The sequence below is a fragment of the Hordeum vulgare genome, chromosome 4H, assembly GCF_904849725.1.
Source record: "Hordeum vulgare subsp. vulgare chromosome 4H, MorexV3_pseudomolecules_assembly, whole genome shotgun sequence".
NCBI classification, from domain to species: Eukaryota; Viridiplantae; Streptophyta; class Magnoliopsida; order Poales; family Poaceae; genus Hordeum; species Hordeum vulgare.
The window spans coordinates 8925721-8997809 of record NC_058521.1 but is presented as its reverse complement, the minus strand read 5'-3'; the positions used below and the strand labels follow the sequence as shown (position 1 = coordinate 8997809).

At 46.7% G+C, this 72089-nt stretch overlaps 3 protein-coding genes across 4 annotated transcripts; all 3 read left to right on the top strand.

Moving 5' to 3' along the window:
• Positions 1-32301: 32301 nt before the first annotated feature.
• LOC123451009 (protein argonaute 12-like) lies at positions 32302-38569 on the top strand. The gene is made up of 22 exons (XM_045128025.1): positions 32302-32694; positions 33097-33296; positions 33385-33531; positions 33650-33783; positions 33900-34009; positions 34108-34214; positions 34353-34485; positions 34576-34692; positions 34849-34956; positions 35043-35114; positions 35393-35515; positions 35586-35760; positions 35850-35971; positions 36044-36181; positions 36586-36728; positions 36808-36870; positions 37187-37250; positions 37361-37496; positions 37589-37662; positions 37785-37879; positions 37976-38007; positions 38133-38569. The coding sequence occupies exons 1-22, from the start codon at positions 32332-32334 to the stop codon at positions 38294-38296; spliced, it is 2820 nt and encodes a 939-aa protein (XP_044983960.1). The 5' UTR covers positions 32302-32331; the 3' UTR covers positions 38297-38569.
• Positions 38570-61154: 22585 nt separating this feature from the next.
• LOC123447136 (protein NUCLEAR FUSION DEFECTIVE 4-like) lies at positions 61155-63178 on the top strand. Its single transcript, XM_045123714.1, has one exon. It carries the CDS (start codon positions 61206-61208, stop codon positions 63018-63020), a length of 1815 nt encoding a protein of 604 aa, XP_044979649.1. The 5' UTR covers positions 61155-61205; the 3' UTR covers positions 63021-63178.
• Positions 63179-66370: 3192 nt separating this feature from the next.
• Positions 66371-71302, top strand: LOC123447135 (glycine-rich RNA-binding protein RZ1C-like). Of its 2 annotated transcripts, none has more exons than XM_045123711.1 (2): positions 66371-66597; positions 69659-71302. In XM_045123711.1, exons 1-2 carry the CDS (start codon positions 66487-66489, stop codon positions 70502-70504), a joined length of 957 nt encoding a protein of 318 aa, XP_044979646.1. In that variant the 5' UTR covers positions 66371-66486; the 3' UTR covers positions 70505-71302. The 2 variants fall into 2 exon arrangements, with proteins under 2 accessions (XP_044979646.1, XP_044979648.1); XM_045123713.1 differs by lacking the exon at positions 66371-66597 and adding an exon at positions 67870-68853.
• Positions 71303-72089: the final 787 nt, after the last annotated feature.

Sequence of the window (72089 nt, the reverse complement as noted above, 5' to 3'; positions counted from 1 at the left end):
TGATGCATCATCGAATAATCCACTTAATATTATCGAATATATAATCTGGAATACATAAATAATACATCTCTAGAATACAGTAATACATCGAACAATATATAACTGGTCAACCATCAAAGAGACGTCGCTGTACTCAGGTGTGGGCGGTGGACACCCAAAGAGCAGGGACCATCACCGGATCATAGCTCGGGTGAGATCCCTGAAGAACCTGCCAGGTAATGGAGAACCTGGCATCCAACGCCTCCATGTAGTGATGGACGTGCTCGTCCTCCTCGCTGACACGACGACGTACCTCCTTCTCGGGGGTCGGCACCCTAGGCACCGAAAGTGCCCCCCACGACCGCCACCAAAGAAGCTCCGGGTCGACGACGGGAGCCCGGTTCCTCACCAAACTGCGCACTCCGGAAGGTAACTCCTCCCAGTGCCAGCCCGGCGGAGCCCAGTCCCGCACATGTTGGTGCCTATCAAGCAGGTGGTGCCACCGAGTCGACGACGAGGATGCGGGCCGGGCATCGTATGTCCTACTATTTAATAAAATTTTCTAAACTTTACATACAGAGCAAAATGAGTGAATCTATACTCTAAAATATGTCTAAGGGATTCTCTTAATCTTTAAGGGATTTAACAAAATGGCGACATTCTGGATGTGCAAAAAATGATCTATATTTTTCCTCATCTCCTCTACCCTTCTATATGTCACATTGTTTACTGTCAAAGGATTCAAGAAACCATGAATTCGTCATTATCTAGTAGTAATAGGCGCATGATGCTATGAAGCTTTACAAAGTTGTTTTGTAACGGAATCCCGAATAGGATAATTAGCTTTTTGGCACGCAGTTCGAAAAGAGCCATCCGAATATCGCTATTTGGAAGGACTTTGCTGAACTTCGTACCAAAAAACGAATTATTCTATCAGGAACTCCATTCCAAAACAACTTTCGGGAGCTTCATAGCGCCATGCGTCTGTTACTACCAGTTAATGATGAAGTCATGGATTTCTTCAATACTTTGAAAGACCACCTGACATATAGAAGCTAGCTAGCTAGCTAGGTTACATAGATGAGATCAAAAAAAATTGAATCAACTTGTGCACATACATAATGTGACATTCTTGATAAATACAATTCTTATTAAAGAACTAATAGAATCTATTGTCTACATATATATACTAATTAATTGCAAATACATAACAAACTTTTGCACTAATAACCTACTTAACCTAAACTAACAATAACCTAACCAAAAACAAAACCTAACCAAAATCTTCTTTCTCCACTAATAATCTACTTAACCTAAACTAACAATAACCTAGTTTGCACTAAACTAACTAATTAAATTAACCTAATGACCTAAACTAACTAAATTAACCAAATGACCTAAACTAATCAACAGAGCCCTAAACTAACCTATTTAACACTAACTAACACATATATTTAGCACTAAACTAACTAAATTAACCTAATTAATATATATATATATATGCAATAAAATGAAAAAAGGCAAAAAAATCTTACGGTGGGGGAGGGGGTGGTGCCGCGGTGGGTTGGGGTGGCGCGGTGGTGGCGCCGGCTATGGGGAAGGGCCGGCCAGAGTTATGGGGGAGGAGGCCGGGCGCAGGGATGCGCGCGTCGGAGGGCGCGTCGGCATTGGCGTCGGAGGGCAGCCTACAGGTGGCGATGGCGACGACGACGACGAGCAGCCTGCAGGTGGAGACGGCGACAACGACGACGACGAGCAGCCTGCAGGTGGCGACAGCGACGACGACGACGACGAGAGCAGCCTGGAGCCGTTGGGGGCAGAGAAAGAAGGCGATGGATTCGTGAAAATCCTAACTCCCGCTTATATAGTAGGACCTTTAGTCCCGGGTTGGGGATAGAACCGGGACTAAAGGGTGGGCCCGGGACTAAAGGGGGGTCTTTAGTCCCGGTTCTAGCCCCAACCCGGGACTAAAGACCTGGGCTGGCTCCGGCGCGGGACAGGGCAAACTTTAGTCCCACCCCGCCAAGCGAGGGGCGCTCGCTGTTGTTTATAAGCACCGTCACGGCAGCTCATTTGAGCTCCTCTCCAAAGTAGGCCTATGGGCCTAACTCTCCTCTCTCTGTCTGTTGGGCCTACTAGGCCCGCGGGCCTGCATCCTGACCCACCTTTCGTGTAGGGTTTCTAGTCGTATGCAGGACGCGATGGTCCAATAGGTGGCATTTTTTACTTTAATATTTTTTAGTCCCAGTTTATATTTTAATTATTTGCTATTAAAGATTTTTTTTCTCTCTTTTATTTTAGTTTTCTATTAAATATTTTAACAAAAAACTTTATGAAGATTCTTTTGAGTTGATATTTTTTGTTTCTTTTTAGTTAATGTTTTATTTTATTCTTTTTAACAAATAAAACACTTTGATAATTTTAGTTCATTATTTTTAGTTAATGTTTTAGTTTATTCTTTTTAGTTGACATCATAAATTTTCAATAATTTCTCACTTCATTTGGTATTTTCGTGCATTTACTTATTTTTTTGAGCTAATTGACCCTGAAATTAAAAAGCCCTACAAATGAACTCTGGAAATGTTGAAAGTTGGCATGGTATCATCATTTCACCCACATAGCATGTGCTAAAAAGTTGAGAGGCTTCCGACAAAAACTGGATGCACTTCGTGTACAAAACGGACAATCTCTTTCAAAATACCCCGGTTTCGAACGAGAACTCATATGTTACAAAGGGATTTCATTTTTTTGAACTTATTTGAACTCCATACTTTTTGTGTGTTCAAAATGCATCATTCAAAGGCACATCATAAATTTTCAACAATTTCTGACTTCATTTGGTATTTTTCGGGCATTTACTTATTTTTTTGACCTAATTGACCCTGAACTTGAAAAGCACTACAAATGAGATCTCGAAATGTTGAAAGTTGGCATGGTATCATCATTTCACCCACATAGCATGTGCTAAAAAATTGAGAGGGTTACGACAAAAACTGGATGCACTTCGTTTACACAACGGACAATCTCTTTCGAAGTATGAGGGTTTCGAACGAGAACTCATCTGTTACAAAGGGATTTCATTTTTTTGAACTGATGGGGTTATAGTCCTAGGGTAGGGTCATAGGCCTGCCCAATGGGTCCTACCCAAGGACTACCCTTCATAAGGGATAAGACCCTTAGTCAGTTCCGACTGAATTAAGGACTTCTCATCATCGAGTCGGTGACGGTTCCTACATCATTTAGTCGGAGATGAGCATTCGGAGCGTATCAATCTTACCGACTGGATTCCACTCTGTACATCGTAACCCCCCTGGAGGGCAACGGTCATACGTTTCCATGTACCTTTATTAGCATTTAAGACATACGTTACCTGTAACGTATGCAGTTATTCGCCACTACTCCACCCCTGTGCACCGAACCGTTATGAAGGATAGCGCACTCTATATAAGCCGCCCTTCCCCACTGGTGCGGGGGTTAGCAATTCACTGTAATCCATATTCCACTCGACAACAAGCTCCAAGAGCACTGAGACTTATTGCTTTTACCTCCACCGTAGAGGGGCCTGAACTCATACAACCTCGCCGTAGCTAAGGCTCTGCCCATCCTTTCGTACCCTACACATCTACTGTCAGACTTATACCCACGACAGTTGGCGCCCACCGTGGGGCTGGCGTCTAAGCGACTTTTCGGCGAGTTTGCGACTACATCTTTTCGTCATGTCGTCCGATGGAGATTTGAGCATGGGTCGCAAGATCCTCTTCGGCGCTCTCTCATTCATCGGCGATGATTCGGCATGGCTTCGGGATGCTCCTCTCGACGTCGAGGCACTCCCCAGTCGCGGGGCTACGCACTTTCGTGCCGGCGCCCGCGGCGTCCTTCTTTGCCAGCAGTCGGCCCCGGTGTCGACCTTCACCCCTGTTGCGCGCCGCAACAAGCGGTCTCGCTGTCCGCGGCTCCAGCGTTGGGTGCAACACGCCCAGGCGCGCCAGAGCGCGTCTTCACAAGTGGCGGTCCTCGAGTCGGTTGTAGTAACGCCGCCGTCCCAGCGCTCGGACTCAGTTCCGACCGAGTTTCCTTCTGAGTACGTGGGTCGCGGGCTTGCAGCCGAAGTGCACATGGCCAGCTCCCATGAAAGTCCCCACCAAACCGGCCGGAATGAGCACGAGGTCGGCGAAACCTCCGGCGCTCGCTGTCAGCCCCGCCGTTCTGCCAGTCGGCGCACTCGTCAGAGCAACGTGGAGGTGTTCCGCACACCCGTCCTCAACCTGGCTGCCGCCGCCAAGATAGCCGATTCCCTCCAGCCGACTGATTCAGAGGCTGGCAGAGGGATCGAGCAGAATTCGGCGGTCTGCCAGTCGCACAACAGGATCCACAATAGTTCTGTTCGCGCGAACACACATCGGTCAGTTCACAGCCCCGGTTCTCATCAGCGACACAGGGGAGGCACCCGTTCCATGAATCCCGAAGATCGTCGCCGTTCACGCACCCCTCCGCGGGGTGGGCCCTACGGGCCCTGACATCATGATGATCGGCGTTCGGTCGGTGACACTTATGATCCAAGACCTCACGCAAGAGGATATATCGCCCAGAGGAGGGTCGACAGGGGCCGGGCCCACCGCGATGGTCACAATGAAGACCGTCCGAGTGGAAGCGGGACCATCGTCTCGGGCCCCGAGTGTTTCAGTCGAGCCATCCGTTCGACTGACATCCCTCCCAACTTCCGATTGGCGACGGGGATCAGCAAGTTTACAGGAGAATCCAAGCCAGAAACGTGGCTGGACGACTACCGAGTGGCAGTCCAGATCGGTGGGGGAGACGACCAGGTCGCCATGAAACACCTCCCTCTGATGCTCGACGGCTCGGCACGAGTGTGGCTGAACCAGTTGGCTCCCTCAAGCATCTACAGCTGGGCAGATCTTGCTCGAGTCTTCATCAGGACCTTCGAAGGGACGTGCAAACGCCCTGCTGGTCTCGTGGAGCTCCAACACTATGTCCAGAAGTAGAATGAGCCCCTGCGCGATTTCATTCAGCGTTGGACGACCCTCTACCACACGGTGGAGAACGTCACTGAGCACCAAGCAGTCTGCGCCTTCAAGGCAGGCGTGCGGTACAGAGATATGTACCTGAAGTTCGGTCGAACAGGTGACATCTCCATGAGCAAGATGATGGAGATAGCAGCATGCTATGCGAATGGCAAAGAAGAGGACCGCATTCATAGCGGCAAGCACAAAGCAGTCGCCGATGGAGATGGGAACAACACTCGGAAGCAGAAGCAAAAAAGCTCCGTCCACTCCTCAGGCAGAGGCCGCAGCCGTTACCAATGCCAAGTTCAAGGGCAAGGGGAAGGCTCAGTTCACCCCCAAGAAGAAGCAGTTCGGAAACCACATCCTGGACTAGCCATGTCCAATCCACACGAAGATAGATGAAGAGGGCAACGCCATACTCCTGAAGCATACCACTCGGCAATGTCGCCTCCTGATCCAGGGGTTCGGCGAAGGGCAGCCGAGTGAAAAGGACAATGAACAGGATGAGGAGGACAAGGAGGATCCGTTCCCCCAAGTCCATGCAACACTGATGATTTTTGCTGACGTTGAGAGCAAGAGTCGACTGAAGCTGGTGAACAGGGAGGTGAACATGGCCACGCCGACCAACCCCACATTCCTCAAATGGTCTCAGACTGCGATCACCTTTGACCAGTCGGATCATCCAGAACGCATACCCACCCCAGGGAGGCAGGCTCTCGTCGTCAACCCGGTGGTGGAAGGAGTCCGACTGCGCAAAGTCCTCATGGACGGCGGCAGTGGCTTGAACATCATGTACGCTGACACTCTCAAGGGGATGGGCATTCCGATGTCCAAACTTAGCGAGAGCAGCATGCAGTTCCATGGAGTCGTCCCTGGACGAAAGGCCAAGTCACTCGGCCAGATCGCGTTGGACGTCGTTGTCGGCTCCGACAAGAACTTCCGCAAGGAAAAGCTGACGTTCGAGGTGGTGGACTTCCAGAGTGCGTACCACGCAATTCTGGGCCGCCCGGCGTATGCGCGTTTCATGGCCCGTCCATGTTACGTGTACCTGAAACTGAAGATGTCAGGCCCAAAAGGTGTGATCACTATCACCGGCAATCGGCAGCGGGCCGAGGAGTGTCTGCAGCAGGGATCGAGGATCACCGATCAGCAGATGGTTGTCCTTGAGCTTGATGAGTATAAGAAAACAGTCGACCCCGCCGACTTGATGCGTTCGAAGAAGCCAGCTTCGGAGTCCGCATTCCAGTCGGCGGGAGAGACGAAGAAGGTCAGCATCCACCCGACGGACGACACCGCTACCCCAACGAACATCTCCACCACCCTCGATCCTAAATAGGAAGCCGAGCTCATCCAATTCCTCCGTGGGAACTGGGACATCTTCGCATGGAAGCCCGCTGACATGCCAGGTGTACCCAGGGAGTTGGCTGAGCACCGACTACATGTGGATCCCGCCGCTCGGCCTGTTTGAGAACGCCTGCGTCGGTCCGCCGCGCACAAGAGGAAGGCAATCGGAGAAGAGGTGGCTAAACTTTTGGCAGCCAACTTCATTCGCGAGGTACACCACTCCGAGTGGCTCGCCAATGTTGTCATGGTGCCCAAGAAAGACAAGTCGCTCCGAATGTGCATCGACTTCAAGCATCTCAATAAGGTCTGCCCGAAAGACCATTTTCCGCTCCCCCGCATCGATCAAATTGTCGATTTGACTGCGGGTTGCTAGCGTTTGTCATTCCTTGATGCCTACTCGGGCTATCATCAGATCCGTCTGTATGGCCCCGATGAATTAAACAGCCTTCATCACCCCATTCGGGTGCTTCTGCTACATCACTATGCCATTTGCTTTGAAGAATGCAGGAGCAACCTTTATGCGCATGATCCAAAAATGCCTCCTCGACCAGATCGGTCAGAATGTGGAGGCGTATATGGATGATATCGTAGTCAAGTCACGCAAAGGTTCCGACCTGCTGACTGACTTGGCAGAAACATTCGCCAACCTTCGTAGGTACGATATCAAGCTCAACCCAGCCAAGTGTTCATTCGGCGTCCCCAGCGGAAAGTTACTCGGTTTCTTCGTTTCCGAACGAGGGATCGACGTCAACCCCGAAAAGATCGGGACCATCGTTCGAATGGAGCGGCCGGTCAGAATACACGATGTTCAAAGACTCACGGGTTGCCTAGCGGCTTTGAGCAGGTTTATCAGTCGACTCGGCGAGAAGGCACTTCCTCTGTACCGACTCATGAAGAAATCAGATACTTTCGAGTGGACAGACGAAGCCCAAATCGCATTCGACGACCTCAAAGTCCTACTTTCCACCCAGCCTGTTCTTACTGCTCCGCTCAGTAAAGAACCCCTTCTTCTTTACATCGCGGCTACAAATCAAGTCGTCAGTACTGTTCTCACAGTCGAACGGGAAGAAGAAGGCAAAGCATACAAGGTTCAGCGGCCAGTGTATTATGTCTCCGAAGTCCTGACTCCTTCCAAGCAGAGGTATCCCCATTATCAAAAACTTATCTATGGGATTTACATGACTGCGAAGAAGGTGGCTCATTATTTTCAAGACCACTCGGTGTCCGTCGTTTCTGATGCTCCGTTGTCGGAAATCCTACACAATCGGGACGCATCGGGCCGAGTGGCGAAGTGGGCAATGGAGATGTTATACTACGACATCAAGTTCGAGGCCAAGAAAGCTATAAAGTCTCAAGCTCTGGCTGACTTCATAGCAGAATGGGTAGAACAACAGCAACCGACCCACATCTACTCGGCTCATTAGACAATGTTCTTCGATGGGTCCAAGATGTTGAATGGCTCCGGCGCTGGCGTTGTGATCATATCACCAAAGGGTGACGAACTCAAGTATGTGTTGCAGATACACTTTGATTCCTCCAACAACGAGGCAGAGTATGAAGCTCTCCTTTATGGACTGCGCATGGCCATCGCACTCGACGTCCGTCGCCTGATGGTCTATGGCGATTCGGATTTGGTGGTTAATCAAGTGATGAAGGAGTGGGACGTCAGGAACCCCACCATGACCACATACTGCAATGCAGTGAGGAAGCTCGAGAAAAAGTTTGAAGGTCTGGAACTCCACCATGTTCCGCGACTGAAAAACCAAGCAGTTGATGAGTTGGAAAAACTCGGATCCACTCGGAGACCAGTCCCGAGTGACGTCTGCCTCGAGCACCTCCACCTTCCTTCAGTTAAAGAAGATCCTTTCACAGAGGAACCAGTACAACCAAAGAGCTCGACAGATCCGACTAAAGTCGAAGTCCCTGCTGTGGTTGATTTGATCATGGAAATTCTTGCTATCATCCCCGATTGGATTGTGCCGTTTATTGCATACATCCTGAGGCAAGAATTACCAGAAGACGAAGTCCAAGCCAGACAGATCGTCCGTAGGTCAAAGTCGTTCACTATCATTAATGGCCAGTTGTACAAAGAAAGCGTTTCAGGCGTCCTTCAACGATGCATCTCCCCTGAGGAGGGACAGTTAATCCTGGAAGAAATTCACTCGGGAACCTGCGGTCATCACGCCTCCTCAAGGGCAATCGTCGCCAAAGCATTCAGAGCTGGCTTCTTCTGGCTGCAGGTGAATGAGATGGCAAAAGATATGGTCGACCGATGTGAAGGCTGTCAATTCTACTCTAACAAGTCCCACAAACCAACATCTGCGTTGAAGACAATCCCTCTTGTTTGGCCGTTTGCAGTATAGGGATTAGATACAGTCGGTCCATTCAGGACAGGCCAAGGGGGATTCACACATCTGTTGGTGGCAGTCGACAAGTTCACAAAGGGGATTGAAGCCAAGCCCATCAAAAAGCTCGACGCCCTTACGGCCATCAAGTTTGTCAGGGACATCATCTCCAAATTCGGGGTACCTCACAGCATAATCACTGACAATGGAACAAACTTTGACTCGGACAGATTCAAAGGTTTCTGTACAGGCCAAGGTATCTGAGTGGATTTTGCATCTGTGGCGCATCCCCAAACCAACGGGCAAGCAGAGCGGGCGAATGGACTTATTCTGCAAGGTTTGAAGCCTCGACTCCTGCGAGAAGTGGGACATGCCGCCGGCGCATGGGTCACCGAGCTGCCTTCAGTGCTTTGGGGTCTCCGCATAACCCCAAATAGATCTACAGGGCGATCCCCGTTCTTCCTCGTTTACGGAGCAGAGGCAGTCCTTCCGAGTGACTTGCTTCACAACGCTCCACGAGTTGAACTCTTCTCTGAAGCTGAAGCTGAGCAAGCAAGGCAAGACGGAGTGGATCTTCTAGAGGAGGAGCGCGAGATGGCACTGACTCGCTCAACCATTTATCAACAAGACCTGCGGCGCTTTCACGCGCGACACGTCAGGAGTCGTACATTCCAAGCAGGCGACCTGGTGCTCCGAGTGGATCAGCAGAGACCTCACAAGTTGGCTCCCGCCTGGGAAGGACCCTTCATCATCTCCAAGGTGCTGAACAACGGAGCATATCGACTCTACAACCTCGACAGGGAAACGGACGAGCCGCGAGCATGGAACGGAGATCTCCTGAAGCGCTTCTACACGTGACCGTCGACTGAAGCAATGTAAAGAACAAGTATCGTTGAAGTAATACAAAGCAGATTGAGCTTTTTGCAAATTCAAAATTCTTCCGCGGTCGCAGACTCCGGTCTCAAAAAAAAAACTTAGCTGCGAACCAGAATCGCGTAAGTATAAACTTTCTCCGCGTGTGCACTAAACTTCGCACTCGGGGACTTAGGTGCGATCCAGAATCGCCTAAGTACTAACTTTCTCCGAGTGTGCACTAAACGTCGCACTTGGGGACTTAGCTGCGATCCAGAATCGCCTAAGTAATAACTTTCTCCGAGTGTGCACTAAACGTCGCACTTGGGGACTTAGCTGCGATCCAGAATCGCCTAAGTAATAACTTTCTCCGAGTGTGCACTAAACGTCGCACTCGGGGACTTAGCTGCGATCCAGAATCGCCTAAGTAATAACTTTCTCCAAGTGTGCACTAAACGCCGCACTCGGGGACTTAGTTGCGATCCAGAATCGCCTAAGTAATAACTTTCTCCGAGTGTGCACTAAACGTCGCACTCGGGGACTTAGCTGCGATCCGGAATCGCCTAAGTAATAACTTTCTCCGAGTGTGCACTAAACGTCGCACTCGGGGACTTAGCTGCGATCCAGAATCGCCTAAGTAATAACTTTCTCCGAGTGTGCACTAAACGTCACACTCGGGGACTTAGCTGCGATCCGGAATCGCCTAAGTAATAACTTTCTCCGAGTGTGCACTAAACGTCACACTCGGAGAATTAACCATGATCTAGAATCGCCTAAGTATTAGATTTCTCCGAGTGTGCACTAAACGTCGCACTCGGGGACTTGTCTGCGACCAAGAATCGCCTAAGTAGAAAGCTTCCTTCGAGTGTATCTTACAGATCCACTCGGAGGCTTAGCAGACCCTCACTGAGGCTCATGTAGATGTCAAGACAACTGACAATTACATGAGTAGCACGAACCTCATTGAGGTTCATGTAGATGTCAAGACAACTGACAATTACATGAGTACCAGAACCTCATTGAGGCTCATGTAGATGTCAAGAAAACTGACAATTACATGAGTAACAACTGGCTCCGAGTACGACCTTGCAGTCGCACTCGAAGACTTAGCCGCGATCATGAATCGCCTAAGTACACAATTGCCTTCGAGTGTATCCTACAGATCCACTCGGAGACTCAGCAGACCCTCAGTGAGGCTCATGCAGATGTCAAGACAACTGACAATTGCATGCTCCGCATGTTTGCCATTGGCTTCACCAAGAATCGCCAAACAAAAACCACGAGCCAAAATCGTGTCAACAACTCTTTGGCAAAGGAAGAGCAAAAGATTCGATTCAAATTCAGAGTTGGTTTAAAGATAGTCGGTTCGCTGTAGATCAAGCTTATCCACACCGAACCACCAATGTGATGGCCAACAGTAGTGGCCAAAGTTTGATACAAGTAACACTCGGCATACCGAGGTAAAAGTTTTCTCAAGCGTCGTCAGGACTGGCACTGGGACTGGCAGGCTCCACGAAAGTGTCGAGGTCGATCCCGTCCGCGATACGAGTGGCGCTCTCAAGGAAGGTCTCCATGAAATCTTCGAATCGAAGCTTCTTGGTGTTTGCGACCTGCAGCGCCTTCAGCTTCTCTTCGCGAGCCTCTTTGCAGTGCACTCGGACCAGCGACAGCGCCACGTCCGCACCACAGCGAGCAGCAGACTTCTTCCACGCCTCCACTCGGTTTGGGACGTCCTCCAGCCGAGTCATCAACCCTTCCATTTCCTGTCGGGACTCGTCTTCGGGCCACAGCTCCTTGTCGATTCGGCCGACGACTTCTCTCAGTCGACCGATGAAAGGTCCCACTTTGCCCAGGCGAATGTGCGCTCGGAGCATGTCTCGATTGGCGTCCTCGCCGAGTGGAACATTCGGAATAATCGACCGCTCAACGTCAGGTGCTTCAGCCTCAGCGTCCATACAAAAATCTGCAAAGACAAGACGAGCAGAAAGTAAGCGCAGAATGAAATACACAGTCAAGAAGCACTCGGAAAAACAGAACTTACCACCGAGAAGCGCAATCATCTTCCTTGCCCACTCACTGACGTACTTCTCCTCTGATATGCACCGCCTGTTCATCACCTTCATCTGCCCCATCAGCTCGGTTCTTTGTTTCCCCATTTTCTCCATTTCGGCCACCAATGCCTTGTTTGCCTCACGGGACTCCTCCAATGACTTCTCTCGTTCAGCCAGAACACCCTTCAGACCAGCCAAGGCAAGCATTGCCGCATCCAGTTCCGCAGCAAACTGAATCTTTTCAGCGTTCACAGTGTCGTACGTCGATCCCATCTCGCAAGTCTTCTGCAAGTCAGCGCGAAGAGACGATCAAACAAATTCAACAAGGAAAACAATAAAAACTCGAAGTTCTTCAGACCCCTGCCGACGCAAGCAGTCGACAGCGGTCTCGGGGACTACACCCAGTGGGTTCACTAAGAGTGACCCCACTGGCATGAAGCTCAAACAGGTCTGCCCTATTGAGATACATAACAAAAACAAGCCTATGAGGCTACTACTACCCGACCTGAGTAAAATTACTCTCGGGGACTAATCCAGTAGGTGCACTCGGAGTCCCCCCACTGGTAACATTCTAACAGATTAGTTTTGATCTGATCAACTTAAAGAAAATATATATAAAGACAACTGTTGGTGCAAGCATTTGACAGAAGTCTCGGGGACCACACCCACTGGGTTCACTAAGAGTGAACCCACTGCAAAATAATCATCCTGCATCCGAGTATATTGCTTAAACACCGAGTGGGTTACAAGGGGAAAGCAAATACTTACTAGCCCACTTACTCGGATATCGTCCCGGAGTTCCAAGCTTCGCTTGTATACAGACGCGATGGAGTCGTACGCTCTCTTGGCATCACCCGCCATCAACTCCACCTGCACCATGGCCCCCTTGGCAGCTCCCACCTGATCTTCCGGAAGGCGCGGGCGTCGAACTAGACGGTCGACGGACCTGGCACCACAAGAGACTCCTTGGGCATCCCAAGTCCTGCTCCAGTCGGTTCAGCAACGATGAGCGCCGTGTCAGTCGACGGCATCGTCTCGGTTGGCGGCACATCCATGGCGGGAGTAGTAACAGACGGAACAGCCTCAAGGACAGGCGCCGCAGCTTCCTCGGACCTCTTCTGATTGTCCTCCTCCACATGGATCACCTCTGAAGGAAGCCCGACCAAACGACGTGAGACCACAGGAAAAAGGACAAGACCAAAGACAGAATTCGTGAAACAATAATGTAAGCTCTCGGAGTCGCCACGACGTACCTTGTTGGGATGTGATAACGTTGTCTGTATCCATGGGATCGTCCCCCTGGTGTGGCAGAGAAGTGGCGGAGGTGGCAGCTCTGTCGAGTAAAATTCACTCGACCAATAAGCATGAGTTCAATCAAATACTGGAAGAATATATAGGAACAATACACTTACGCTGAGGTGACGGGAACGGCGATCCTCATCCGCGGCAAAGCCTTCCGAGGCTTGGATCCACTCGGTTTGGCCACCTTAGAGGGCTGGCCCGCGGGCTCAGCAGCAGAGTCCCTGGTCCTCTTTGTGCTCCGAGCACTCGGAACCACGGGAGAAGCTGGCAAGGCACTCGGAACCACAGGAGGAGCTGGCGGGGCACTCGAAGCCGCTGGAGGAGCCGACGGAACCGCGGGTTCGTGGCGGCGTTTAGTTCGAGGCTCTGGTGGTGGGGGTGGCGAGTACTGTTCCTCATCTTCCCCCTCTTCTTCTTCGGACTCCTCCTCCGTCTCCCCACTATCGGAGACGTACTCGATGCTCTCCACGCTGCCCTCCTGGCTGCCTTCCTCTTCCTCAGCCGGATTCCTGTTCGAGACGGGAGAAAACCAGTTGGTCCACGCCTGCACGAGATACAGTCGACAACATCAGACGTCAGACAGTGATACAGGAAAAAGCAATAAATCTAAGACAATTGTGTGCACTCGACAAGTTATAGCCACCTCATTCGGAGGAGGGTTGTCCGCGCGGAAGGGCTTCACTCGTCGGGCTCCTCTGGGGTTGTCGCAGGCGCCTGTGATATTGCGAACCCACGACGTCACAAGCTCCCCGGTCACGCACTCGGGGTTAGTCCGAGTGGAGTCCTCAGGCCCGAGTAGTGCCACATGGCGTCGTGTCGAGCTTGCAAAGGCTGGATATGCCGACCCAGAAAAATCTCCAGCAAATCTATACCAGTGACTCCCTTTCGGACGACCTCTACCAGCGCATTGACCAGAGGCTGGATCTGAATCTTCTCCATCTTCGTGAGCGCAAGCTGCCTAGGCGGAGCCAGACGGTCTAGGCTAAAAGGTGGCAGTCCAGTCGCAGTGTTTGGACACGCAACGTCCTGGCAGTAGAACCAAGTCGACTGCCAGTTCCTAACGGATTCAGACAACTGAAGAGCGGGATAGCTACTTTTACTTTTCTTTTGGAAGCCTAAGCCTCCGCAGAGCTAGAGGAGGTGAGTTTTGTCGTCCGACTGGCTAAGTCTTTTGATGGTTTGAGATCTAGCGGAGAAGATGTGCTTGAAAAGCCCCCAATGGGGAGGACAGCCGATAAAACACTCGCACAGCACGACGAAGGCAGAGAGATGAGCTATTGCGTTGGGAGGAAAATGGTGGAGCTGCGCCCGGAAGTGGTTCATTATACCTCTGAAGAAGGGATGAGGAGGCAGAGAGAAGCCTCGGTACATGTGACTGAGCAACAGGACGCGCTCCCCCTCCTGGGGCGCCGGCTCCATCTCGCCCTCCGCCGGCAGCCTCCACGTCTTGTGCTCGATCATGCCTTGCTCCACCAGCTCCAGCATGTCCGCCACCGTCACCGTGGAGGGGAGGAAATCCCCCTGGATCCAACCCGCCGGCAGTGCTCGCTGCCGCCGCTGAGCAGGAGCCGCCGCTTTCTTCTTCTTCCGCGCCTCGAGCTTGCTCGTCTGCCCCTTCGTCATGGTGGAGGCTGCAGATCCGCGGGGGAGGAGGGGAAGGAAGGAGCTTGGGATGCGCAGGAGGTCACGAGAGAAGCGGGGCAAGTGCGAGATATCAGGCGAGTGCAACGAAAAACCCTCGCTGAAGAGGTTTAAATAAGATTCCGACTTGGTCACTAGCAGGTGGCCCCGAAATCTTATCCCCCGACCGGTCGCTGCAATATTAGTGGAGGAGATGAAGGCGCGGAAATCGAGGCGGCAGATACTACTCGATTACGATGTCGTCATCCCCGCCGAGCGCGGCGCAACCGAAATTTGAGGATCCCAGAAAATCCGCCGCTGCCAGTTAACTGGTCACGTCAAAAGATTCCACAGAAACACTCGGTCCCTGATGGTTCGTTTCACCAATACATCCACTCGGGTCACTGGTCAAGAGGATAAAATGGATCGAGGCAAACAACGCCAAAGTCGCATCCATACCAGTCGGATCCGTACTCCGAGCATCGCTTCGTCGTTCCAACCCCAATCCATTCAGGGACTAATGATGGGGTTATAGTCCTAGGGTAGGGTCATAGGCCTGCCCAATGGGTCCTACCCAAGGACTACCCTTCATAAGGGATAAGGCCCTTAGTCAGTTCCGACTGAATTAAGGACTTCCCATCATCCAGTCGGTGACGATTCCTACATCATCCAGTCGGAGATGAGCATTCGAAGCGTATCAAACTTACCGACTGGATTCCACTCTGTACATCGTAACCCCCCTGGAGGGCAACGGTCATACGTTTCCATGTACCTTTGTTAGCATTTAAGACATACATTACCTGTAACGTATGCAGTTATTCGCCACTACTCCACCCCTGTGCACCGAACCGTTATGAAGGGTCGCGCACTCTATATAAGCCGCCCTTCCCCACTGGTGCAGGGGTTAGAAATTCACTATAATCCATATTCCACTCGACAACAAGCTCCAAGAGCACTGAGACGTAGGGCTTTTACCTCCACCGTAGAGGGGCCTGAACTCATACAACCTCGCCGTAGCTAAGGCTCTGCCCATCCTTTCGTACCCTACACATCTACTGTCATACTTATACCCACGACATGAACTTATTTGAACTCCGTACTTTTTGTGTATTCAGAATGCACCATCCAAAATCACATCATAAATTTTCAACAATTTCTGACTTCATCTGGTACTTTTTCGTGCATTTACTTATTTTTTTGAGCTAATTGACACTGAAATTGAAAAGCACTAGAAATGAACTCTTAAAATGTTGAAAGTTGGCATGGTATCATCATTTCACCCACATAGCATGTGCTACAAAGTTGAGAGGGTTACGACAAAAACTGGATGCACTTCGTGTACAAAACGGGCAATCTCGAAGTATGAGAGTTTCAAACGAGAACTCATGTGTTACAAAGGGATTTCATTTTTTTGAAATTATTTAAACTTCATACTTTTTGTGTGTTCAAAATGCACTATTCAAATGCACATAATAAATTTTCAACAATTTCTGACTTCATTTGGTATTTTTCGTCCATTTACTTATTTTGTTTGAGCTAATTGACCCTAAAATTGAAAACCACTACACATGAACTCTGAAAATGTTGAAAGTTGGTATGATATCATCATTTCACCCACATAGCATGTGCTAAAAGGTTGAGAGGGTTACGACAAAACTGGATGCACTTCGTGTACAAAACGGACAATCTTTTTCGAAGTATCACGGTTTCGAACGAGAACTCATCTGTTACAAAGGGATTTCATTTTTTTTACTTATTTTAACCCCATAATTTTTGTGTGTTCAAAATGCATCATGCAAAGTCACATTCTAAATTTTCAACAATTTCTGACTTCATTTGGTATTTTTCGTGCATTTACTTATTTATTTTTTTGAGCTGATTGATCCTGAAATTGAAAAGCACTACAAATTAACTCTAAAAATGTTGAAAGTTGTCATGGTATCATCATTTCATCCACATAGCATGTGCTAAAAAGTTGAGAGGGTTACGATAAAAACTGGATGCACTTCGTGTACAAAACGGGCAATCTCTTTCGAAGTATCACGTTTCGAACGAGAACTCATGTGTTACGAAGGGATTTTATTTTTTTGAACTTATTTGAACTCCATACTTTTTGTGTGTTTAAAATGAAGCTTTAAAAGGCACATCATAAATTTTCAACAATTTCTGACTTCATTTGGTATTTCTCGTGCCTTTACTTATTTTTTTGAGCTAATTGACCCTGAAATTGAAAAGCACTGCAAATGGACTCGGAAAATGTTGAAAGTTAGCATGGTATCATCATTTCACCCACATAGCATGTGCTAAAAAGTTTAGAGGATTACGACAAAAATTGGATGCACTTCGTGTACAAAACGGACAATCTCTTTCGAAGTTTAATACATTAGTACACATCACATAAAGTTTAATACATTACATAGATTTACATTTTGATCCCTTGCCGATGATCACTTTGACCATAATCATGGAGAATCTTCATTATTTAACGGGATGCTTGGGTCAATTCTCACTATGAAAGGCGGAATTTCATCAAACTTATTATGATCTGCTCATATGTCCGTCTTGTCCTCGATCCTCATGATGTTTCTTTTCCCTGAAAGAACTATGTGATGCTTTGGCTCATCGTCCGATGTATTCATTTGCTTATTTTTTTTCTTTTTTTTGGTTTGGAGGACATGTCTTTCACGTAGAAAACCTCAGCCACATCATTGGCTAGCACGAATGGCTCGTCTCTGTAACCAAGATTCTTGAGATCAGTTGTTGTCATTCCGTACAACTGGTTTACGTTTACCCCTTCTCCATTCATGTTCACCCAACTACACCAAAACAAAGGGACATTAAAAGTAGGTCCATAGTCAAGTTCCCATATCTCCTCTATGTAACCATAGTATGTGTCCTTTTTCCCATTCTCGTCTGTCGCATCATAGCGGACACCACTGTTTTGGTTGCTGCTCTTTTTATCTTGTACGGTCGTGTAAAATGTATTCACGTTTATCTCGTACCCTTGGAAATGTAATACAGTCAAAGAAGGTGACGCGGGCAACAAGTAGAGTTGATCTCCAATAGTGTTGTCATTCATGAGACATGCTCGCAACCAACTGCCAAAAGTATCCATGTGTTTTTCTTCAATCCAAGAGATAGCCTTCCCCGGGAACTCGGAGCGTACAAAATTCTTGTGTTCCTCGATATACGAAGCCACGAAGCTGGAACTTTTTAGAACTGTGTAGTGTGCTTGAGTGAAAGAAAGCCCGTCCCTACATATCATTGCTTTCTTTCCTAGCGTGCCTTTTCCACTCAGTCTCCCCTCATGCCGCGATTCACGAACAACAATCGGCTTAAGGTCATGAAGAAAGTCTACACAAAACCCAATTTCTGGCCTAGCACGGTTATGAACATATTTCTTTAAGACTCCCATGAACCTCTCGAAAGGGAACATATTGTGTAGAAATACATGACCGAGAATGGAAATCTCGTTGACTAGGTGAACCAGGAGATGCGTCATAATATTGAAGAAGGACGGGGGGAACACCAACTCAAAACTGACAAGACATTGGACCACATTCTTTTGTAGCCTTTCCAGACGTTCTCGATCAATTACCTTCTGAGATATTGCATTTAGGAATGCACATAGCTTCACAATGGGTAATCGAACATTTTCCGGTAGAAGCCCCCTCAATGCAACCGGAAGCAACTGCGTCATAATTACGTGACAATCATGAGACTTCAGGTTCTGGAATTTTTTCTCTGCCATATTTATTGTTCCCTTTATATTAGACGAGAAGCCAGCGGGGACCTTCATACTACTCATGCATTCAAAAAAGATCTCCTTTTCTGCTTTGGTAAGAGTGTAGCTGCTTAAGTATTGACGCTCTTTATCAGTCTTCTTGTCATATGGGTCTTTCATATGTTTGTGCTCCTCCCGTGCTTCTGATGTATCTTTTGTCTTCCCATACACACCCAGGAAGCCTAGCAGGTTCACGCAAAGATTCTTCGTCACGTGCATCACATCGATCGAAGACCGGACCTCTAGGTGTTTCCAATAGGGTAGCTCCCAAAATAAAGATTTCTTTTTCCACATGGGCACGTGTCCGGTAACGTCGTCTTTCGGAACTGATTGACCACCAGGACCCTTTCCAAAGATTACTATTTGATCCAAATCGTTGACCATAGCCAATAACTCATCACCAGTAGGGAGGTTAGGCTTCTTCCGGTGATCCGCCTCACCGTTGAAGTGCTTGCCTTCCTTTCTTACGGGATGATTGGTCGGAAGAAATTGACGACACCCCAGGTAGACAACCTTCTTAGATTTTTCCAAATATGTACCTTTAATCTTATCTAAACAGTGCATGCATGCATTGTATCCCTTGTTTGACTGTCCTAAAATGTTACTAAGAGCAGACCAATCATTGATGGTTACGAACAACAATGCTCGTAGGTCAAATTCCTGCTGTTTGTGCTCATCCCACACACGTACACCTGGTTTGGCCCACAACCGCAAAACTTCATCAACTAATGGCCTTAGGTACACATCAATGTCGTTGCCGGGTTGCTTCGGTCCTTGGATGAGCACTGGCATCATAATGAACTTCCGCTTCATGCACAACCAAGGAGGAAGGTTGTAGATACATGGAGTCACGGGCCAGGTGCTGTGACTGCAGCTCTGCTCCCCAAAAGGATTCATGTCATCTGTACTTAGACCAACCCATAAGTTCCTTGGGTCAGCTACAAAGTCCGGTCACTCCCTCTCGATTTTCCTCCACTGCGACCTATCTGCGAGGTGTCTCAACTTCCCGTCTTTCTTACACTCGTCTTTGTGCCATCGCATCAACTTGGCATGCTCATTGTTTCTGAACAGACGTTTCAACCGTGGTATTATAGGAGCATACCACATAACCTTAGCAGGAACCTTCTTCCTGGGGGATCGTCATCGCCCTTAACATCACCAGGGTCATCCCGTCTGATCTTGTACCAACATGCAGTGCATACTGGGCATTTGTCCATATTCTCATACTTCTCACCGCGGTATAGGATGCAGTCATTAATGCATGCATGTATCTTCTGCACATCTAATCCAAGAGGGCAGATAGCCTTCTTTGCTTCGTACATAGTCTCTGGCAATTCGTTATCCTTTGGAAGCTTCGGCTTCAATATTTCAGTAGCTTCTCAAATACCTTGTCAGATAAACCAGTTTTTGTTGGGTAACGTAGCAAAAATTCAAAATTTTCCTACGCCGTATTCAGACCTTCCTATGGAGAGACCAGCAACGAGAGAGGGGTGAGATCATCTTCATACCTTTGAAGATCGCTAAGTGGAAGCGTTGCTAGAACGCGGTTGATGGAGTCGTACTCGCGGCGATTCAGATCGCGGTGTGGTTCCGATCGAGTCCCGAACCACGGCACCTCCGTGTTCAACACACGTGTAGCCCGGTGACGTCTCCCGCACCTTGATCCGGCAAGGAGGAGGGAGAGGTTGGGGAAGAGCTCCGGCAGCACGACGGCGTGGTGGCGATGGAGCGACGAGGTCTCCCGGCAGGGCTTCGCCAAGCACCGTGGGAGACGAGGAAGAAGAGAAGCAGGGCTGCACCGAGAGAGAGATGAAAATTGCGTGTCTCCAATGGCCAAAAACCCCCACTATATATAGGGGGAAGGGGAGGGCGGCGCCCCCCTTAGGCTTACCACCCCTAAGGGGTGCGGCAGCCCTAGATGGGGGGCTAGGGCGGCGCCAGGAGGGGAGGAGGGGGTGGCGCACCCCCTGGTGGGCCTTAGGCCCACCTGCCTAGGGTTTCCTCCCCTTCCCTCTCTTAGGCGCCTTGGGCTGGGTGGGGGCGCACTAGCCCACACAGGGGCTGGTTCCCTCTCACACTTGGCCCATGTAGCCTTCCGGGGCTTGTGGCCCCTCCCGGTGGGCCTCCGGAACCCTTCCGGTGGTCCCGGCACGTTGTCGGTGGTGCCCGAAACATTTCCGGCGTCCAAACCCATCCATCCTATATATATAATAATTATGAGAATAGTAACGAGCGATCATTAAATTGTTAAGAACTTAAGAAATCAAAGGCGCCTCCATGATAAACCTTTGTTCGTCACCATGTTTGAAATCTACCATCTTCACCAATCATGAGGTGCAGTACCTTTCAATGGCTTGGTGTCAACTAATTGCATCAATGATTCAGAAAAAATAATGTTTCTCATTCTGAATCAAAGCAACAATGACTACTTGTCTAGTATAATCATTTTTCTCGGTCTGCTGAGAAATGAACATAAAAACATAGAAAAATACATCTATGCATTGCACTATTAATGCGAAAAGTTTTAAATAAATGTGACATTAAATATTTATTTCAGTTCTCAAGATAATATTACATTATTAATGCGTACAAAGAAAATACCCAAAGCTATTTGTGGTTCCTAAACCATGCAGTTGAATTGCTGGCCAATGGAGAAAACACAGATCTATCTATTGTTCTTTCATCAACAATCAGTCCTTGTGTTTCTAAATCTCTGTAGTAAATAAGTTCAGCTGCATAGAATATCCATACTAATAACACTAAGAGGCAAGAGCAACTTAGCAAAATTATTGTTGGCAAAGAATAATCCTGTAACATGATTGAGCAACAACCTGTAATAAGCTGCAAATAAGGGTGCAAGCATGGTACCATACATGATTTATCTAGTAACGATTGTTGTAAGAACTTATTATGAATTCTCTAAGACCCAAAGGGCTATCAAGAACAAATTCCTTGTGATCTAGAAAGCCCGAACAGTAAAGGAGATAATCAAAAGATATTAACACATGTATGTTGTCTAAGCCATGTATGATATACAAGCTTCTAAGACGCATATTTTCAAAAATTCATGCGAAAATATGAAAGATTGTAGAATATACACTACAACAGATGTTTGGAGATAAATTCGACGTCTATAACCAATTTTTTAAAACAAGCATAAATTGCATACAACACTACTTAAATGGTTAGGAAGGAAAAACGTGCATGTTCTCTTCCCTTGAATGGGTTCCGGCATTGCTCGAGCAACAACCGTGCATCTTTGGCATCCTACCCCAGTCTGCAACAATAAATAAAATATTAGGCTAGAAATAATGCATCTGGCCTGATATCCATATAGTGACTGCCGTCATCGTGGTGCAGGTGTTCGCCCTGAATTAGTGAGAGTGAACCGCTGAATCTTCACGGCGATTACAGCCATGTGGGCACTACCATGAATTAGAGAGAATCACCCCTGAGCGGATTACCAAAATTTTCTATTATTTATGTGAGAATGCTTGCACTTCCAATATTAATTACAAACAGCTACATGCCTAGGTGATCGGCTGTTCTAGATAAACATGAGAAATATGAAAAAGGTATCTCATTCTCATCCATCTACCTACCTATCTGAAATTCTGAAATCAGCCTTGGCGATGAGCTTCTCCTGCTCGCTGGCCAGCGGCTGCCCGTGCTCGTTCACCTTGTGCGGCGTCGGGGTTGCCGAGCTTGTGCTTGAAGGCACATGTAACTCCAAGAGTTAGTGTATGGAAACTACTCAGAAAATGCAGCTCGGTGAGGTCGGCAGGACTGTGATGAAAGCTTTTAGCTGAGATGTCAATTCAGGTGTAGTAACAAACTAACAACACCATCGGGGCAGCTAACGACTTCTGGTGACTGAACCACACAAATTTATTTTCTTACTCATCATATGAATACACTCAGCCGCTTCTCTTCTGAAATTGTGAGCAGGCAATGGTTTGTTTGGGGATTACCTGGATCATTGTAAGCTTCGAGTGAAGTTGGCGACTGAACTTGGCGGAGAGAGTCGGGGACGCGTGGACGACGCTCGAAGGGAGGGATGGTGGCGTGCGGACGCCTCATTCTTGGCTCCGGCCCTGGCCTGGTACAGAAGGCGCCGAGGCGGCGGGGAGACGCCGGTGCGGGAGGAGCACGAGGGTGATAAGGACCAAGGGGCGGCAGGGCAGGGCGGTGAGGGACGTCCACCCGCGTCCTACGCTCGTCGTTGGCATGGCCACATCCAGCGGCATCCTCCATCCAGCGACGCGGCTGTAACATCCAGGGACGGGATCTGAGCCGGCTATTCTACCGCATAACCGACGGAGTTAGTGGGGAAGACACGGTGTTCATAAGGCGTGGACGAAGGATTGTGTCGCAGGATTAGCGATTTGTTAGCGTGTTCCACCTGGCCCGGTCAGATCGATCGTCTGGCGTCTGTCCTGGGAGAACATAGAATCTGAACCGTTCAATTGGTTGGCAGACCATGGAATTAATATGGACTCTTAGATTTGAGTGATTGGATTAGATCTGAGGATTCTTATTGTCATGTGTACACTTGTTTGGGTGGGTTTAGGAAAATTCATGTTTGCTTTTTTAATAGTAGTATAGATACAGGAATCAATTTTGTCGATTTTGCCGCTCCCTCGCCGTCTGCCTCGGTGATGTCAGCGTCGCAGCCGAATAAGGCGACGAAACCTGTTGTCGGCGTCGCAGTCGAGCTGGGGAGAACATGTTGTCTGATTCCAGTCGATCAGTATTGCTAATGGAGATTCTACACGCTACGTAGCATCGGCATCAACCATGAAGCTGAATTACAGGCCAGAAATTGCCTTGCGGACTATCAAAGCGTTGTGAGTAGGAGTATAAGGTAACTAGCCCGTAAGAAAAGTGACATCCAGCATTTTTTACCACAAAACGAAACAAGAGACACAACTTTATTTTCAATCAATCATATACTCCCTTTCGTCTCAAAATAGATGTCTTAAGCTTAATACAATTTTATACTAGCGCTAGTATAATGTTAAGATTATTTTGAGACGGAGGGAGTGGTAGTTAAGCATAAGGCCAACTTTACGTACGGTGCATTACGACGACGACCGGTCGCTTCAAATCTTGATGCATCTAAATGCTGAAACCAGAGACATTCCCCTGGTTCTTACTAGTCTTGTCCAACACGTTGGCTTCTTCCTCCTCACCTTTGTCTTTTTCGTCAGCTCTTTCTTCTTCTTTCTCATTGCCTTTTCTTTCTTCTTCTTTATTGCCATTTTTCTTTTCTTTTTCTTCTTCTTCCCGTCGGCCTTCTTATTGTCATTGAAGGTGACCAGCTGCTCGACGTAGCATGTGCATAGGGCGAAATTTGGAGACATGTCCAACATAGTACTGGCTACTTTCGTGGAGTTGAGATTGCGAAGGACCCAGGCCAGGGAAATGATGAAGTATAATTCACGTTCAGGAAGAACATAATAAGAAGTGAAAACGAGGAATGGGAAGCGAGGAAGGGAAAGGAAAAACAATCTGGAGGAGAGAGTTTCACTAGGCGAGTGGCAGCCTTTTTATCTGCGCCTCGGCGTGGGATGCGGGCGGCTTTCCTGCTCCCTTCCTTCCTACGAATTTGCTCCTCCCTATGCTCCAATCCAAGATCACCAGGTCACCACTACGGGGCCACGGAGAGCAGGAGGAGCACCACGATGAAGAGGGCCCAAACGACCTCACCGCCTCCACAATGCCGGTGAGTTTGAAGGCCAAGAGGTAGATAGTTATGGCCAGCGCTATCGAACCCCCGCGCATCGGCCTCATCCCCGTTCGTTTCACCGCCAGTAACGCGCTCCTGCTCACTGTGGAACGCCATGGCGACGCGATGCGCACGGCGGGCCGACATGATGGCAACTTGACGAGCACGGCGGGGAACGAGGCTAGATCCTCGAGAGCAGTGCGGAGGGGGACATCATGTTCTAATTGCGGCGGGAGCGCAGTTGTTGGCGACGATGGGAGAGGGATTTTCTTGACCCTAGGAGATCACAGGTGTGTCGTGTGGGTAGGACTGGAGGGGAGATTACTTAGGCTGGTCGTAATGGGAGTATCTTAGCTAGTATCATGCATGCCAACTAGACAACTTTGATGATGTGGCATAGAATTAAATGAAGAAAGAGAGAGTTGAGTATCATATCATGATACCGTATCATATTAAATGTTGTGCTACTTTGTGTCTTGCATGTCAATAAATTACCTATTCTATGATACTAACATATGATACTATGCATTACGGGTGTAGTATCATAGACTAGTATCATATGCATAATACTGGTATATGATACTCCACATTACAACCAGCCTTAGAAAGGAACGACGTGTTCCCTCATCTAGCGACGGTTGGGATCATGAGGTGTGCGTGGATGGGTAGGACTGTATCATTTTTTCTGTAAACCGGAGGGGTGGAAGTGGGGCGGTGAAAAAAATCTATGCGGGGAAGCATCGAGGAGGGGGTTGTACGAGGGGTGGGATCCATAGGTTGAACCAGCACGACGACGTTCGATCCTCCTTTAACAGTAGAGATATCTTTCAATTTTGTACCCGCCGTTTTTCCTAGAATACGCATAGTCATACGAGAAAAGGTAAATAATTTACTAAGAACATATCTAACTGATCCCTTATCTCTACTATATTGAAGGACAATCCAACGTCGTGATGGTTCGACCTCGTCCGGCCCACCTCGTGTGATAGCTACTCCCCCGTCTCATGTGATCCACGCAGAACAAAGCCCAGCGAACGAACGAGCCGGTTTCCCATGATCCGGCGACCCGCACATCATGGCATGCAAAAAGCAACGACCAGGCACACACACTCACGCCCCCATCTGCTACCAACCTCCTCGATCCTCCCATCCCATCTATCTACTAAAAACAATCGCCACAACCCGAAGCAGCTGCTCTCCCTCGTGTCCTGGCCAACGCCCACCCCTAGAGCTCCCCTCGATCCTCCCCGCACCGACATACACGCCGCTCATGCAGGCGGCCATTTATCATGTTCACCACCATTCTTGCGCTCAAGAACAAGCCACACATGGACGATGGCGTGGTCGAGTTGACGAGGTTGGGAGTCCCTTGACCCAACCCTTGCCCTCGCCTGTGTCGACGGGCCCGCCCGTGACAGGACCGAGACCATGTCCATCTCGCTGCGCCTCGCGATCCCAACTGCGCCGCCTTGCCCCATGTTGCCGCCGCGGGTACGGGCGAGCCGACCCAGCAGGAATGCGAGCTTTTCCCCCGCCACACAGACCGACGGGCTTAGGTGAGGCTGCTTGCCGGGTTCCCTCGGCACTACCGGACTGAAGGGATATGCCGACGGCCGATGGCCATCGACGTAGGGCCATATCACGTCGGCATAGGGGTATGCCGACGACCACCGCCGGTGTAAGTGCATCTAGTGCCCCCTTAGTGATTTTGGTGGTTTGAAGACTTATAGGTAAGAGACTGATATGTTTGTGAGTGTACACATGCTCTATAAGTCGCTGAGAAGTTTGAGTTAGTCGATGAAAATCGACCCCTAAAAATGTATGTCTTCGGGTCAAGACTTTGGTCATTCCTTGAAGACTTTGATCGCGAAGAAATTGCGAAGAAATTGATATTCCTCATGAAGATGCGGAATTCGGTGTGTCCTGAAGAAAACACTCTGAAGACTTTGAAGCTTGAGGATTTACTCTTTCTGTTTCATTTTCTTTACACTTGAGTCATATGAACACCGTACTATTAAAGAGGGTCGAGGTAAAACTATGGAAAGAATTTCCTCATGATCCTCAACCCAAACCTACATCTACCAAAGCGTTAAAGTGAGGAATATGAGAGACATGAGGACTTCCACAGTTGAAAGTTCCGACCGTTGCCACGCCACGCGCCACCTGTCACAGATCTTATCCACCCAATAGTCATATTATCAAAGGGCATTTATGTCAAATCATGTTGGGATGCTCCCATGTTATAAATAGCCATCCCCACAACCACTAGCGGGTTGGCTGCTCCGAGAGAAACTGACACTAGTCATTTAGAGTAACCCAAATTCCTCAGAGCCTTTGAGTAAAAAATCATCAAGTGAGGAAATACCCCAAACAACCAAACACAAACCAAAACCCAAATGATTGAGCATCACTAAAGAAGTTATTCCTGTGTGGAACCGACGCTTGTTACCTTTGAGGACTGTGCATCCTCCAGACGGTTAGGCATCATGGTCTAGAGCATCCATCAGTCAATTGTGGATCGCCGGGTGACCGAGTTTGTGAGGGTTTGGAAGTCTGTCGTGAAGACTTACCACAAGTGTTGGGCGAGGAATGTGTGTCCTTAGCTCAAGGAGAATACGGTAGGAACTGCGTGTCCCGGGACTGTGTGTCCTTTGGTTTCAATACCAAACCGCTCCAAACCAGACGTACAACTGTCACAATAGTTGGAACTAGGTCATCAACAACTCTCTTCATCGAGCTACTGGTTCTATTTCCTCAATCTTCTCATTTCCCCAATTGCGTGTTGAAGACTTTCATCTGTACTGTTTGAAAAATTTGACTAAAGACTTTCTCTGAATTCCTCACCTCAAATTCTTCACCTGGGTTAATCTTCACCTGCTTATCCTGTACTTGCAACCTGTGCAAACCGAATCTCTGAAATCACACTGAGTACTTTGTAGTAGACATTTTTGCACTTCTGACTTTGTACCATTTCCGTTGGACTCAGTTCATGACTGAGGACTTTCCTCACTAAGAATTTTCTGAGTGATGAAATTGTAAAAATTGCCTATTCATCCCCCCCTCTAGTCGATATAACGCACTTTCAACCAACATAGCAGTGTCGGGAATGCGAATGTCGGCATATCCGACCAGGTTCGTCGCATAGAAAAGCCATCGGCATAGGGACCTATGCCGACGCCCTCCATACAGCCGTCGACATAGATAGACCGTCACAACCTTTTCCATATGACGGCGGATGACGGCGTCGTCGGCGGGCAACACCCAACCGGAGGCAACCACATGGCACCTCTATGCCAACGACTTAGCCGTTGGCATATCTCCACAGCTGAGCAGACGGGGAGGTCGTCGGCATAAATACGACACGCGGTGGTCCCTGGACTGCCCTGACGTGCGGCTATGCCGATGGCATAACCGTTGGCATATATTTCCAAGTATGCCGACGGCATAACTGTTGGCATAGATTTCCAAGTATGCCGACGACATAACCATCGGCATAGATGCAAACCTATGCATACGGCAATGCCATCAGCATACTTGCTGAATAGAACCAAAAAAAGCCAGTAAAAGGGATACAATTACACAGACATGATTCTATAGGTTACAACCAATTCTCTAACATGCATGATCAAATTTGAACCAAAATCAGTAAATTGATAATCACGATTCTTTATACTGGCTTCTGAAAAGGATACAACCAGTTCGCTTCTCTTTTTTTTCAACACAACCGGCAAACTAGTCGAGGATATCGTGAAGGGGATGACGAGGTGCAAACTAAAATGATATTATGTAGCAAAACATAAGCTAGCATGTGACTATCGGCCACACGAGCATCATGCAGCAGGATCAAATTTGACAAAAATTAGAACACAATTCAACACGCTCTGTACATGACCTCAAGGGAAAGCAGAGATATCACCCAACTAGCCTACACAAATGAGGCGTTGTATTTGTCACCAAGAATCTAGATTCCAACCGAAGAGAAACCACAAAAGGAAGGCATCCACGCTACTTTGTTTTGATCGATACATGACAAGTCAGAGCATAGTATTAACAATGATATTCATCCTAAATTGGAATTCAGAAGCACATCCCACTCCTTAAAAATATATAGACTCACAGTGGAGTGGCATCAAGCAAGCAAGCTAGCAGTAAACCATCCAGCACAACCCTCCTAGTTTAGTTTCCCAACCAAACAAAATAAAAACTATGCAAAAGAATTATTGAACACACCTTGTGCGGGGCATCATCATGGTCGCCGTCCAGGGTAGCCGTCCAGGTAGGATGAGATTGTCGTTGCCTACCTTGTCCTAGCCCTCGCCTACAGCTCGCTGGAGCTCTCTCTGCCTCTAGACTCTAGCTCAAACAATCAAAGGAAGAAGGAGAGAGGTGGACACAGAAGGTTTCCAGCGCTCATACACCGCTGCACGATACGACCTCGTATATTCTCCTCGAGCCGCTCTAGCTGTTACAACGTCACCGTGCTAATTTATACCAGGGCCAGCAACCGGGCACGCACCCACGCTCCTGCTCCCTCGCGCCCACGATCCGCCTGCCTCGCTCGCGGCAACAACACGCTCCAACGTGCAGCTCACGGCGGGCCTCCAACAGATCGTGCACGAGCTCCCCGCACAACTCGCCAACAGTCCAGGCCTACTACGACGCGTCACGTGTACATGCACACGCACGTCCAAATGCTACCCACGCACGCACACACGCGACCCACCGCGAACCGGACACGTCCAACTCGTCCGACGCGCGCCCATACATGCGCCTGACGCGTCCGATGCATCGCCACGGCTTATTGCCCAACACATCACCTCCTAAGCCGCGGCTCAGAGTAGGCCGCCGTCCTCTACATCGACGTCCGCCAACAGCGCGTGCTCCGCCACCGGCTCCTTCCACAGCTGGGGGCACTCTCTCTTGAAGTGGCCGCGCTTGCCGCACTTGTAGCAGCGGCCGCGCCCGTTGCCGCCGTTGCCCGACGCCACGCTCCTGTCGTCGTCGTCGTCCTGAGCACCGCCCTGCTGCCGCTCGCACGCCCGCCACTGCGCCGCCGTGTACATGAGTTGGCCGTCAGCCCGCTCGCCGCCTGCCTGCCCGCGTGGCCGCAGCCGCTCGTCGAAGGCCTTCAGCCGCCCGAGCGCGTCTTCAAACGACATCGTCGTGACATCGCAGAACTGCTCGATCCCGGCCACCGTCGCGTACAGACGGTCCGACACGGAGTCAAGCAGTTTCTTCATGAGCGCGGCGTCCTCCAGACTCGACCCGAGCCCCGCGAAACGTGTCGCCATCCCACCGAGTTTGCCGACGAATCCATCCAGCGTGTCGGACTCCGCCATGCGCAGCAGCTCGAACTCTCCTCGGAGAGTGCCCAGCCGCACCGCCCAGACTCGGTCCGCGTCGACGAACCTCGCCTTCAAACTAGCCCATATTTATGCCGCCGTCTTCTTGGACGCCACCTGCAGCAAAAGGTCCTCAGAGAGCGCGCGAAACAAATACGCCCGCGCCGGCTTGTCCTTCTTGGCAACCATGGCCGCCGCCGCGTCCTCCGTCGGCTCCATCGCCTCCCATAGCCCGACAGCGTCTAGTTCGGCCTCCACCTTGATCGCCCAAGTGGTGTAATTGTCACCAGTGAGCAACGGGACAGGCTGCGAGAACGAACTCCCCGATCCGCCGGCGTACGGGACGAGCGCCATCGTCGGCGAACTCCTCCCTCAACGTGGCTCTGGTACCAAATGTCGTTGCCTACCTTGCCCTAGCCCTCGCCTACAGCTCGCTGGTGCTCTCTTTGCCTATGGACTCTAGCTCAAACGATCAAAGGAAGAAGGAGAGAGGTGGACACAAAGGAAGAAGGAGAGAGGTGGACACAGGAGGTTTCCAGCGCTCATACACCGCCGCACGTATGGCCACGTATATTCTCCTCGAGCAACAACTCGAGTCGCTCTAGCTGTTACAACGTCACTGTGCTGATTTATACAAGGGCCAATGACCGGGCACGCACCCACGCTCCTGCTCCCTCGTGCCCGCGATCCGCCCGCCTCGCTCGCAGCAACGACGCGCTCCAACGCGCAGCTCACGGCGGGCCTCCAACAGATCGTGCACGAGCTCCCCGCACAGCTCGCCAACAGTCCATGCCTACTACGAAGTGTCCCGTGTACATGCACACGCACGCCCAAACGCTACACACGCACACACACACACGCGACCTGCCGCGAACCCGACACGTCCAACTCATCCGACGCGCGCCCATACACGCGCTCGACGCGTCCGATGCATCGCCGCGTCTTATTGCCCAACAGAGATGATGTCCTCCTCATCATCCTTGGGTATGGGGACCCGGTCGTCATCCATGGAGTTGGGCACCTGCCGCTCCAAATAAAAAAAACAAATAATTTAGCCCAACAAGAACGAGATGGGAGTACTAGCCAAACACTTTCTATGTAGTAGCAATTTCACTTAGGTAAGAGCATCTCCAACAGCCGCGCTTCGCGCTGCGCCCAAAAAATGTGTTTGCCGCGCGCGCTTCGGCTGATTTAGCGCGGGGATAGGCGCTGGCTCCAACGGTCGCGCTATAATGCAGCGCGCGCGCGCCGCTCCAGCAGGGCCCAAAAATGCATAAGTTTGGAGCAATACATACCTTGTAGGCATTTTATCGAACACCTTGCGGGCGCGGCGCGGCAGCGGGCGCGGCGCGGCAGCGAGCGCTCGGGTGCTGTTCCCCGGACGTTGGAGGCGCGCGAGGGCCGGCGGGACTAGGAGGGGGTGGGGCGGAGCGCGGGGAGGCCGGGGAAGCGCCTGAACGGTCGCCGGGGGGCGAGGGCGGCGGCCGCAGCGGAGACAGGCCGGGGAAGCGCCTGAGTGGTCGCCGGCGGGCGCGGGTGGTGACGGCGGCGCGGGGATAGGCCGGGGAGCGCCTGAACGGTCGCCGGGTGCGCGAGCGGCGACGGCGGCGCGGCCGGATGGGGGTGGCAGTGGGGAGCGAGCGTGCGAGAGTGGAGGAGCGAGCGCGGGAGCTGGCGCAGCAAATAAGGGACGCGCGATTGCGTTCCGGCCAGCGCGCTGAACTGAAAATGCCGCGCGTCTTTTCGCGCGTCCGCTGGAGCTGTCTTTTTTGCGGCGCGGCTCTAGTATAGCGCGGCTATTGGAGATGCTCTAACCAAACAATGTGCAGTCAGTAGCATGTTTAGGTGATAGTAACGTCCCACACAAGCAAGCTACTAGGGAGTATGAAGCATAGTAGAAGACAACATGATAAAGCTCACATATATTTATCTCATCTGCTCCTTGGATCGAACTCTAGCCATTTCTTTTCGTTCTCCTTTACTTCCATCCGTCATCCAAACTCATCTCTTGCAATCTCCGGCGTTCTATAACATAGCCGGGCAGCGGATCCGAATGCTTCACCTCGGTATCCGTCGACCACGATTCGGTTATGAGCTTTGCTACAAGTACGGACGTTTTACAGGATTTTTACAGGCAAAGTTGAAGTGGCTTGTTTTAATTGATACTTAGATGAGGCCGGCCTCGAATCAGGAGAAGATTAATGAGGAGGAAAACTCATCAGTCGGTAACCTTATGTAAAAAAAGGTCCTCTGGCATTTTCCTTTGGCTATGCATGGGCGATGTGGGCTGCATGCATGCATGCTGTGCTAGGCAAACGCAAGTGCATGCAACGGTTGACGGTCAAAATTCGATGCGTGGCAGCGCCGCCCCGCGGCCCGATAAAATATTACATCATTGCCTCCGTTACAGTTACTCACAGGTAGCGTGAGTTAATGGCGATTAGACGCGACGGACGTGCGTGCGTGCGTGCGTTTTACAGAGAACGTGGCCCCGCGCCGCCCGGCTACTCGAGCGGTACGGTGGAGAATGCGATGAGACCCCATCGATGGTTCCGTCCCGAGTCGCTGACACGCGGGCTCCACATGTCATCGCTCGCCGTCTCTCTCTGTCTCTATATATAGCGTATGCCGCTTCGACAGTGAGCGAGGGTTTTCTCGCTTCCTTCTCCTGTGCCAACTCCATGTCTTCGCGGGGTGGAGATGGCCGGCGCGGCGGCGGCGGCGAGTCGTCCGGACCGCAGCAGGGTGCTCGCGGCCGGGGTGGTGGCGGTGGCCGTGGGAGGGGCCGAGGAGAGGAGGAGGCCGGTGGCGAGCGCGGCCGCGGAGGACACGGTCGCGGCGGCGAACCGGAGCCACATGGCGGGGACGGCCGAGGGAAGGGCCGAGGCGGCGACGCACCGAGAGGCCGAGGAGGTCGAGGCGCCTCGCAACCTGCAGCTGGCGGGCGGGGTGGCGTCGCCATGGTAGGTGAGCGCGACGCGCGTTATGGTGACACTGGACCCGGTCGGGCCGGCCTTCAAGCGGCGGCCCCGACCCCGGCGGTGGAGGCGCTGGGTGCCGAGCTGGGGCGGAAGATGGTGCTCGCTAAGGCCGCAGGTGGTGAGCGGCCCTCGTCGTCCTCCGCTCCGGTGGCAGCCGAGGAGCAGCAGCAGAGGGTCATGGAGCAACGGGTGCTGGCGGTGCCGGGGAATCTGCCGCCGGCGTCGAGCAAGGCGGAGAAGTTCCCGGCGAGGCCGGGGTTCGGGACCATCGGGAGGAAGTGCCGCGTCCGCGCCAACCATTTCCTCGTGCAGGTCGCCGACAAGGAGATCTACCACTACGACGTAAGATTATCTTTGAACCCGCTACGCTGCTGCATGCTTTTCGTTCCATTGTCGTAAATAATCTGTGCATTTTTTCGATCGAGATGCATCATCAAGTGGATTGAATTCGTCATAAGTTGTATTCTGAACCATCATCAAGTGGATCTGGATCAAAAGATATATAGGACCAAACACTACATGTTGATGTCAAAAGCTAATCCAAATGTTAGTAACATAAACAAACAGATAGCTAGGCAACTTATATTGACAAATTTAATGTAAAAATTTAGGTTTGCCTTTTGAACCATGCAAATTTTGAGGTTTTATCTTCAAATTTAAGTCTCTGAATATATAATTTCTGCAAGCACATGATCATCATGGTTAATTTTCAGTGTGATAATCATGCATCTTCCTGATGGGCAGGTGGCGATAGATCCGGAAACTAGGTCTCGTGGATGGAACAGATCAATAATCAACCAACTCATTAAACTGTACAAGGAACACTTGGACGGTAGGCTGCCTGTCTATGATGGAAGGAAGAGCCTGTATACCGCTGGTGCACTGCCATTCAAGAACAAAGTATTCGTCGTCAAACTTGCAAATGCCGCAAAAGGGAATCAACGGTACCACGAAAACATTTCAGCTTTCCTTTTCGTAATAAATCTTCTTGTTCATGTAATGACTTTTAGGGTACTCGTTCTTGTGTTTTAGCGAGGAGGAATACAAGGTGACTGTAAAGCTTGCTTCAAATCTGGATATGTACAGCCTTCGACAGTTTTTGGCTGGTAGAAACAGAGAGTTGCCGCAAGACACAATCCAAGCTCTCGATATCGCCTTGAGGGAGTGCCCAACAACAAAGTAATCCATTTAACGTTCTTGATGTGGAGCAAAAAAGTTCATAGTCTGAGTTCCCCTGTTTTCGTTCCATATATTTGTAATTCCAAATTTTCTTTGTGTCTTATTTAAATTGAAACAGGTACGTATCGATCTCTAGATCGTTCTTCTCTCAGTCATTTGGACATGGTGGCGCAATTGGCAACGGTGTTGAATGCTGGAGGGGTTATTACCAAAGCCTTCGCCTCACACAGATGGGTTTGTCACTAAATATCGGTACGGCTGTACCTAAATGTGTTCTCCTGACCTGAAAACAACCGTGTTCCACTGTTTTTAGACTCCTATAAAAAAACCCTGTAATTAATATTTGTCATTCGATTTTATGTTCTCAGATATTTCTGCAACGGCATTTTATAAGGCCCAAGAAGTGATGGATTTTGCTTTCGAATATCTGAACATCCGTGATGCTTCAAGGCCCTTGATTGACCGGGATCGTATTAAGGTATGAAAGATGACAGTATATTGTTCTCTTTAACTATTCTATTATTTTTCTCCCTGCGAAACTAATTGTTGCATTATTTTTTATTTTTTGCATTATAGTTGAAGAAAGCCCTTAGAGGTGTCCGGGTTGATGCCACTCATCGGAAGGATAAAACCATACGCTATAAGATCACTAGCATATCCTCTGCTCCGCTGAAGGAATTAATGTATATGCTCACTTTTATGCCATGTTTCCTTGATGCACTTTCTTTACATTTGTCATGTATTCTTATAACAATGTTAAATAATAAATTAGTTGTGTTTGTTTATCGTGTATGTAGTCGAGTGATTATTTGATTTTGCAGGTTTGATCAAGATGGTGTGCGCGTATCAGTTGTCCAGTACTTTAAGAAGCAATACAATTACTCTCTGAAATATATCAATTGGCCTTGCCTTCAAGCTGGTAGTGATAGCAGACCGATATATTTGCCTATGGAGGTGCTTATGACTGCTCTTATTTTGTAACTCGTTAAGTTTGTCTTTTGTTTTGGTAGTTAAATCATTATTGTGTACATATGATTTGTTCAGGTTTGCAGCATAACCGCGGGACAAAGATATTCTCGGAAGTTGAATGAACGCCAAGTTTCAAGCATACTAAAGATGGCATGTGAAAGACCAGCTCAACGGGAGAGCAGTGTTCTAGAGGTGAACTTGAGCCCTTAATTCTCATTACTGTGTACTACGTATTTGTAGCAGAGCATAAGTATACGGTTATTTGTTTTGTATTGCTCTTATATCAACATTTTTGTATTCATTTGATTTGAGGATATATGACTGATCCCTTCTTTTTATCTTTCTCAGATTGTTAATAGGAATAATTATGGCAATGATGACTATTCAAAAGAATTTGGCATGAAAGTCATCAACCAACTTGCATTGGTCGATGCTCGTGTACTACCTGCCCCGAGGGTAACTGCTTCTAAACAAATAATGATGGCATTACTGTTTTTACATTATTTCTATATTTATTTGACCTCTATTTCTCCTGTTGTTAGCTTAAATATCATGACTCTGGACGGGAAAAAGTATGTAATCCTTCAGTGGGACAATGGAACATGATAAACAAGGTATTATTATACCCTAGAACCTATTTCCTTTATAGTCACATAATTGCATTTCTCGCCAACATATGCTATGCTCAGTGTTATCAATATCACTTTGGTCTTGGGGCATGTTATTTTGCACCAATTGATAAGTGGAGAACATTTGTGTCTCTGTTACTAAATTTCTTGGTATGTAGCTATGATTGTATCTACTTGTTTCTTTGATATATGTTATATCTTCCTTCTATATCATCTGTGTTCTGCATCAGTCTTTAATATGTTGATTTCGTTGTTTTTCCCAGAGAATGGTCAATGGAGGATCAATCAACTATTGGGCATGTCTAACGTTCGCATCTCGCCTTAACCCAAACGACATTGGCATGTTTTGCCATGATCTGGCTCGCATGTGCAATAGCATTGGCATGGTAACTTCTTCTTCTGGAATGAACTTCTTCTGCTAGCGCATAAACTTATTGAATAAATCTTCCTACCTAGGAAATGAACGTGGATCCATGCGTGAATATCACACAAGCGCGCCGTCAGGACACTGTGGAGTCCGCAATCAGAAACATATATGGGCATTCTGCACAAGTGCTTGCTGAGCAAGGAATAAAAGGGAAGCAGCTTGAATTATTGATCATCATATTACCTGATGTTAGTGGTTCTTATGGTATGTTTCTTTAAATTGAATCTGATCCGATATCTGTCTATTTTAAAATAAAACCAGTTTTAATTCCAAGGTTCTGTCATATAATGCAGGGAAGATAAAACGGCTCTGTGAAACCGAGCTTGGAGTAATAACTCAGTGCTGCTTACCCAAAAATGTTCAGAAGGGTGGGAAACAATACCTTGAAAATCTTTCTTTGAAGATCAATGTGAAGGTATGAACAAATTGCTAGCTGCTCGACAATCAGGACCAGAGAATGCTGAGATGAATGTTGTTCTGTGATTAGGTCGGAGGTCGGAATACAGTACTTGAAGATGCTTTGTACAAGAGGATACCCCTTCTGACAGATGTGCCGACGATAGTTTTTGGAGCTGATGTTACCCACCCAGCTGCTGGAGAAGATGCATCTCCATCTATTGCAGCAGTATGTCATTCTGCTCTCTCACTCATCATGTCCCAGATTGCTAATTTGCAGTCTGTTTATTTAAAAAGTGATGGGTCAGAGTCAGATGCACTAATTAATAGAGCTCAACTTCCATTTCTATTTGTTTTTCTCACTTTTTATCAGTACCATCTGTATTGGAAATTTGGCATTTTCGCCAAAAAAAAATAGCGATATGTCTAAACTAAAGTAGTGATATTCATTGTAAAGGCTACTAAGCTTACTTGTGCGTCAAAGGTGAAACGTACTACATATCTATTTTTCCAATTTACTTTGTGTGACTAGTACAGATCCTCTCATTCTGTTTGCCGTCTCGGCACCATAGTATTAATGCATGATAGAATTTGGAGTTCTGGAACTAAGGCTTCTGCTTCCACACATCCTAGGTTGTTGCATCTATGGATTGGCCAGAAGTAACAAAGTACAAATGTTTGGTGTCTTCACAAGGCCATAGGGAAGAAATTATTGCCGACCTTTACACGGAAACAAAAGATCCACAGAAGGGGCTTGTCGGCGGTGGGATGATAAGGTAATGCAAGATATGGAAGTATTAATTTGCCCACTTTTCCTTTTTGCAATAATAACTTCTAAATTTTGAATTTTTGCAGGGAGTTGCTTCTCTCTTTCTACAGAGCAACTGGATGCAAACCTCATAGGATTATATTTTATAGGTTTGTAAATCAGTCTTTGTTTTTCAAGAATCAATTCTTAGTTTCTGCTTAATAGGAAAATGCACTTAATTAAGAGCTCCGGCTCCATGGTGCCTGAATTTTGAACAATTCAAAAACCATACTTTAAATTCCAAAAAATTCAAATATACATAGGGATGTAAGGTACTCCCTCCTTAAAGATTTATAAGAGCGTTTAGATCACTACTTTAGTGTTCTAAATTTTCTTATATTTCTTTACAAAGGGAGTGCTCGTGTTCAAATTTTCTTGATGAAATACACACAAAAAAAACTTAATATTAAATCATTTAATATGCAGAGATGGTGTCAGCGAGGGACAGTTCAGCCAAGTGTTGCTTTATGAAATGGATGCAATTCGCAAGGTTCTTGTCATCTCTCTGACCCTCTCCGTATAAGGTGTCTTTCATTTTCCTTTTCATGTGTTGCGTCGTTTTGTAATTTGTTTGCTACACCATGTTCTTCTTGTTCCCAGGCTTGTGCTACTTTACAGACTGGTTACCTCCCGCCAGTCACATTTGTTGTTGTGCAAAAGAGGCATCACACACGCCTATTTCCTGAAAATCATCGTGCATGGGATGTGACGGATAGAAGTGGGAATATCCTACCAGGTAAGTTTCTCTGTTTAATTAGCATAATATGTATACCAGATAAAGTATGATCTAGTAACAAGATTAAAGCATCAAGTGTGCTTTGTCCTCAGGTACCATTGTCGACACAAAGATCTGCCATCCTACCGAATTCGACTTTTACCTTTGCAGCCATGCTGGTATTCAGGTAATGTTACATGATTCACATTTTCGTGAAGTCCCATACTTGTAGTGTATTGGGCAAATATTTCATAATGACATGGTACTTGATTCGATACTGAAGTCTCTCATTTGTTTTCCTTTGGACAGGGAACAAGCCGACCGACACATTATCATGTTCTTCTCGATGAAAACCGTTTCAGTGCTGACGCCCTGCAAACGTTGACCTACAATCTTTGCTATACGTAAGCTTCTCTGGCCATGTTCCTCCGAGCTATATGATGCATATTGTACCCTGTCTTCCAGCTAACCTTTTTCTTCTGATGATTTCTCGCTAGCAGATATGCTCGGTGCACACGTTCTGTCTCTATAGGTACACATTTGATAATCTAGTCTTCTAATCTCTTCATCAGCTTGCAAGTGATGTTGTTCATGATTTTAGATATCGGCAATGTGTTTTGACTTTCTGCTGATTTTGCTTCTTGGTGCTGTGACAGTTCCCCCCGGCGTACTATGCCCACCTGGCGGCCTTCCGTGCGCGATACTACATGGAGGATGAGTTCTCTGATGGGGGATCGTCGTCGGTCACGGCCCGGTTCGCGCCTGCGAGGCAGCTCCCCAAGATCAGGGACAGTATCAAGGAGTTCATGTTCTACTGCTGATGGCTGATCCCTTGCTTGCGAGAAGTACGGTGCCCACGCCTTTTGCCTAGTAGTTTATGGTTGTCCACGCCATGGTTTGCTCGAACTACAGTCTCATCGTTGCCTTTTGTGGTTTATGTATGAAATTTGATATATGCATGGTTTGTTAGGACACATGTTGCCTGCAAGAACTTTAGCCTTAGGTTAGCGTCCTCTTTAAACATCCTGGGGGTAAATGCATGTGAAGGTCGTAGGCACTTATATTTTGTGAAAAAAAACTGGAAGTTATTATAACAGTGGTCCACATGTCTGTTGTTAGTTTGAAATATTTTCAGCTGCTTAGTTGTCCTGATGACGAGCCAGGATATGATCATGAAAATGTAGCACAAGATACAGATGACCCCGGTGAACGGTAATGTGATTATCAGCAGAAAAAAAGTTAAAAAAATTCCAGTTTTTTGTGTGGTGCATGATGTTTATGGGAGCTCACGACAAAAAAGAAAAAATCTGGCATGAACAGTGTGATTTTCAAAAGTTTCTTATACATCCGAAATTTGTCTTTTCTGCTATGAGCACTTCGAATGTTCAAACTTCACAAAGATTTACATGAAGTTCATGCATAGAGAAATCTTGCACCACACAAAATTTTAGAATTTTTGAACTTATTTTGTACTTCAAACCGCGTTATTGTTGGTCTCATGTGGGCCCAGGAGCCAAATTGCTGCTCTCAATATATATAGAACACATTTTCTTTTTGAGAATACGCCAAGGAATGATCATAGGGGGGTTAACAGGATAATGATGGCACAGGATATATAGACCACATTTTCTTTTCGAGAATACTAGGGGGGTTAACAGGAATGATCATAGGGAGGGTTAACAGGAATGATCACGGGGGGAATAACAGGATAATGGAATGGCGCATCAATTTCATGGAAAAAAGGCAAAGAAGCCGGTTACAACACAACTCAGTTGGGCATACAACACTAAACGGTTCTAGCCATCCATCTTTCCAACGGAGCGTCCATGACTGAGAAACGACTAGCATGAATAATGTCGGCTCTCAACCTTTGCTCACCTTCTTGGCTGAAAGCCCCAATGATGCATGACACGCGAGGAAGGCACACTAGTAGAAAAAGGGTCTTTAATCCCGGTTCGGTTGGGCCATTAGTCCCGGTTCGAGAACCGGGACTAATCAACCGAGATTAATGCTAGCCCCGGTTTGGCCTCGAAACGGGGCTAATGGCCTTCCACGTGGCGGGGCTGGGAGCGAGGGGGAGGGGTATTAGTCCCGGTTCGTATTACAAACCGGGGCTATTTCATCGTTGTTTTTTTAGCAATTTTTGGGTTAGGGTTTTGCACTAAATTGGGTGAGCTATTTTTCTGTCCCTCATTTTTCATTTATTTGTTACATATATATTGCACATTGTCACAAATATATTACACCATCTCATCCGTCGTGTTTTGTCGAACATATTTACAAAATATAGACACGAGTTACATGCACATATATGCATCTTTTTTACACTATATCATTTCCGTCGAATGGCAATAGTATTCTAATCGATCATCTAACAACTCATCATCATCTTAATTACATACCAAGTTATCATATGATACACATAAAATAAAATAGAAAAACATCATAATAGTCATCATATGCATGCATCCTAATCGATCATGTCAAGTAATAATATAAACCAGAATAACTTGTCTCTCATAAGACCTAGTCCTCGCTCTTAGGTATAATGTCATAAAACAGAATAACACCTATGTCTTCATGATGAAGCACAGAGATCCAACGGTCTTCAACTTGTGGCTTGCGAACCTTCTTTATTTCTCTCCATGCTTCAATTTGAAGCCTTTTTTATGTTGATTTGAGGTTACTCGAGTATGGAGCATCGAACTCGGCCCTCAGCGGGCTTCTAATTTTCATTTGACCTTCTGAGTGCATCAATAAAGGCACTACATCATGTGGCAGTTTGCTGTTGAAGAACATAATAATAACCTAGTTAGCAATGTAATCAATACCATTTATGCAATAGTAGAGCGTACTTAATTAGGAAACTCTTACCAAGATATTTTGGCGAATGTCATCCGGCCTCAACCTATGCACTAGTGGCATATAAAATGTATAATTTTGGCCAATTCCAAAATTATACGGAAAGGTATCCCTAGAAACAAGAACACCAGCAACAAGAAAGTGGAGAAGAACATCCTTCTCCTCCCAAGTTAGATATGATCCATACGTGTAGTGTGTCGTGTCAATTAATTTCCATAATTCACTCGAAGAAACGAAATAAGCTGTAAATTATAATTTAACAAATTTAGTATATGGATGAACACCAACGATTTTTAAATATAAATGCAAATTACTTGACAAATATGGTTGACAAACTCACATGGAGTTAAACAGGAAGCATATCATCGACAACCACCCAAATGTCGATGTTGCCTGGCATATTATCTTCAGGACGAAGATCGAAGGTTATTTCCATACCCTCCTGAAATCCATATGCCTTGCAAAGATCTTCCCACTTTGGACACCTAAATTCTGTCTGAAAAAACTGAATTAAATACTTTGATAACAAATGTGTGATCATGTATAGTCCTCAGGTTAGCGCTCCTCGTCTCAATTCTCTCGTGGTCTTCGAAACCGAGTCTCTCCAACACATATCTTCTTGCATGGCAAGGGGGGAACATATCTCCATTATCGTCAAGCTTCATGCTGAAGAACCTATCGTCTCGCAGGTGAGGCGTGTCGCACATACCCCGACAGTCGCCGCAATATTCACACTCTCAATATTCATCGTCATACATTTCCTGTTTTAATGTGGTAAATGTGTGTAAACAACAATCGTGACACTATATATATCAAAAGAATTGAACATCTATATATATAAACACAATTTAGCAAGCAAAAGTGAGAAACTCACTACTCTTTTATGCATTATATTAACACCAACAAAAGGATGATATTTGTAGGTTGATGAAATATGTATGTGCCATTTTTCCTCTCCAAAGTTTAAATAAGTTGTTTGAAACTATTAACCTAATGTGCTTACTTACATGAAATTTACAAACATGATTTTTTTTTCCTTTTTTCTAGTTAGCCCATCAAAAGATCTTCAACAAACATATATATCTTGATTTTCTTATTAACATATGCATCTCAATTTCCATTATTTCAATTTGTTCTAGCTTGAACCGATGGCCCTAAAATCTAAATGGCAGCAGCCTTGGGGTGCCTAGAGCGAGAGGGGAGGGGGGCGGCGGCGCCTAGAGGGGGTGGGATTACCGAAGCGGGATTGGGAGAGGGGAAGGGGGCTTACCACGGGAGGGGAGGGGCGGCGGCGGGAGGGAGGAGCGCGGAGACGGAGACGGCGTCGGGGAAGAGTCGGCGTCAAGGGTCCGTTCGCGCCGCACGCGATAGTAGGAAGAAGATGGAAACCGTGATTTGGACATCACAAATTTCCAACTACCGCCTATATAGGCGGAGCTTTGGTCCCGGGTCATGGCTCGAACCGGGACTAAAGACCACCTTTAGTCCCGGGCCGAGCCACGACCTGGGACTAAAGACCCCTTTTTCGGCAGGCGGAGTGGCGGGAAACGAGAGTCTTTAGTCCCGGGTCGTGGCTCGACCCGGGACTAAAGGTGGTCTTTAGGCTCGGTTCATGCCACGACCCGGAACTAAAGACCTTGGGCTCGCGGCATTTCAAAATTTAGTCCCACCTCGGTTGTCGAGAGAAGCCGCGACTCGTTTATAAGCCCCGTTGCCCCAACCGTGTCGAGCTCCTCTCTAAAGTAGACTTACGGGCCTAAACGCATTGTAAATTTAAAAATTAAAAATATATGTGAAATTGAAGACAAAATTCAACCTAAATTTAAAGTGAGCTCAATTTGAATTTACGTTGAATTTTCTACATAAATTCTAATATAGTTTCAATTTTTTTCATTATTTTTGTTTTGTTCTTTGCTTTATTTATTTTGTTTTTTTCTACTTACAACTAAATATTTAGTTTTCAAATTTGAATTCTTTGAAATTTATGAATAATTTTACTTTCATTTTTTACTATTAAAGATTTTTTTTTCTCTTCTATTTTAGTTTTCTATTTAAGATTTTAACCAAAAACTTTATGAAAATTCTTGAGAGTTAATTTTTTTGTTTCTTTTTAGTTAATGTTTTACTTGATCTTTTTTAATAAATAAGCACTTTCATAATTTTAGTTGATTATTTTTAATTCATTCATTTTAGCTAATGTTTTAGTTGATTCTTTTTAGTTGATTATTTTTGTTTTCTATTAAATATTTTCACAAATTTTTAACAATTTCTAACTTAATTTGGTATTTTTGTGCATTTACTTTTTTTTTAAACTAGTTGACCCTGAAATTGAAAAGCACTACAAATGAATTCTGAAAAATGTTGAAAGTTGGCATGATATCATCATTTTATCCACATAGCATGTGGTGGAAATTTGAGAGGGTTACGGCAAAAACTGGATGCACTTCGTGTACAAAACGGACAATCTCTCTCGAAGTATCACGGTTTCGAACGAGAACTCATGTGTTACAAAGGAATTTCATTTTTTTAAATTATTTGAACTCCATACTTTTTGTGTGTTAAAAATGCACCATTCAAAGGCACGTCATAAATTTTCAACAATTTCTGACTTAGTTGGTATTTTTCGTGCATTTACTTTTTTTTGAGCTAGTTGACCCTGAAATTGGAAAACAATACAAATGAACTCTGAAAATGTTGAAAGTTGACATAGTATCATCATTTCACCCACATAGCATGTGCTAAAAAGCTGAGAGGGTTACGACAAAAACTGAATGCACTTCGTGTACAAAACGGACAATTTCTTTCGAAGTATGAGGGTTTCGAACGAGAACTCATCTGTTACAAAGGGATTTCATTTTTTGAACTTATTTGAACTCCATACTTTTTATGTGTTGAAAATGCACCAGTCAAAGGCACGTCACAAATTTTCAACAATTTATGTCTTCATTTGGTATTTTTCGTGTATTTACTTATTTGTTTTGAGCTAGTTGACCCTGAAATTGAAAAGCACTACAAATGAATTCTGAAAATGTTGAAAGTTGACATGGTATCATTATTTCACCCACATAGCATGTGCTAAAAAGTTGAGAGGGTTACGACAAAAACTGGATGCACTTCGTGTACAAAACGAACAATCTCTCTCGAAGTATCACAGTTTCGGACGAGAACTCATGTGTTACAAAGGGATTTCATTTTCTTGAAATTATTTGAACTCCAGACTTTTTGTGTGTTGAAAATGCACCATTCAAAGGCACATCACGAATTTTCAACAATTTCTCACTTCATTTGGTATTTTTTGTGCATTTACTTATTTATTTTTGAGCTAGTTGACCCTGAAAATGAAAAGCACTTCAAATGAACTGTGGAAATGTTGAAAGTTGGCATGGTATCATCATTTCACCCACATAGCATGTACTAAAAAGTTGAGAGGGTTACGACAAAAACTGGATGCACTTCGTGTACAAAACGGACAATCTCTCTCGAAATATGAGGGTTTCAAACGAGAACTCATCTGTTACAAAGGGATTTCATTTTTTTAACTTATTTGAAATCCATACTTTTGTGTGTTCAAAATGCACCATTCAAAGGCACATCACAAATTTTTAATAATTTCTGACTTCATTTGGTATTTTTCGTGCATTTACTTATTTTTTTTGAGCTAGTTGACCCTGAAATTGAAAAGCACTACAAATGAACTCTAAAAATATTGAAAGTTGGCATGGTATCATCATTTCACCCACCTCATTTTTTGACCGTCGGTGATGGCCTCTACTCCTTCTTCCCCTAGTGCATAACAAATATGTAGCACAAGGAGAAGAAGGAGAAGCGACCCCCACAATAACAGTCGACATTCTTCTTCTCTCATATATGGCGGATACTCCCTCAACTGATTTTTCGACCATTGATGATGGTCGCTATTCCTTCTTCCCCTAGTGCATAACAAATATCTAGCACAAGGAGAAGAAGGAAAAGCGACCCCCACAACAACAATCGACATTCTTCTTCTCTCATATATGGTGGACACTCCCTCACCTGATTGTTTGACCATCGATGATGGTCGCTACTCCTTCTTCCCTAGTGCATAACAAATATCTAGCACAAGGAGAAGAAGGAGAAGCGACCCCCACAACAAAAGTCGGCATTCTTCTTCTCTCATATATGGTGGACACTCCCTCACCTGATTTTTCGATCGTCGATGATGATCGCTACTCCTTCCCCTAGTGCATAACAAATATCTAGCACAAGGAGAATAAGGAAAAGCGACCCCCACAACAACAGTCGGCATTCTTATTTTCTCTCATATATGGTGGACACTCCCTCACCTTATTTTTCGACCGTCGATGATGGTCGCTACTCCTTCTTCCATAGTGCATAACAAATATCTAGCACACGGAGAAGAAGGAGAAGCGACCCCCACAACAACAGTCGACATTCTTCTTCTCTCATATATGGTGGACACTCCCTCACCTGATTTTTCGACCGTCGCTGATGGTCGCTATTCCTTCTTCCCCTAATGCATAACAAATATCTAGCACAAGGAGAAGAAGGAAAAGCGACCCCACAACAACAGCCGGCATTCTTCTTCTCTCTTATATGGTGGACACTCCCTCACCTGATTTTTCGGTCGTCGTTGATGGTCGCTACTCCTTCTTCCCCTAGTGCGTAACAAATATCGAGTACAAGGAGAAGAAGGAGAAGCGACCCCCACAACAACAGTCGGCATTCTTCTTCTCTCATATATGGTGGCTCGGGCATTTCATCGAACACCTCATGTGCATGAACTAGAGTGGCAAGAGCATGGCATGCATGGTCACACCTCAACACCCAAAAACAGAGGAGAGGGTGGGCAGGGGCGAGGGTTTATATAGGCAACACTTTAGTCCCGGTTTTTATCTAAAACAGGGACTAATAGCCTACCCTTTAGTCCCGGTTCGTGCCACAAACCGGGACTAATGATCCGCGGCATGCCACGTGGCAGTCGTTGGATCTTTAGTCCCGGGTTTTGCCCCGAACCGGGACTAATGAGGTGGACCGAACCAGGACCAATGCCCCGGCAAACCAAATCGGGACCAATGCCTGGCATTGGTCCCCGTTTTGATTTGAACCGGGACTAATGGTCTTTCGGCCCTCGGCCGAAAGACCCTTTTTCTACTAGTGGCAAGGATTTATTGGAGACGATGTTGTTGCGACGAGTCCAAGTGCACGAGAACATAAGAATCACCCATGTCCATAGATCCCTCTTTTCATGTTGTATCGTCACATCTGTTATACACAGAGCAAAGTGCCACCATCAAAGTACCTCGAAGCAAGTCGATCGAGCAACTACACCGTTAAGGAGCAGGTGTTGTAGGGTTCAGGCCCTTTTGATCGCTGTTGAATATATATTTGTGCATGTATATTATGGCGTAGACCCACCTCCTAGTTTTCTGTATAGTTGAGGTTGAGGTCCATCTTGTACCTTATATATATGTGCTTAGTGCATCCAATTAATACATTGAGAGTTACACAGCCCAAACCTAAGTCTTCACATGGTATCAGTTTCCTCCACGTTCCTAACCTAGTCATCGCCTCCGCCGCCGCGCCCTCCATCCCGCAGTCGTCGCTGTCGCGCCCTTCATCACGCCGCCACCGCCACCACCGCATCCCACTGTCGCCACTGTGTGTCGCCGCCATCATCCTCCACCGCTTCCGCCACCCTCACCCTTCCCACCTGAAGCCGCCACTCGCCCGCTACCATGGTCTCTGCGAGTTCCTCGGTCTCCTCCGACAACAATCCATTCGCCGGCTCGGACGTCCCCCTCATTCGCGATCTCAACGTCTTCGACCGCGTTCCGGTGATCCTTGATCAGTCCACCGCCTCCTACTCCACTTGGAAGAAATACTTCTCTCTGGTGTTCCACGAGTACTCGCTCCACGGTCACATTGATGGCACCATGGACTCTCGTCTCAAGGTGAATGACAAGGATTGGATGATCCTCGACGCCACCATCATCCGCTGGTCCTATCTCACCATCTCCAAGGACCTCTTCCACATCGTGGTGTGCGACGATGATGACGCTTACGCCGTCTGGACCAAGCTTAATGGCCTCTTCACCGACATCAAACTTCAGCGCAAGGTCCTTCTTCACGGCGAGTTCTATGGGTGCCAGCAGCTTGATTCATCCATTGATGATTTTTTGCATGGGCTTCAAAAAGCTTGCCTATGAGCTCTGTGATCTTGGCGAGACGATCGGCGATGAGCTCCTCATCAACACCCTCACCGCCGGTCTCAAAGACGACTTTGGGAATGCCGCCTACAACCTTACTCGCATCCTGGAGCCTACCTTCGCTAAGATGGTGGCGTACGTCAAGCTCGAGGAGAGGCGGATGAAGAGGGCGCGGATACGGGACGCGCACACGGATCTTACCACTGCCACCCGTGGCGGACCGGCGCCGCCTGCACCTAAGCCACGCCCCGCGCAACAGCTGGCCTTCCCGCAACAGTCGACTTTCCCGTAACAGTCTGCTTTCCCACAGCCGCGGCCCATTGCAGCAGCGGGCTCCACCTAGCAAGGGTCGTCGCCATGGTGGTCGATGCGGTGGGCTCCAGCAGCAGCAGCCGAACGGCGCTCAGGGAGGAGGAGCTCGTCCTCTGTAGCAGCAACAACCGGCTCCGTGCTATGCCGGGCAGAACCCATGGACCGGTGTCGTGCATGCTTACTACATGCCGGTTCCATGTGTGTCTGCCCCTGGTATCCTCGGCCCACGGCCTCCCTCGCATCAGGCATTTTACGCCGCGTCGCAGCCCTACGTGGCGCCCTATGGGCCTCTCTCCTTCGGACAGTTGCCGCAACCAGGAGTGATGTTTTTGCTGCCCTTGACGTCCCCGCCACAGACACGGGCTCCCGGGCTTCCCCTTGCGCCCTTGGACCCGGCCTTGCTGGTGGCTCTGCACTCCGCTCTTACACCGTCAAACTACACCGGTGGCGGCGACTAGTACATGGATATCGGTGCTACGGCTCACATGGCCACTCATCCCGGTATCTTCCACACCTCATATCCCGTCAACACCTCTACTCATATTCGGGTTGGGCATTTGGGCTTCAGTTTTGTTTTCGATCAAGGCTCCGGTTTGAGAAAATGCATATTTCTAGGCTTTGGACTGGGCTCGGGCTTAGACTTTTCAGTTTGGGTCAAGCCCGGCAATAAACCAGGGTATGATCACGTTTATTCTTATGCCATCAATCTAATTAATGAAATATGTGTAGTATGACAAAAAAAAATATGTGTATGAATCTAAAAGTATGTTTTTTTAACGACAACAACAATTTTTCACTAACCAAATCAAAGGCTTACAAATCCATGCCCGGCCTATATTTCAATCTAAAGGGAGTACTTCCTCCGTCTCATAATTTAGTGTAAATAGATTATTTTTATTTTTTTAAAGTCATACTTCACAAAATTCGAACAAGTTTGTGGAGAAAAACATTCACATCTAAGATGTCAAAAATATATTATTAGATTATTTAGAAGATGCACTTTTATATTAGAAAACGCTTCCTTTCCGTCGGTGGATCTGACGCAAACATCCACCGTCTCTACCATCTGCCACATGCCACCTTGACTCACGTCTTCCTCTCAATCTTATCTCTTTCAAAGAAATTAAGGCTTGTCCCTCTTCCCAAAATATCTCAAGCCACTCTCCTCTTTCTCTCAGATCCATACATCTTGTAAATCCTCGCGCCCGAAGCGCCTTTTAGTCAAGCAACCAACGCACTTTTGTTGGTTCTAGTAATAAGAAACCATGGTTGTTCCTCATTCCTTGTAGCAAGCAGCCCTTGCTCCTCCTAGTACTCGGTTTTTGCAGCAAGCCATGACGCCTCAAGCTGTCAATTTTGTGGATACGCGGTCGAGCTGCTTGTGGTTGCTAGGAGCCACTAATGCGTCATCAGACCGCTCTGCCATGAAGCTCGTCGCTGGTGCTACAAGGCCGGTGCTCGACTACTATGGCCATCGATGCTCTGCAACAATCGGGGGAGTAGACCTCCTGCGGGAGAGAGGCTCCTTCGAGCAGATCCGCATATGAGTTTTTGAAACAACGACGTTGTTGCGAATCGACGGCGTCAAAACTAGTGCAATCACGACGCAGTTACAAGTTCTCGTAACATGGTCTCTGTTGTATATTTTTTTTGCAACGAATGTTTTGTTGCAGAAATACGACACAACGACGAGTTTCTGCAAAAAGTTTCTTCCCCAACAGAGTATCTATGTTGCAAAAAAGGCGAAGGCAAAAATTCTACAACCTGACCTGTGTTGCAAAAGTTTTCTGCAACATGATCTTTGTTGAAAAAATTTCTTCTGCAATAGTACCTATGTTCGCAAAAAGACAAAAAAGAAAATCTGTAACAAAGCGATTGTTTCTGCAGCTCGACTGTTGTTTCACGAATTAACGGGTCCGAAGTTATTTTGCAATAAAACGATTATTTCTGCAACTCGACCATTGTTTCAGAAATTATTGGGTCCGGGGAGGTGACCGAGCCGCGTAGATCGAACGGCTAGGCGCGTACATCAAACGGCCGTCGAGGTGGTGGATGTTTCGTACGGATCAACCGATGGATGCGTAGCAGTCCCCACCTTTTATATTTTATATATTTATTTAGTATTGTAGATATAAATAATTTTCTTTAGAAATTTGCAAAGTTTGATTGTTCTTTAATCTATACGTACTAAACTAGGGAAAGGCTTGTGGAGCACGTACTACGTAACGATGGAGTCACGATTTGATCACGCATACGTACGTGTTCCCCCACCGTCGGCCTCGCGGTCACGGCAGCGTGCTCTATACTCGGGCCGGGGTCACAAGTCAGAGCCAGCAAATGGACTAGGTGCGTGGCTGTGAAGGTCCAATCATGGCCATCAGTCAGTCGTCGCCGCCCGTGTGAATCGCCAACGCCGGACAGGGAGACGCCGATGCGCCGGAATGTTTACCCGGGCGAGCCGGGAGACGGGGCTGAATAGCTAGCGAGCTAACTTGGCTGGAAGAATATCCCCGAGGCCTGTTCGGTTAATCCCTATCAGGAGGGGATTGAAGAGGATTGGAAGGGATTTAGCTGGAATTTGACTTGTACGGGGTTTAATCCCTGTCAATTTCCTCCAAACCCCTTCAAATATAAAGGAACCGAACAAGGTCTGAGGAGGACCGATGACAATGAGCTGTGCGACTACTCGTCCTGTCCATTGCCGGAGAAAGTGACGGCCGGCGCGTCGCTGGCGACGACGACTCGTCTCTGATGGAGAACAGGAGTACCTCGCCAAGTTGCTTCTTTCCGGTGGGCTTCCGAGGATGTAGGGAAAATGCGTGTAGTACTAGACTCCATCCGGCATCATGATCAGTCAGCACCGTTGAGCGTTGACTATATATATTATTCCACATATTCAGGACTGCAATGCATCAGTCAACACTCATCAGTTTTTTTTTTCTTTTACCCTGATAAGTGCCACACGTGTGGCCCACACACATGACAGCTCCGAACGTTTTTTATGATAAATTTAGTGACATGAGGATGACAAATTTAGTTAGCTCACTGTTTTGTTTGAACATATTTTGGGAGATATATAATCCTACCCGAGTATGGTTATTCGTGTAGGGGCAAAATGATTAATTGATTTTAATTTAATTGATTTTATACAATATTTCTTGAACTAATGAAAAAGGATATGATCTGGAGAATAGGTAATTGTAAAAAAACTGTGTGGAGGGATCCATGGTTCTTGTTTGGAGGGGGGGGTCACTTAAGCCACTTGGAGGTTCAGCAGTGTGGACCAGTTTGGAATGAAACACGGTTGAATGAGTATATGATCAGACCGGACATACAGGATATTTGAGAGATAAAAGTGTCCTGCGAACTAGACGAGGATTTCCTTCCGTGGCACTTGGAGAAGTCATATTGCTTCGGCGTGTTGGTATATTTCACGCGGCACTTCGGCTTGTGATAATACGGTTGGTGCGGTCATGGTAGCACGGTGGTAATCATATTGCTTCGGTGTGTTGGTATATTTCACGCGGCACTTCGGCTTGTGATAATACGACTGGTGCGGTCATGGTAGCACGGTGGTAATCATATTGCTTCGGCGTGTTGGTATATTTCACGCGGCACTTCGGCTTGTGATAATACGGCTGGTGCGGTCATGGTAGCACGGTGGTAATCATATTGCTTCGGCGTGTTGGTATATTTCACGCGACACTTCGGCTTGTGATAATACGACTGGTGCGGCCATGGTAGCGCGGTGGTAATCATATTGCTTCAGCGTGTTGGTATATTTCGCGTTGCACTGATGCATTGGAGGCAGAGTGTGTTGCAGCGAGAGAAGGATCTAAAATGGCATTGGAGCGTATAGCATTACCACTAATTATTCAATCTGATTGTGAGGCGATGGTGAAGTTTTGAATTGTAAGAGTATGGGTAGATTATACATGGGTCATCTCGTGAACGAGATCAAGGAGTTGATGAGGGAGAGGGAGAGGGAGTTGATGAGGAAGGGGGGTCACTTAAGCCACTTAGAGACCATGGAAATTGTAGGTTCAGCAGAGTGGACGAGTGTTTCCTTTCGAATGGTTCATGAAATGAAACACGGTTGAATGAGTATATGATCAGGCCAAACATACATGATATTTTAAAGATAAAAGTGTCCTACGGACTAGATGAGGATTTCCTTGCGTGGCACTTGGCGAAGTCATATTGCTTCGGCGTATTGGTATATTTCGTGTGGCACTTCGGCGTGTGATGATACGGCTGGTGCGGCCATGGTAGCACGGGACAACAATGGTAATCATATTGCTTCGGCGTGTTGCTATATTTCGTGTTGCACTGATGCGTTGGAGGCAGAGTGTGTTGCGGCGAGAGAAGGATCTAAAATGGCATTGGAGCGTATAGCATTACCACTAATTATTCAATCTGATTGTGAGGCGATGGTGAAGTTTTGAATTGTAAGAATATGGATAGATCATACATGGGTCATCTCGTGAACGAGATCAAGGAGTTGATGAGGGAGAGGGAGAGAGAGAGTTGATGAGGGAGGGGCGGTCACTTAAGCCACTTAGAGACCATGGAAATTGTAGGTTCACCAGAGTGGACGAGTTTCTCCTTCCGAATGGTTCATGAAATGAAACACGGTTGAATGAGTATCTGATCAGGCCGAACATACATGATATTTCAAAGATAAAAGTGTCCTACGGATTAGATGAGGATTTTCTTGCGTGGCACTTGGCAAAGTCATATTGCTTCGACGTATTGGTATATTTCGTGTGGCACTTTGGCGTGTGATAATACGGCTGGTGCGGCCATGGTAGCGGGACAACAGTGGTAATCATATTGCTTCGGCGTGTTGGTATATTTTGTGTTGCACTGATGCGTTGGAGGCAGAGTGTGTTGCAGCGAGAGAAGGGCCTTTTTTTTAGAAAAGGAAGATGACCACCACCTAATTCTGCATCTGGGAGTTGCATGCGACCATTTTATTAATTATTTTCGAGGACCTTACAAAGTAGAACAACAATATGTCTGAATCTGTCATCTTGCAACATTTGTCGCTACCCTATCCATGTGATGAAGGGGTGCAAGCCGGACCATATACCCAGACCTCTCTCCTAAGCCTAAAATCTAAAGCCGGAGGCCCCGCCCGAGCCATCTACCAGGTCCGGGGCACAAACCGGTCTGACTCACTCACATGTGTCGTCGTCGCCATCTTCCACTGGTCCATCTTCAGAGCATATTGAGGTGTCAACCTTAGCAGGTCCTCCGTCATCGACGCCATCACGACGCCAAACGACGACCACCACCTACGCGAGCCTTGGAAGGTCTTCCGCCATGGACGCCACCACGACGCCAAACGACGACCTCCACCTATGCGAGTCCATCTCCAAGCAACGGACGTAGAGCCATGCTACAATAGGTTCGCACCACCGCCGTCGCCCACCATCCACAACTGCCACCCAATTCCAAGGTTCCCAAAGCGGGGCCTTCAAGAAGGTAACGACGCCGTGAGCTCTGTCGCCGCCCAACAAAGTTAGGGCTTTCACCCGGGGGACCTAGGGGAAGGGGAAGTGAGGAGATCAGTCCATACCGACGCCCAAGGCGTCGCTGTCGACGCGGACGGCCATGGCCGGCCAGGGATTTCGCCCGAACTAGATCCTCGCCACCAGCAGCGCCTCCTGTACAGAACCGGCGACCAAGGAAAGCGCGGCCCAACTAGGCTGGCCCGCACGCTGAACAGAGGAGGAGGGGAGGCGCCAGATCGCGCGCACCGACCATCGTAGAAGCCGCCGCCAGCCGCCAACGACCACCGGGATCCCGCCGCCAGTGCGGCCAGGACGCCAGATCCACCGCCCGTACAACTGCTCGTCAGAGCCTGACGTGCCTCGTCAAAAGGAGTCGCCGCTCCAGATTCGGAACTCCCAACAGAGAGCCAGGGCATTCGAGATCCCGACGCCACCATCCTTGACGCCCCGGGCTTGTCCGACAGCTGCCTCAGGCGGCGGCGGGGAGGTGGGACGAGGTGGGGAGGGGGCCGAGGCGGCGCGGCTAGGGTTCCCCCGCCGCCGCCAGGGGAGGCGACGCGGGGGTAGCGAGAGAAGTACCGAACGAAAGCTATGTGTACTTTACGATTTCAGCGAGAGAAGGACCTAAAATGGCATTGCGTATAGCACTACCACTAATTATTCAATCTGATTGTGAGGCGATGGTGAAGATGTTGAATTGTAAGAATATAGATAGGTCATACCTGGGTCATCTGGTGAAAGACACCAAGGAGTTGATGAGGGAGAGGGAGCTTGTTCGTCTTCACGTTGGACGTGCGCAGAATAGAACTCGTTTGGCCTATATGTCGAGAGTGGAACTCTGTACCGACTTGTGGTTACAGGGGCCTCCAAATACTCTGATGAGCTTGCTGGCAAGCGATTGTACAACTATTCCTTAATAAATAAAGCTCCTTTTATGCAAAAAAAATTGATTTTATAAGGACCTCCAAGGCAATGAAATGGATCAACTGCTCAAGGGAGGGAACTACAAGCGTATGCAATTTCGAAGCTTTCAGAATCTTCACACACACTATATGGTACTCCCTCCGTTTCAAAATAAGTGACTCAAAAATGACTCAACTTTGTATTAAAGTATAAAATTGAGTCATTTTTGAGTCACTTATTTTGGGACGGAGGGAGTACTATTTTGCTGGGTACCGTCGCTCTTTGTCGGCAATGTGTTGATCCTTGAGGTTCCGGGTTTGACGAGTTTTTTTTATTGGAATGTCATTTTATTCCATCAAATAATAGCCAGATTGTTTAAGCAAAGATGAAATAAAATCATGGGCATGATTATTCCAAATAGATAGTGAATTATAACTATTCCCTGATTTAGCAAGACAATCCGCTACCTCTTTAGCCTCTCTTTTGCACGAGTTGAACTTCATCATCCCAAAATTCTTCAACATCTGAAAGCACTTCATGATCGTTGCTACATTGTGCCCATGGTAGCTTTCAGCATCACTAATTCATCTATGACAAGCTGATAAGCTGGTTAACAGACTCCATTGTTAAGACTTAATTATCACATTATGATTAAGGATATAATCTCCAGTTAACCAACCGGTGTGTAGTTATCATACACAAACCATCTTATCTATTCATTGTCTCACATGTAACAAATGTGTCTCCTGGATGCATCCCTTGCTTTGTCATCAATGAAAGAGACACACTTGATTCATTTGGCTCTCTTGATTCTCTCTCTTGATTTCTACATTGAACACGTTATCAAACACTTTGTCCTAATCTTTCAGCTTCAGAGATTTCTGGGCACCAATATCAGTGGATACATCGATCATATCCCTACTATGCCAGGTCGTACACAAGCTTTATGTTCCTGCTAGGTGTGGTAGTCATCTCATAAAAGTCTTTGAAACAGACCTTAGTGGCTACATCCACCAACTATAATCTCAAAGATAGTGTTGCTTGTATTGCCCGGATGCAAATATGTTACATAATAAGAAATATCACTATATTGCCCATGTCACAAGTCAAGTCATCCGACAAACTTGCTGATTTATTCACGAAGTCCCTATCATCTTCAACATTCTAAAAGACAAAAGTTACTCCAAGGATTTTTTTCAAGATGATGATACTACATCAATAAGCATAGATTAAGGAAAGTGTTATTATTTAATTAGCACATTATAATTAAGGATATAATCTCTACTTAACCAACCGATGTGCAGTTATCGTATATCAACCGTCGCATCTATTCATTGTCTTACAGTCGCGTCTCCTGAACGCACCCTTCGGGAACAGATGCATCCCTTGTTGTGTACTTGATTTATTACATTTTGCTGGTTCTCTCTCTCTCTCTCTCTCTCTCTCTCTCTCTCTCTCACACACACACACACACACACACAATTTCTGCTTTGAACATCAATCGTCACTTTGTCGGCAATGTGTTGGTCCCTGAGGTTCCAGGTTTGATGACTTGACACTGACGGACACGTACGGCGCAAGGTGTAAAGCCGTAAACCAATCAGTTCATGATGGACTTTGGACTTTGACGACGTGGCACTCTGCAGATCGACGTACCCTGAATTGCTGGGAAGCTAGATAGGCAATACATTGTACATTTGTACTCCTACCGACGGAGGCACTCTGCATATTGTGTTGAATAGTTTCCTTTCTTGGTATAGATTGTGTTGGATAGATAGGACTTGGGAGTAGTAGTATCCTCATTCTATTAGGACTGAACTCTTAGGTTTGATGTGGATTATTCTTCTAGAGGAAGACGTCATTTTGTCGACAACGAAACGCTTCTGATGACCTCCTCAATCTTGAAGTTTCATAACTCCGCTCGCTTCAGTAAATATGGATGAATACGTATGTGTGTGATGGTGTTAGTGTGTGCGTTTAGCCGTCTATGTTGTAATCATTTAAAAAAAACTTTTCAAATTGTGAAGGGCAATTGCCACTTTTAAGCAAGAATAGGAATATGTCATTCACTAGCTCAAAAGGAAGAACAAAAAAACCACGTGTGACTTTTTTCTCCTTGACTCGCATGCAACATCTAGACAAAATTGAATCGATTCTTGTTCGAGAACATTTTTTTTTATGTCCGGGTGATGCATACCTATCCACTCATACCATAGTCCTAATAGACTGAGGATACTACTATCCTACTAACTATACACTCATATCATGGTCATCTTGACCGAAGAGCCTGAGTAAATTTGTTGGTGTTGAGCCCGCCACGCTCAATAGTCCGGCACACCAAATCCCAGTTAACCTTGCACTTTGCACCAATGATTTTTTTTCTTAGTAGGACCAAAAAAAGTTACCAAATCCCAGGTCTCCGTGTGTTAACCCTTTTGATAAAAATAACTACTCCCTCCGTCTCGGTGCATTAGGTATTTTAGGAGGTGCGCTGCAACCTAGGCACGCATAGATTGGGTAGGAGAAGAAAATTAAATTGCAGAAGAAGCCAATCACATAATTCCTTTCTCAATTGAAAACGTGCTATTAATTAGAAGACCTCTTGAAATCCAAAAAGTGTGCCGCATAAATTACATGCATTGGTCCTTCAATTAATAGATGTGGTCTAGTTAATATGCATGCAACTAGTACTACTCTAATGTGCCTTAGTGTTTTGGGATTATTTAATTTTCGTAAGATGCCTAATGCACTGAGACGGAGGAAGTAGTAGACTTTTGGTCCCTATAATCTGCTGTCGAAAGATTTTTTTTTTCAGTTTGTGTCCCTTTTTTGCACCAACAACTGTGGCGTGGAGTAAGTTCTGATGGTATGAGAACAAAATCATCCTTTGGACGGCTCGGGAGGTCTCTAGCTAAACAATGATCAAATGCATGCCGAGGGTGTGAGGGTTTATCATCCTTTCTAAAATAAGGTGCAAGTAATTGCAACTCCGTGTACCTCATTGTAATGACGTCTATCGACGGTGGAAAGCGAAGTTTGGAATTATAAGCATCATCCAGTTTGGAATTAACTAAAATAGATCTGACGTTTGCCCAGACGGGCTAGCTAGCACCATCCAGGAAGCTCCTCCGGTGACTTTCAACAAAATTTTGGCATCTACCAAGCTGTTGGCAACGTATACTAGTTGCACAAAATCTCAGTAATAACAACAACTTCATCCTCGCCCAAGGAGAAAGATAAATGCATGGTTATCTAGAAAGGTGTAGTAGCTAATTGTGGCAATGCAAAGAAAATGACGGTATGGGGATGGATTGACTAATCTACGAATTAATCGTCCTTGTCTGTCTATCACTCGATCCATTTCAAGTGTGTACGCAATCCTGCTCTAGTTAAAAAGTCAGGGTCGTCGTCAATGGTGCTGATGCTCTGGCTGTGTGCAGATCGATGCACTCTCTTATCGAACACAAATGGCGGCCGACGTCTTTGAATAATGAATTGTCAAGGTCTATTAGATGTCAGTTTGGCAACTAGTCTTTTTTTTTTGGTCATTTATTTGGAGAAGTATGCTACTAATGCTACTAATGGAGTAGTAACATTTTTGGTCCAAATTTCCCACAAAGCAACAAGAAGAGTACTGCAAGGAAATACCGGTGCGTTTATCAAACTTTTTATCCCACTAGTCAGCAATATTGATCCCATTGATCTTGGAGGTTTGCGCGTTAATATGGACACACGCCTGATTAGAAATTAGACACACTTGAGTAAGACGTAACTGATCAGATTGCTAGTACAAGATATTGGTCGGTGACTGCTGTCATGGATGGTGTTAGATAAGATTCTTCTCTGATATAGTACTATGATCTACTACGTGTCTACATCATATAAATAAGAGGACAAGGCACAAGAACATAGCACCCAATATATTATCTTTTAGTTTCATCTACCGCAATTAGTACTCTCATGCATAAATATATTGGAATGATTAAATGATTAAGATATAATGTGACGAACAGATGACTCTTATACAATTTGAGTGAACTTTCTTATATTTGACTCACCAAACCGTTTGAGATTAAAGGTATATATATTTGACTTTCTTATACAATTCGAACTATGGTGGCTAGACATGCAGTCCTGTTCGCCGTTTGTTTCTTCCTGCAAAACGTAAGCCAAATAATTGGTGCATGCTAATTCCTTTACATTTCTCCCTTTGTGAGTGACTAGCCCTGGACTCTTTTGCTGTGAAGAACTTCGAGATCTCACTTCCGTACGTGAGAAATTTCTTCTGTTCACCACTAACTGTCCAATGAAAATACCTCAAGATTTTTCAAAGGGAGAGGGTCTGCATGTTATATTGGCCTGCTACCTGCCTCAATTGTCAAGTTAGCCGATTAATGTTCTGAGCATGAAGTCCTTGCCGTCTCCTCCATGTCACGTCAAGTGGAGTAGTTCAGAATCGGGAAATAACATATATAGTACTAATTAATTTGCTGAAGAACTGATAAAGACGCTTTCGAGAATTCAACGTGTCACACTCTTAGGTTTGATTGCTAGATATCATTACCATGCACTCTAAACCGTATAGAAATATTACAATATGACACTAAATATTGTTCATGTATGAAAATAAACAGGAGGGACTCCATGGTTCATTGTTGATTCACACCAAAAGTAAACTCGAATTTCAAATGGACCCCTACAAATGTTCGAAATAAGTTATATGTCACAATAAAAATCTGGTCTGATTTTTATAAGAAATAATTACTGATAAGCAGTTGATGTTCGGTTTTGGTTATAGCTAGCAAAACAATTATTGTAAATTTTAAACCAAAAGGAGACATGTTCCATGTTTTATGACAACTGTATGCCCTTTATATTCGTTTGATGGAGACGTGTAGTTTGCCCTTGTTGATCAGTAGGGATGTAGGTGTGAAAAGACAGGAGTGCCCGAGGTTTGCCTTTTCTTGCTTAATTAGATAAGTGAGTTTAAGATCTTTATAAAATTATGAACAAATTGCAATGTGTACTTCGAATAGATTTTATTTTTGGCATGCCAAAAGCATTACTATTGAGAAATATGTATGGCACCCCGCCAAAAAAAACTATGTATGCCTCCCATCTCTGTAAATTTAAAGAATATGTTGTACGGAATGAAACAAAAAAAAACATTGCGCACATGTTTGAATAATTTATTGTGGGTACAAGAATGTTGTAAATAATACCTCGCCTCGTCATTCCCTTATATAGAGTGTATTAGGTTTCGTTAGAACATGACTTAACCAAGAATTATTTTGTGAATGCCTGGTTTGTGTGCCATGATATTCGTATAGCTAGATTCATTTGTTCAATAATACCTACTAGTAATTGAGATTTTGTATCATGTAAAGTTGTAAACCACATACCAATGGAATAGTTCTTGTTCAAAGTATTACCTTCATGAATCCTAATACAATTCCACATACAGGAATGGATGACTTGGTTTACATGTATACTACTCCCTCCGTTCCTAAATATAAGTCTTTCTAGAGGTTTTACTAGTGGATTACATACAGATGTATATATACATACTTTAGAACGTAGATTCACTTATTTTGTTTCGTATGTAGACCCTAGTGAAATCTCTTAAAAAACTTATATTTTAGAACGGATGGAGTATATGTAATTGCCAACGAAAGAAAATAAGTACAGGTGGGATGGCCATTTTGAAAGGGAAAAAGTTGATGGTGCTACCGCCCTCTATGCTAAAAAAGATGAAATGGGTGCTTAGATTTAAAAATCCCAAATAATACGTGTAAGAGTGACAACTTCCGTTGGACTTGCTTGAGACTCACAGTCCTTGGGTTTAGACATTACTTCGAGAATACCCCCTTCGGAAGGTTGTGGGTGAGGACGGATTGGAACTGGTAATATTTCCACAGAAGTGTCAAGCGGATATGTTGGTTCATCAGTCAGATGGCAGGTAGAACTGATGGCAAGTAGGCGATTATACATCCTGCATCACTTAATGCAGAGGCCGCGAGGGGTATTCCATCTTTCCAAAAAAATGAAGACATGACAATATATATATAAGATATCACTTTATAATTTCCCTCGAGATATATACTATATAGGTGTTGCTTCGCCTTATTATTGGACCGAGCCCATGGAATTTTGGGCTACAACTGTTACACAGTTTTTAGAGCGAGAAACGCTTGTGGCCGGCGCACCGACTGAACCGCTCGGCCGGTCGGGATTAGACATGTAGTTTTTTTCCTGTCTAAATTTGCTGCAACTAACGTTCAAATTTGCTACAAACATTTTCTATTTGCTACATTTGTCCACTAGAAAAACTGCATATACGTTCGGTTGCAATCCCAATTCGTTAGATTTTTCGCTACAACCAGTGTTTTTGATTTTTGCTACAACCGATATCTTTTTTACGGCAACCATTCACTAAAAAAGTTGTATACACGTTCGTCAGAGTTGCAATCCGAGTTCATCGGATTGTTTTTGCTACAACCCATATTTTGCTTTGCTACCATGCATCATCAGCGTCTTTTTTTGCTACGATCACATTCATATTTTTTGCTACAACCATTTTTTTGTTGCAACCGTGACCGAAATTTGTTGCATCATGGCTGAAATTTGCTGGATCGAGGAATTTTGTTGCATGGACAGATCTAACGGTGCAGCCGCGTGCGGCCGGCTGAAAGTTTCGGCCGGCGCGCCAGTGCAGAGCACTGCTCTTTTAGAGCTCGTATTCAAGGAGATAATCGACCTAGGGTTGGTTCTGTCCACCCCTCTCTAGGTGGTCGAAACCCCTCAATTTTCTCTTTGTCGAAAAAGGCTTTCGCCACGCTTTATGAAGCAATGATTTAGGTCATTTCTGTCCACGCCTCAATTTCCTCTGTAATCTTCAAGGCATCATTTAGGTCAGGGGTTGTTACATTAAAGTTCATCATTATTTGTAACTTGTGTATTTCGTTTGGGTCCCATGATGGCTGCTTTCGGAGCCCCAACAACTTTAAACAAAAATTTATCTATATTTGCAATTCGAAAACCTTGTTTGTTGTTTGGTTCCTTGCTACCATAATTCTTGTTTCTTGTTCGGTTGCTTGTAGGTTTAGAACCTTGTGTTTAGATTAATCGTGTCTCGGCGTAATCAATGACCTCTTTGAGTTGTTTTAGCAATTGCTAAGATGCGTCGCATTGGAGATGGATTGTTCAGTAAGATCGTCAAAGCCCTCCATCAAAATGGGCTAGTGATATGTCGAAAGATTGCGATACCCATATTGTTATCATAAACCCCACATTATCAGACTTGTTAATGGTACAGAAATCCAACATATCTTTGGACTAATTTCCCATTTCATGTGAAATACATGCCTACAAACTACAAAGGCTGGATGATGTAAACCTGGGTAGATATATGCAAAAGTTAATCAACCAATTAACGTATACTGATCGATTTGAACCGCGGTAGAGTTTTACGCGCAATCACACACCTCAGCCAAATCTTCATATACATGGGTAGCATCTCAGTAGCACTTTAGCTTTTTTCTCATACCACACGATGATGATGATGATGATGATGATGATGATGATGATGATGATGATGATGATGATGATGATCCATTGGAGATAGATCATGCACGGGAAGGCTCTTTCTTTCCATAAGAAGCATATTGTAGCCTCTGTTACGGGCATGCTGATGTAAATAATCCTACTTGTACAGTTATAGTACTACACATGTCATTGTGAGAGAATTGTGGATGCAAATTATGAAATGGTTTTGATTCCCCATTTGATTTTTCTTTGCTCAAGTGGTCAAAGCTGAAGGTGACACTCACTTTGTCTCGCGCTACATATATATATAGCTTAGCAGAGCTTAGCTTGGAGCAACGAGATCAAGTCGGTCGGTAGTAATTAAGTTCAATCGAGCTAGCTGAGCCATGGTGTCCGGCGATGGCGGCGGCCGAGTGCCGTCGACGCAGTTCGCGAAGCACGTCGTGGGAGGGCGGTGGTTCATGTTCTTCGCGTCCATCCTGATCATGGCTGCGGCGGGCGGCACCTACATCTTCGCCATCTACTCCAAGGCCATCAAGTCGTCGCTGGGCTACGACCAGCAGACGCTCAACACGCTCAGCTTCTTCAAGGACGTGGGCGCCAACGTCGGCATCCTCCCGGGCCTCATCAACGAGGTCACCCCGCCGTGGGTCGTCCTCGCCTGCGGCGCCGCCATGAACCTCGTCGGCTACCTCATGATCTACCTCTCCATCACCGGCCGCACCGCGCGCCCGGCCGTCTGGCTCATGTGCGTCTACATCGCCGTCGGCGCCAACTCCCAGTCCTTCGCCAACACCGGCGCCCTCGTCACCGCCGTCAAGAACTTCCCCGAGGACCGCGGCGTCGTGCTGGGGCTCCTCAAGGGCTTCGTCGGCCTCAGCGGCGCCATCTTCACGCAGCTCTACCGCGCCATCTACGGCACCGACAACGACGGCGCCGACCTCGTGCTGCTCATGGCCTGGCTGCCCGCCGCCATATCTCTGGTCTTCATCCCCACCATCCGCATCATGCCGCGCGGCGCCGCCGTCGCCACCGCCGCGAGCAGCAGCCGGGAGCGCAAGGCCTTCTTCTACTTCCTCTACGCCTCCATCGTGCTCGCCGTATACCTCCTCGTCATGAACGTGGTGGAGCTGGAGGTGCTCGGGTTCCCCAGGCCCGCCTACTACGTCACCGCCACCGTGCTCCTCCTCCTCATCTTCTTCCCCATCGTCATCGTCGTCCAGCAGGAGCTTAAAACCTACCTGCAACCGCCACTGCCGACCCAGTCCCAGTCCCAGTCCGTCGTCCCGACGACCACCACCGTCGTCAACGAGGCCGACTCGCCGTCCGCAGGCACGGTGAAGCCGGCGACAACGTGCTTCCAGGACGTGTTCCGGCCGCCGGCGAGGGGGGAGGACTACACGATCCTGCAGGCGCTCTTCAGCATGGACATGCTCGTGCTGTTCGTGGCCACCATCTGCGGCGTGGGCGGCACGCTGACGGCCATCGACAACCTGAACCAGATCGGGCAGTCCCTCGGGTACCCGCAGCGCAGCGTCGGCACCTTCGTCTCCCTGGTCAGCATCTGGAACTACGCGGGGCGCGTGGTGGCCGGCTTCGCGTCGGAGCACTTGCTGGCCCGCTACAAGGTGCCACGCCCGCTCGTCCTCGCCGCGGTGCTCCTCCTCGCATGCGCGGGGCACCTTCTCATCGCCGTCGGCGTGAGCAACGGGCTCTACGCGGCGTCGGTCATCCTCGGCTTCTGCTTCGGGGCGCAGTGGCCGCTGCTCTTCGCCATCATCTCCGAGGTGTTCGGGCTCAAGTACTACTCCACGCTCTACAACTTCGGCGCCGTCGCCAGCCCCGTCGGCTCCTACATCCTCAACGTGCGCATCGCCGGCCGGCGATACGACGAGGAGGCGCTCCGGCAGGGAGGCCAGGGGGGCACCTGCATCGGGGTGCGCTGCTTCAGGGACTCCTTCTACATCATCGCCGGCGTCACGCTGCTGGGCGCCCTCGTATCGCTGCTGCTGGCGTGGAGGACCAGGAACTTCTACAGGGGCGACCTCTACGGCAAGTTCAAGGCCGAGGCGGTGGCCATGGGCCCTCTTGTCCCTGCCGGCGAGGAGCGGCCGGAAGATGCCACCGCCAATGGTGCTGCTACCTCCAGCACCACCGATGCCGTCACCACCAATGGCAGCAAGATTGGTTCAGCTGACTAACCAAAGAGAGTAATCGATGGATCGGAATCATATAGATGGATGCGAAAGTTACACGTGATTCAAAAATCCATTTCTGAACCGAGGCTCATCTGCACCCTTGCTGAGTAAAAAAATCAAAACAGGAGTACTAAACAAATTCAAAAAATTCCAAATCTGCACATCAGGGCTCGCTTGCCTTCCCTCCGCCTCCCCAATCCCCATCTTCCCCTTCCCCTTGCTGCATCGCGAGATTTGTTCGCCGCGTGCCCCGCTTGTCTGTGTGTATCTGTTGATCTAGGGTTGCACGAAAATGATTCCTGTGTTCCATCTCGGTCGTCCTAATCTGATGCGGGACTAGCTGGATAGGTAGGGCATGCTCCTTTGAGTGGCGCTTTCGTGGACTAATGCGTGTGCTCTGCTTTAGGAAGTTGTAGATTGTTTGTTTCTTGTGAACTTGGAGCCCCAAGTTTGATGGGAGTTTGAGTTTCTCTCGACGATTTGTGTTGGGCTGTGAAATGCCCATGAGCATAAGCGAAAATTTGCTCATGTTTCATTTGTTGTAGGTTTGTATTCTGTAGAGTTCAGAGTCTCATTTCAATGAGTTATCTGCATGGGCATACCACATTTACGCACCATGTAACGAGTCAGTACCATCATCTCTGCATGTCAAAATTCAGTATCACTCCTCGGCCTAATTGTTACAAAATGGACAGACAGACGTATAAGCATGTATTCACCGTGTATCTGACATGCTGGGCCCACCTATCAGGCGCCACGCTGGCCAATCGACGCGTGCCGGTGCGCTGACTCGAACGAGGCTGGCGCGGTCGGCCTTAACCGGCTCGGTCGAACCAAGCCATCCCCCAGACGAACCCCAGCTCGAGTTCTTCCCTCCTCTCCCCTATCCTATCTCCCCTCTCCTCTCACCCCGAGTATCTCAGGCGATGGCCGCGGCAACCCCTGGCGGTGGCGGTGTCGTGGGCGGCTACGGCGACCTTCCTGGCCTCGGGAGCAATTACCACGTGGGGCCGGACAACTCCAGATCGTCCTATGACACCGGGGACAAGGAAGAGGAGGAGGAGCCCCATGTCCATGGAGCAACGGGTGCGGTTAGCCGAGATGTGGTTGGCCAACCCCACCACAAGCCATCAATGGACTAGTGGAGCAGGTGGATTGATGTAAGTCCCTCCATTTTTTATTTTGTCATGTTCAAATCATAGGGCTAGGGCTTGTGTTGTAAAACACTATTTTTTTTATTTTGTCGTGGATTGTAGGTTAGATGATGTTATATGGGATGCTAGGATTCACTTTGATGCTGGGCATAATTTGGATATGAAGATTTGCAGCTCAGATGTCACATTTCTGAATATGTATGCATTGTTGACAGTATTATGATTTAATTTTAATGATGAACTGTACCACGTGAAGAATACTGTTGTAGGAGCTGACATAAAGCATAGACTTGAACTGATTGACACAAACATCAAATTGCAACAACTAAAGAAGCAGTATGAGGATTCATTAGTGCTGAATTTGTTAGGGAGGGCAACAACACATGTCAGTTCAGGATTTGTTAGAGAGGGCGACATTAATCAGAGAGTAGATGATTTGGCTACACAGACAAATTAACTTGCACGGCGAGTTCTCCCCATATTCGGCCGGTATCGGTTTAGTCGCTCTAGTGACGTCGTATTCTCAAAAACGGGCATCATTAAATCTAAAGGCTTTTAAAGGCCCAAAGGTGAATAGTCATTCATCTGACAATTCTTCTGACGTAACGTCGTGATAACAAATAATGAGAAAAACTCGAATGTCGGCTCGAGACCACTTTTCCGGAGGCACGTTTTATCAACAAAAGAAGTCGTGATAACAAAAGAAGCCCACGAAATAAATCCAATACACAAGGCACGGTGTTTAGTAAAAGAAGTCGTATCGGGCCTCACTCTTCACGAGTAACTAGCAAGACACGAGACAACGACTACAAGCACAACACAGAAGCATGGATCTCGACACGTATATCAAATGGTATACGAACATGCGACTTATACCGGCCGAGAAGTATCATCCTTAAAATTTATGATTTTAAATCAATAAATGAAAAAAGAACGAAAAAATATGTAAAGAGAAATCGGGGAAAACATTTTTTTTCCTTTTTAGCAACTACGGGGGAAACGGCTCGGGGTTAGTTGGGGAGCAACTTGGTAGCGAGCGCTCCCTCGGGAGCCTTCCAGTAATCGCTCTTGCGCGCCGCCACTTGGTGCATTTCCAGTCGCAGCCACATGTCGAGCTCTGAGCGTTCCCTTTGGATTTCTTTTTTATTCTTTCGCACGCATTTTCGCCTATTTTGAGTGAGTTTTTTTTCTGTTTTTTTATGTCACGGTTTTCACCGGTCTTTCGCAAAAAAAAACCGCGAAAAAAACGCATTTTTTGTTTTTTTTACGTGAAAAAACACATTTTCTCTTTTGCAAAAGGCATGGTTTTGCTTTCGCGAGAGGCACGATTTTGCCTTCGTGAGAGAGGCACGTCCGTGCCTCTCGGAAAGGAAAAACATGTTTTTTGTTTTTTTGCGAGGGACACGGTTTTGCCTTCGTGAAAGCATGGTTTTTGCCTTCGCTAGAGGCACGTCCGTGCCTTTCAGAAAGGAAGAAAATATGTTTGCTGTTTTTTTGCGAGAGGCACTGTTTTTCTTCTCCGAAAGGCACGCCCGTGCCTCTTCCGAAAAAAAAACGTGTTTTATGTTTTCTTTTACGAGAGGCACGGTTTTGCTTCCGCGAAAGTCACGGGTTTTGCCTTCGCGAGAGGCACACCCTGCCTCTCTCAAAAAGGAGAAAACGCGTTTTCTGCTTTTTTTCCACGAGAGGTACGGTTTTGCTTCCGCTAGAGGCACGGTTTTGTCTTCGCGAGAGGCACGACCCGTGCCTCTCGAAAAGAAAAAAAATGTGTTTTTTGTTTTTTTCTATCACGTGAGGCATGGTTTTTTCATCCATTTTTTCGTTAAAAAAAGTTCATCAAAACCTATCAACATGAAATCTAGTTTTAAAGATCTCGACGCGAGAAAGCCAACGGCGAAAACGACTCAAGACTTAGGCGCACGGTTTAGAAGATAAAACATTTTGAAATTACGATTCTACAAAAAAAGAAAAAAAATTCTCAGGTTGTGATAAATGACACACATACAGTACACCACTTGTCGCAAGCTGTGAATGTGAGATTAACCGTTGGAATTGTGTATTCGCTAATTTCGGGAAAAACGGACTCGGGCGAAAGAATCGGGGAAAGAATCTCTTTCGGCACCGTATTCCAACTGGCCCACAGCGGCCCATGGCCCAGGCAGCCCGAACGCGAAAACAAAGCGAGCGGAGGCCACCCCAAACCCTAGCGCCCTCTTCTCTTTCTTTCTCCCCTCGCCGTCGCCTCCTCGTCTTCTCACACAAACCCTAATCTCCCTCCTCTTCTCCCGAGAACCGAGGCCGCGGGCGCGGGGCAGATGGCGGGCAAGGAGGACAGCCGGATCTTCGTGGGCGGGCTCTCGTTCCACACCGACGAGCGCAAGCTCGAGGACGCCTTCCGCCGCTTCGGCAAGGTCGTCGAAACCCAGGTACCGGACCGTCCACCGCGCCCGTGCCGCCTATGCCTTCGTTGTTGCTTTAATTCTGTGGGTATAGCTGCTAGATCTGTGGGATTAGAGAGGTGAATCTGGTGTACATGGCCAAGGTCTAGGTGGTGTGTTTTTCTAATAATTCTCCCGATCCGAACAAGGCACATGTGCTCAGAGTTTTGTTTCCCGTAGTTAGTTAACACCGACTCAATCCTCTACGGTTAATACTCAATAGAGATGGGGCTTCCTACTGCACTACTCCGTCTGTACCTAAATACTCGTAGTTGGGGGGAACTAGTAGCCTAGAAAACAATTGTGCTCAAAATATTTCCAAACGCAGTGTAATATGCCATCTTCTCACAATGAATAAGCACAGGTGCTAGAATTTATTGCTAACGACATTTTGTTATATGGTGTTCCCTAGCTTGTAGCCTCGTCAGGAATGCTCACGGTTTTTTCCTGTCCTCCCTTCCTTTGCTGGCCCTGATGGTGATTTTCTCAGCCACTTGCTTTCTGAAGCCAAATGACCTGGCACATCTGTGAAGTTGGATAGAACAGGGATTCTTTTGTTTGTTTGTCAAAAGATCAGCTTTGCAGAGAACTGTCCCGAGTGTTCTGTGTGAAGAAAGCAGCTGTAAACTGCTCTTTGAGGAAAATGTTAGGGTCGAAATTGCTTTACTAAGAGGTCATGCTGATGCTGTTTATCACAGTTAGATGCCTCAAGTGAACATCAGGGCCTGTGAATTTGATCCAGTATCTCTTGGCTGTGTCTGATACCTTTATTCAGCTTGTGGTCTGATAGAAGAAACAGCGTGTTCTTAGAGTGGTATTGCTTGACAGAGAAATGCCTTCAGTGGTTCTTTGGCGTTTGTGGTTCTATGCATGCCCTGTGATTTTGATAGTCTACTATGCCAACACCACAGTCAGTAGTCTGCAGTTGGGAAGCGGCTCAACAGACAGTCCGTTGTTTGATGGAAACCTGAAAACATTTTTCAGTTTTCCATGTTTAACTGATTTGATCTGTTGGTGATATACAGAAAAATATTTGCTGTCTGTTTCGTTTGGTTGTTTTTAATATTAAGAAACCATGTTACTCATTTTAAAATCTTGTGCCACCTATGCAACTAGAATTCTACATGTACATTGTCATGTATTTCTATTCTTGAATCTCGATATGTGTGCCATGATTTGTTTGGTATGTCAGTATTCTGTTCATAGGCCAACAAATTGTTCTGTTTTCTGCTCCTGGTTTCTAAGAGCATGTTGCATTATCTTTTGTGTAATCACCATGTCCTTATCATATATAGCATATAATATAGCTATCTGATACCTTTTCTTCAGTTGTTTCGTTTGCTTTTTTGTTTGTAGTCATAGCCATTTTTTGTGACAAGTTGGGCGCAAAACATGCCTGTAGTGTGCAACCTGATCTTACTGGCTACAAAATAATGTAAGGGATGTCGTTGCAGCCAATAAATCGTGCGGTAGCAATTGGTAACTTTTGTGATGAAAACCGAGGGAAGGTGAAATTCCAGATTTGTTTGTGGTTCGTCACGACATTGATGCTGTGCAGTGCTCATGGAATGACAGTTGAAAGATAGCTGCTGAAGCAACATTTGATGTCAGCACATTTCAGAACCAACTGCACACCTTTGACATGTCATGCTTGTTGGATATTGCCAACTGCTGTCTTCTTGTGTTGTTTTGCCATGTTTGAAGATTCTCTCGTGAGCTTATTTACCAGACCAGCACGCCAGTGGTTCAGACATCAGTGATGGGCCTGAGAATGTTGTTCTTGCTTGGCTAATTTACATTGAAAATTTAATAGATGGATCTAACTACTGAAATGGTTTATGTATATAGTCAATAGCATGATATGATATGAGCGGAGGTGTTACAAACATGAGGCACACTTGGTTGGCAGTCACTTACATGCCAATTGAAGTTGCTTGCTTCTCAGTTAGTAGTTTGCTGCAATTAGTTTATTTGATATGAGATGTGCTATAGGGATCCATACATGACAAGATTATCCAGAGCAGTCTAGTTAATATGGGTAACAGCAAAAGATGGTAGCACAAGCATTGTTTGGTTGCTCGAATGTTTGTTTGCCCGACTGGTTGTCCGTACAACGAGCTTTGCTCTCTCAGTACATGTTTGGTCAGAAAGGTAGTTACAGTTACACTCGGCTATGTGACAGTTTTGATTCGTTCTGTTGAATTATGAAACTCTGGAATAACCTAAACCCAATACTGCTCCAAGGTAATGATTTTGTTTTCTGTTAACCATCCTAAATTTGTCCACAAGTGATTTGTATGAATGGTTGGTAATACATTCTTATTTTATGTATATTGTGACTACTTTTTCATTTCCTTGGTTGTGTCGCTGTTCAGTTGGCTTTTAATCTTATGGTTATTCATTCCAAAAGAGAAAGCATGTTTCTTTCTATGAGACTTGGCTGCTATAGAGCTGTAGATTTTTCATAGTGATTCGTTCTGTTACCTTCTAAAAGCATGTTTCCAGCTGCTTTATGCTACAGTTTCAAATAAACTATGACTTGAAATGTTGTCGCAACCAATACGTGTTATTATTTACTAACTTTTTTGCCCTTTACTCATCTGGGCCTATATGATTTAGTTTCAAACAAATTATGGCTTGAAATGTTGCTGTAATGAATCTGTGTTATTATTTACTGATTTTTTTTGCCCTTTACTCACTGCTGAATTTAAAGTGCAAATTTCCAGTTTGTTTTGTGTTTATAAGTTACTATATGATACACTATCAAACAAACTATGACTTGAAGTGTTGTGGTATGTTATTGGTTACTGATTGTTTTTGCCCTTCACTCATTGCTGAATTCAAAGTGTACCAGTTTGTTGTGTGTTTATAAGCTGCTATATGCCACAGTATTAAACAACCTATAATTGAAGTGTTGTGGTAACAAGTCTTTGTTATTATTTACTCATTTTTTGCCCTTTACTCGTTGCTGAATTCAAAGGTTTTGCAGATGCTTACCATACTGCTTTGCTTTGTATTTACGCTGATTCTTGAGTATTTCTTATTGCAGATCATGCTGGAGAGGCACACAAACCGCCACCGTGGCTTTGGCTTCGTGACGTTTTCAGACCCCAGGGCAGTTGAGACTGCTATCAATGACATGCACAACAAAGAGTTAGATGGTCGTACCATTTCAGTGAACAGGGCTGAGCCAAAGTTGCAAACAGATGACACGCGGTACAGCGGTGGTGGCGGCGGCGGTGACCGTGGGGATTATCGTGGTGGCAAGGGTGATGGTCCACCCCCTGGCAATTGCTTTGAGTGTGGCCGTGCTGGTCACTGGGCTCGTGACTGCCCTAACCCTGGTGGCGGCCGTTCGGGGCGATTCCCTTCCAAGTTCAGTGGCGGCGGTGGCAGGGGAGACCGCTTTTCTGGATCAGACAGGTTTGGTGACCGTTATGTGGATGATCGCTATGATAGTGGCCGTTATGGTGGGTACCGTGAGCCTATTGACAGCAGAGACAGATATGATGGGGGCCGTGATCGTTATGCCAGCGACCGGTACCCCTCTGGTGGTGACCGCTATGGTACAGACAGGTACGGAGCAGCCCCAGACCGTTATGCACCAAGTGGCGGTGGAGGCGGCTACGGCAGGGAGCGAGAAAGAAGCTATGAGAGAGACACGGTGCGTGGTGGCGCCTATGACAGGAGCGGCCCAAGGGGCGGCGCAAGCTACGACAGGGATGGCCCAAGGGGCGGCATCGGCGGTGGCTATGACAGGGACGGTCCACGCGGAGGCGGTGCCGACTACGGCAGCGGAGGGCCTACCCGCTACGAGGGAGGAGGTTACAGGGAGAGGCCTGCGCCGTATGACCGCCCCAGCAGGGGAGGAGGCCGCTTTGACGACCGCTACTAGCGACCCGTTGCTGCAGCCAGTCGAGCTATGTATTTGCGTTTGAACCCTTTTCAGTTTGGCATGGCCGAATGCTTGATGAGTACTCTGTCGGCACCGGTTACCTCTATTCTGTACTGCAAATGTTACTCCCCCCCTGAGCACTGGTTGAGTTTATCCTGCAGACTGTTTTCCATGGTGAGTTTTGAGTCTGTGGTTGTTGGCTGTGGGCCACCTTTGCTGAACGGTTTCTGTACTTGCATCTTATCATCAATCTGTCTGAATTTATGAAATCCCTGCTGCCCGGCTGTGGTTGGTATGAAATCTTGCTTCTCTGCTGTGGTTGAACCTGTTCTGTACCAGAATTGGTACCCACAACTTGCTGAATTTATCCATCTATCTGCTTCCATTGCTGAGGTGAATTATGCCCATGGTTTGCTGAGGTGAATCTGCTATGCCATGGTTGTTTGACTGGGTGCTAACCTTTGCTGAACGATGTTTTATGTATGATCATGATATAACCAGCCTGAGCTTATGAAACCCTGCTGCTCTGCTTTGGTTGGTATCATGGTGGATCTGCAACTGCCAAGGTTCGTGTTTCGAGAAAGAGGGTCCGCAATGATTTGATGAAACGAGTTTTCAGACTTGTCTTGATAACCGTGTTACTTAGCTCATTTTGTGTTGGCTGAGTATGAACAAGAATTACAGAATCAGTTTTAGTTTTTTTTTAAAATCACCATGTTTCTGTAAAACGTTTGGGCAAAATGTACCCTTTGTGCTATGCACGAAGAATATATGCTTGCTCTCTTTGATCCTGTAAAACATTTGAAGTTCCAGGTTCTTCCCAGGTCAACCTCAAGTTTTTCATTCAGAGAAAAAAATACGCTCCCATGTCGTGTCGTTACGGAAAAAGACCAGCTCACAAGACGAGACGGTCAGTGAGTCCAATCGGCAGTCATATTCATAGCCAGTGAGCGGCCTCCCGTCTGGACTCGAGACCTGTCGCCGTCTCCGCATCCGTATCCGTAGTGCAGCGCCTCTTATCCGAAAGCATCCCGTCTTTCTCATTCCTTGTTTCTCCTCCTTTTTTTCTCCCTTCCAATTGAAATGGACTCTGGCCTGCCGCGGTTTAATCAATCTAATCCAATCCACCTCAACAGATAAATAATCTACTCTATCCATCCTGCTTTTTGTTACTCCGTAGCAAAGTGATTTGTGTGTGCTCACCGGTGTTCACATGAAATTGGGGGCATTCACGTGTAATCCGCTCTTTTATTTCCTTGGTGTCACAATCCTACTAAATGGTGGAAAAAAAAGAAGAACCGGCAAAAACAATTATAGTAATAGTATCAATTTTCTGTTAATTAGCCGAACATCCCTCATTTTCTTCTCAATTAATCAAACGGGAGAGATCTGCTTGCCTTTTCGTAAAATCTCACTTTTTTGAACAAAAAATTGATGGATGAAAATACATGTTACTTTTATGGTATGAAAATACATGTTACTTTTATGGTATGAAAATACATGTTCGTTCAGTCAGTGAGATGAGACGTGTCCGTCGAATACGTATGCGTATATGATTGACTTCACCCCTCTCAAGATATGGTAC

Bases quoted from the DNA above. Each gene is read 5' to 3' on its own strand.
- LOC123451009 (XM_045128025.1), top strand. From the start codon at position 32,332: ATGGTAGGTGAGCGCGACGCGCGTTATGGTGACACTGGACCCGGTCGG. The intron at 32,695-33,096 runs GTAAGATTATCT...CCTGATGGGCAG, and splicing joins AGGAGATCTACCACTACGAC to GTGGCGATAGATCCGGAAAC. The intron at 35,761-35,849 runs GTATGTTTCTTT...CATATAATGCAG, and splicing joins TGATGTTAGTGGTTCTTATG to GGAAGATAAAACGGCTCTGT.
- LOC123447136 (XM_045123714.1), top strand. From the start codon at position 61,206: ATGGTGTCCGGCGATGGCGGCGGCCGAGTGCCGTCGACGCAGTTCGCG.
- LOC123447135 (XM_045123711.1), top strand. From the start codon at position 66,487: ATGGCGGGCAAGGAGGACAGCCGGATCTTCGTGGGCGGGCTCTCGTTC. The intron at 66,598-69,658 runs GTACCGGACCGT...TTCTTATTGCAG, and splicing joins GCAAGGTCGTCGAAACCCAG to ATCATGCTGGAGAGGCACAC.